The sequence below is a fragment of the Crinia signifera genome, chromosome 1 (genome assembly GCF_055691185.1).
Source record: "Crinia signifera chromosome 1, ASM5569118v1, whole genome shotgun sequence".
NCBI lineage: Eukaryota > Metazoa > Chordata > Amphibia > Anura > Myobatrachidae > Crinia > Crinia signifera.
In genome coordinates this window covers 421919879-421991967 of record NC_139217.1, presented here as the reverse complement: position 1 = coordinate 421991967, position 72089 = coordinate 421919879, and the positions used below count along the sequence as shown (strand labels likewise).

General features: G+C 44.9%; 3 protein-coding genes across 4 annotated transcripts in view; 1 reads left to right on the top strand and 2 right to left on the bottom strand.

The window, feature by feature from the left end:
- MARVELD2 (MARVEL domain containing 2) overlaps window positions 1-25921 on the bottom strand; it is a 30261-nt gene extending 4340 nt beyond the window's left edge. Inside the window, exons 1-5 of one of the 2 annotated variants that reach the window (XM_083151873.1) lie at window positions 25777-25921; window positions 21570-22761; window positions 17269-17310; window positions 7909-8060; window positions 7241-7412 (exon numbers count right to left, since the gene is read on the bottom strand). In XM_083151873.1, coding sequence (XP_083007999.1) covers window positions 7241-7412; window positions 7909-8060; window positions 17269-17310; window positions 21570-22748 — 1545 coding nt within the window. In that variant the 5' untranslated portion in view covers window positions 22749-22761; window positions 25777-25921. Of the gene's footprint in view, window positions 1-7240; window positions 7413-7908; window positions 8061-17268; window positions 17311-21569; window positions 22762-25417; window positions 25701-25776 lie in introns of those variants that run through there. The other variant, XM_083151872.1, reaches the window with a different exon arrangement.
- An 8175-nt stretch (window positions 25922-34096) lies between these two features.
- Window positions 34097-43111, bottom strand: AK6 (adenylate kinase 6). Its single transcript, XM_083151871.1, has 5 exons — window positions 42735-43111; window positions 38331-38423; window positions 37663-37721; window positions 36524-36669; window positions 34097-34458 (listed from the first exon to the last, which is right to left on the bottom strand). Exons 1-5 carry the CDS (start codon window positions 42760-42762, stop codon window positions 34269-34271), a joined length of 516 nt encoding a protein of 171 aa, XP_083007997.1. The 5' UTR covers window positions 42763-43111; the 3' UTR covers window positions 34097-34268.
- Window positions 43006-71859, top strand: RAD17 (RAD17 checkpoint clamp loader component). The gene is made up of 17 exons (XM_083151869.1): window positions 43006-43217; window positions 43555-43648; window positions 46764-46994; window positions 47105-47179; window positions 47842-47998; window positions 49028-49164; window positions 51536-51588; window positions 52011-52136; window positions 52956-53025; window positions 53211-53322; window positions 54524-54718; window positions 56464-56552; window positions 57884-58030; window positions 66410-66556; window positions 67589-67709; window positions 70031-70088; window positions 71259-71859. The coding sequence occupies exons 2-17, from the start codon at window positions 43607-43609 to the stop codon at window positions 71491-71493; spliced, it is 1995 nt and encodes a 664-aa protein (XP_083007995.1). The 5' UTR covers window positions 43006-43217; window positions 43555-43606; the 3' UTR covers window positions 71494-71859.
- The last annotated feature ends 230 nt before the right edge of the window (window positions 71860-72089 follow it).

Genomic DNA, 72089 nt, shown 5'->3' with positions numbered 1-72089 from the left:
AGCAGTTAGGTGTTTAGATTTGCAGTATCTTAGAGTACATTGTCATACCTCCCAACTGTCACGATTTTAGAGGGACAGTCCCGATTTTCGGGTCCTGTCCCGCTGTCCCACCCGCGGCAGGCATTGTCAGTTGGGAGACATTGTCAGTTGGGAGACCCCCAATCTAGTAGAATAGACGCTGTGCGCATGCGCACAGCGTCTATTCTCGTATGAAAATGAGGTCGCGGCTAATTAGCATAAGCCGCGCCCCCTTTTCGGGCGCTCGCGCGGCTTCGCCGCGCCAGTGTCCCTATTTCATACGGACAGAAGTTGGGAGGTATGCATTGTTCAATAGCAGAATAGCTGTCGGGAAGAAGCTTTTTGCGGTTCTTGACGTCTTGGCAGGGGTGGACCTGAAGCGTCTAATTGATTGGAGAATATCAAACAAGTTATGGCCAGGGTGGAGCTTGTCTGCCACGATCTTCCCAGCTCGCTTCTTGACCCTGCTGAAGTATTGTTCCCTTACAGGGGGGAGGTCTGTCCCAATAATCTTCTCTGCTGTCCTTACCAATCTTTGCAGGCTTCATTCGTCAGATTCATTGGCCCCTCCATACCAGATTGTAATAGAGGAGCATAGAACGGACTCCATGATAGCAGTGTAAAAGAGCCGCAGCAGCTCCTGCGTAATGTTGATTTTTTTCAATTGCCTCAGGAAGAACAGCCGCTCTTGGGCCTTTTTGACAATGGAAGTTATGTTAGGCTCCCATCTGAGGTTGCGAGAGATTTTCTTCCCAAGGATATTTTAAGGTCTCTACCCATGACAATACTCTGTTGGAAATTACCAGTGGCACCTTGACATTTGGTTTTCTCCTGAAGTCTACTACTACTACCTCGACTGTTTTGATAGGGTTAAAATCCAGGTTGTTTCTGCCGCACCACTGTGAAAGACTGTCCACTTCCCGTCTGTATGCAGACTCACCCGCCTCCTTGATTAGGCCGATTATAGAATAGAATAGAGCACACTAGGATTTTTTTGTGGATTACAGTGCAGCATCAGGCAGGGATGAAGGGGGGGGGGGGGACATTACATACGTTACATGCTGGGGGCAAATACCCACAGTTATCACACAAGGAACATATACCCGCCGAGCTGCGCAGCGCCTAGGCAGCCATCCATGGTGCCACTGGTCATTGCAGAAGCCAGGTGGGTAACAATATAAGCAGGGACAGTACAGTTATCACACGGGAACACATACCCGCCGAGCTGCACAGCGTCTAGGCAGCTATCAGCGGCGCCACTGGTCACTGCAGCAGCCATCAGCGGCGCTAACTGGTGGTTGCAGCAGCCAGGTGGGTAACAGTATGAGCACAGTATGAGGTAACAGTATGAGCAAAGACAGCACAGTTGTAGCAGAGACAGTACAGTTATCACATAAAAGACACGGGATACATATGGCTGAGTGCACAGTTCCTAGGCAGCCCTCATCTCTCCCTCCGATCGTCTCTGGACGCTGGGGCGGGGGGTGGACGGGGGTCCTCGTCAGCCGCTGCGCCCATGGCCCGCTCAGCCAGAGGCCACTTGCAGATGTCTGTGTGGGGCCTCCGCTAGGCCATACCAGTGCTGCCTGGGGGATCCCGGCCCTCTCCCCACCCGCCAACGGGCGCGATCCAGCAATAGGGTTTGGGGGTCCGGGACACAGCGCTGCCTCTTCCCTCTCCTCACCACCGCAACACTGCATGCCGCATGCTGCCCGCTGCTCTGGAGGCCGGGGTAACATGCTGATGGTTGTGTCATCAGAAAATTTTATGATTTTTACTGACTGGTCAATCAAGGTGCAGTCATTAATGTAGAGGGAGAAGAGCAGGGGGAAAAGGACACATCCCTTGGGAGCACCAGTGCTGATCGTACGTATGGTGAATGTGAAGGCTCTGGCTTTCACCACCTATTTCTGTCCCGTCAGGAAGTCCACAATCCAGGAGCAGGTAGATTCTGAACTCCTAGGGAAAGAAGTTTGGGCTGTAGGATAGCGGGGGCAATTGTGTTAAATGCAGAGCTGAAGTCAATGAATAGAACCCTCACGTAGGTGCCTGGATGATCCAGGTGTTCCAGGATATAACGCAGCCCTAAATTAACTGCATCCTCGATGCTTCTATTTGCTTGGTAGGCGAACTGCAGGGGGTCAAGATGGGTGTTTGTCACCTCCCTCAGATGGTTCAATACCAATCTTTCGTAAGCCTTCATGACCATGATGTTAGTGTGACTGGCCTGTAGTCATTTAGATCCTTCACAGCCAACTTCTTAGGAACCGGAATAATATTGAGTGTTTGAAGCAGGCTGGGACCAGACTTGTTTCTAGTGAGGTGTTAAAGATCACAATGAAGATGGGTGCAAGCTGCATTGCACAGGTCTTATGGGTAGATGGCGTCACCCATCAGGAACTGCAGCCTACCTAGGTCTGACTCTTTTGAACAAATCTTCTACCTCCCCCTGGTCCACCTGCAAGACCTCGGAGTGTTGGTCAGGGTGGTGTGGCGGTGGAGCCTCCTTACTATGGTCGAGGGGAGCGAGGGGGGGTTAAGGCTCCTTTTTCAAATCTGCAGTAGAACTCGTTCGCGGTCATTAGGTTGACCCTATTATGGTCAAGATGCACACTGAAGGATGACAGGGCTTAGGTCAACACCTGATATAGGATGACATTGCTAAGGTAGGCAGGTCGACAAAAACATGTCGACAATGGGAAGGTCGACATGAGTTTTTTTTGGTCTGTGCGACAGGCGGTATTTCATACCCTGTCATCCACTACGGTGTGGTGGGAGAATAATATAGTGTGCCGAGCGCAGCGAAGCACTGTGCCCAAAGCATGGTGAGTGCAGCGAGCCATGTGAAAGGACATGGTACATTTCGGACACAAACAAATATTATATTCTCCCATCACGCCGTAAAGGATGTTAGGGTATTAAACACTACCAGTCGGCACAAGTCGGCTTAAAAAAAAAAATGCGAAAAACTAATTTCGACCTTTTGACTGTTTCAGGTGTCGGCCTAAACCAGTGGTTCCCAACCTGTGGTACGCGTACCCCTGGGGGTACGCGTCCACACGCTCGGGGGTACGCGGCGGCCCGGCCTGTAATGGCGGCCGCGGCAATCAGACAGGTTGCTGGAGGGGAGGAGATTGCTGGCACTGTGGGGCATTGCTGGCACTGTGGGGCATACTTGTTGCTGGCACTGTGGGGCATACTTGTTGCTGGCACTGTGGGGCATACTTGTTGCTGGCACTGTGGGGCATACTTGTTGCTGGCACTGTGGGGCATTGTTGGCACTGTGGGGCATACTTGTTGCTGGCACTGTGGGGCATTGCTGGCACTGTGGGGCATACTTGTTGCTGGCACTGTGGGGCATTGCTGGCACTGTGGGGCATACTTGTTGCTGGCACTGTGGGGCATTGCTGGCACTGTGGGGCATACTTGTTGCTGGCACTATGGGGGTATACTTGTTGCTGGCACTGTAGGGGCATTGTTGGCACTGTGGGCGCATACCCAGTACCATGGGGTCATACCTGGCACCGTGGTGGCATTCCCGTTTCTGGCACTGTGTGGGCATACATGGCACCATTGGAGCATATGTGTGTCTGGCACTTTTGGGGGCATATGTGTATCTGGCACTATTGGAAGGCTAACGTGATCCGTTGGAATGTCTGTTGCTTCAGTAATAGAGATTTGACAGTGTTCTGTTATTTTATATGCTGTCCGCAGAATGGGCTGAGCTTATATTGTGGTCAAGTGGTTGCACTTTTTTTTTTCTCGTCATTGCCAGTATGACTTGCCCCTGTTAAGCAACACCCCTTTTTAGGCCACGCCCCCTAAAATTTCAGGAGGGGGTACTCATAAATGAAAAGCCTAATCAAGGGGTACGGGAGACAAAAAAGGTTGGGAACCACTGGCCTAAACCCTGTCTACCTTCAATAGTCGACCTTCATGCAGTTGACCCTTTGACCCATACCCTGTACAATGGGTTCTATGTCGTATTACACATTGACAAGAAGCTTGGCAGCGCGCACAGGGGCCGGACACCGAACTACATGGGCACGTGGCATTATCCCTTTAAATATTTGTGGGCAGATTTAAGAATGAGTTATATTATTGTTTATACTGGTTACAAATGTTAAAAGAGTGCTCCAGCCAATCAGCTCCCATCATTTTACAACTAGAGTACAGGAGCCGTTTGGCTGGAGCATCATTTAACAGTCTAAACAAGGGACAATAAAAATATCACTTGTTGTTATATCTGCCCCTTGTCACACACAAATACACACTTACACATACTTCCCACACACTCCTGCTGGAGACTGGACCCCTACAAGCTGGAGGAAGAAGACGCTGCTTTAGAAGGTGAGTAAGGAGGCTAAATTAAGCGGTCATAAATGGGGGGGGGGGGGGGTATGGGGGGGAATACTGTAAGAATTCCAGAGCAAATCTGCAGATTTGTCATAAAAATAACAAACTTAGGAAGAAATTTTACTTAAGGTGTGGACACATGGTGCGATTAACATTCGATTTATACAAAACGGGAGCGCGTATCGAATCGGGATGGAGTGCGGCTGAAAACTGTTGTTGGGTTTCAATTCGATTTTCACTAAATCAAAAGGAATATCTAATCATGTGTCAGCAGCTTTAATCCCTGTACACACGGTGCAATTACTTTTCTATTCAATTTTTAATTTGATTTGATCGGGATCGAATTACACGGGGCCGTGTACTATATAGTATTGTCTGCAGGGTCTAATTTTCTATTCGATATAGACTGGATGGGAGCACACATCCGCATCAAATGCAGCTGAAAACCGATCGATTAAATATGTGTACGGTGCAAGAAAAGAGAAATTTCTTTAGAAAATCACCAGGACTAATTTTTTTCTCGTGCAGTGAAATCTGAGGCTGTGTAAATTGTGCCCATAAGTGTATCCATACATATGAATGAGGTGTTACCATAAAATGTATGACAAAAATAGTATCACATTTTATAATGCCACGTGCTTGTAGCCAGAAAAGGGCAGCAACCTAAAACTCCCATAGTTGCACCCAGGTAAAAAGCAAACAGAACTTCCTGGTAACAACGGTGACATCTCAAGCACTTACTATAACATAAAGTGTGACATGCACTACAATCAGCGCTATTTGGCACATTACATTGAACATCCATATGCATGAAAGCATATGGAGAATACCACTATATCACTCATGATATAGTGCGTACATACTAGACGATATGCACAAAAATATCATTAACTATGGTCATTATCATGTAGGTCATTAACTATATCGTCTAGTGTAGGGGTGGCCAAACCAATCCTCAAGATCTACCAACAGTTCATGTTTTCAGGAAACCTGTAGATCTATAGTAGGAACGAATGAAGCGAGTTTAAAAGTGTGACAGGTAATAATGACTACAGCTGTGCACCAGCTAGGTGATTTGGAAAACATGACTGTTGGTTTGGCTACCACTGGTCTAGTGTGTACGTACCTTAGGACCACTCAGTTGTTTATTTCAGATCAGTGTTTCCCTAAAAGTACTGGTTTGAAGAATATTCACGCTACAGGTAACAACTGGTACCAAGTCTTTTTTTTCCCCCATTTGAGCTCAAACACAGATATCCTTAAAACCTGGGCTATAGGGCAATTTTAGATTATAGCTCATTATAGCAGTCCTGCAGCTATTTTTGCTTAAGCAGTACTGTACAGTTCACAAATGGGCACCACTATCATGGGCCAGTGAATGTGGACAATAAGGGGAAGCTACAACTCACCTGTACTGTCCAGCTGTTGTAGAACCACAAGTCCCAGGACATGCAGAATTATGGCCCATGTAGTTCCACAATAACAGGAGAGTCACAGGTCACAAGTATTTCAGAACATCCAGCTTGGACGTATATTTGTTCTTTATATGCTTAAGTAGTAGAAGGAAGGGTTTATTTTCTTTCTTGGGATTGGTGGGTTAAAAGCTCAGTTTATTTTGGACTTACGTTAAATAAAAAGGATCGAAATTCATTCTGTATTATTTTTTCAACAAAGGGTGTGTGTGTGTGTTATGTTCAAATAAAGGTTAAGAGGTGTTTGTGTATTTATTTAAAAAAAAAAGAAAAAAACAATACGCTAATGGAATCTTTGTCCACTATGTAAGGACCACAGGGTTAGATGAAGAGATAGATGCAACCAGTGAAGATGAAGCCCGCCCTGAATACAATAAGGATGTAGATACCATATTATCGTTACAGCCTGTCTACCATAATCATTACATGGGACAGGCTACAGTCCCGTTATTTGTATCATTACAGCATATATACATATATTGCTCTGCTGATAATATTTCTGTCACCCAGGGGCTTTTATTAAGTTAATGGAAAAAAGGTCCCTTAAATTAGTTTAGCTTAAGCAATAGTTAGTACACAGGGTCTCTTTAGTAAAATGAAAAATATTGAATTTAAAGGGCCAAATTCAATTGTCATCTTAATCTAAGGGAGATTGCTAAGCGATCTGCAGTTGATGTTGGTTTTCACACTAATTGTGCTAATTAAATATCTAATGGGCATGCAGTAAAAAGTCCTGTTTGAGCAATCAGAGGTGACTTTTGGTGGGTGGGAGCTGAAACACTGATGCCTGCAGCCGGACATGCCCAAAGGTAGTTATCCTTGAAAAGCTCTATTGTGCGCCCTCTAGTGGTTGCCAGTGAGAAAAGATTTGAACACATACCATAGAATATTTGTGTGCGTTTTATTGAGCCTCCAAACAAAAATTAAAATATCAGGAGAAGGGCTGTAACTAGGGCTGAATTGAATTTGACATGTAGGGCAGCCATAGTGCACTTGTAGAGGTGCCTGTAATGCTGCAGGCAATGCTCTACCCACGAGAGGGCAGTGAGGGTAGGGCTGGGCACATGGTGGCATGGAGCCCTCCTCCAGTCCTGGTCAGGGGAGATTCATATTTGAGAGTGAAGTGGTCATTTAATGTTCCTGCAGCAATGTCCTTTCTGTCCCCCCTTTAAGTGCCACTATATACAACAGAGAAGGGAAGGGCGACAGTACCCGGACCCCTTACAATAGGTAAAAATTACCAGCTCCCCCTCTCGTGCCACTGCCTGCAAGAAAATCATGTAATCTGGGTGGTTTAGCAGGGTTCAGGTATTGGTGAAGATGTAGACAAAACATGATGAGCATGTATGGAGAGGAACAGACGTTAATGTGCAGCTACTTAGACAGATACTCACTTGCTCGTTGTCTGGGTTTCTTGGTAATTTGCTCATCATTGTGTCCAGCTCGCTGAACTTTTTTAAGACTGCTTGCACCTCCGCCGAAAGCTCTTTGTATTCAGAATATTGGTCATTAAACACTGCTTTATATCGATCTCGCTCATCGTCAGATTTGATTGGCTGGTATTTCCTGCAGAGTAAAGTTCAAAAATATGTCATAATATAAGATATACAGGTGTTGTATAGATACAAAAGGAAATTGTCACCTTTTATTTTTAGGTTCACACATGTTCTTTAGCAATGACTGCTATAGAAGTTGCATTTTAAGATAGATCTATCTATACAAACACACACACACACACACACACACACACACACACACACACACAGGCTACAATTCTTTCCAAAGAGTATCACTATCACATACATTGGCAAAGCTCTATATAATAAACATAAGGGGTGAAATTTAATAGGATGAGAGATTCAGAAAATGAGAGGTTCGGTAAGAAATCTCCAGTTTTTTTAAAGCGGCAATCATTTACACTGCAAAATGAAACTGGTCTTGCAGTGTAAATGATTGTCGCTTTAAAAAAACTGGAGATTTCTTACCAAATCTCTCACTTTCCGAATCTCTCATCCTATTAAATTTCCCCCAATGTTGCATGAAGTGGAAAGTCAATACTCACGCCACATAGTCTGGCATCACTATGGGTTTGGGTATGTGTCCTGCTGGAATATAGCCACTAATCATCTCAGGTCTCATCGCAACCACTTTATTAACCCTTTGCTGGGCTGGCGCATCCTGCGCTAAATGGTCAATACCAGTAGACACATCCCGCTGAAAGGCAGAGGTTAACAAGGATAAACAATAAATCATACATTGATGTTTACACAATGACAAGTACATTACAGGACAGTGCCAACGCCATTCTAAGAACTTGTAACAGTTCCCAGTGCAGGGTAACGTACTCAGATTTGGGGGATTACAGATCCACAGTGTGGCAAGTATGACTGAACATAGCGCCAAATGCCAAAATGGAAACATAAAATTAGGGGGAAAAAATGGGAGGTAGTAAACACGTGAATGAAACAAAGTTATACAGTTTATATATAGCGCTTTCCCTGTGCGCGATGGCAACGCACATAGCTATGGCTACAGGACATACATACGGAGTGTTCCGTGCTCCTTTTCGAAGTGGTCTAGTCAGATTGCTTAGAAAAGGGGCTGAAATCGCTACGTGTGTATGCCCATTTACATTGGCTGTCTAAAGCAGTGGTTCTCAACCTGGGGTATGCAAAACATTTTCTGTAAGGGCAGGTGGGGGTTTGGAAGCAAGATATCCACGAGATAGTTAGACACCTATACAGACAGCAGTGTTCTAGGGATCTCTAGCCCCATATATCATTGGGGGACCAAAAATGAAAAAGGCTACCCCTGTATTTCTGGACAATAAAGCATGTACTGACATAGTAGCGGTTAGTAGCATGTACTGACATAGTGGGGCAGATGTATGATCCGTCGATATGGGGGAGAAGGGGTATTAGCGCACGTTATGTGCACTGATACCGCTTCTCCCCCATGTATGAAGCAGGTGAGATGCGGTAATAGACAGGGGCGCTATGCGCCCCTGTCCATATCGGCGCTGCTATCAAAATGATAGCAGGCCGAATGTATGAACGGTCAGCATCGCTGACCGTTCCGCACGAAGCCGGGTTTGGCTTCGCCAGCATCAGGCTGGCGAAGCCCTATCTAAACAGCAGGGACAGCGCTGTCCCTGCTGTCAGCTGTGGGCTGCGCTGGGGATCTCGCGTGAACAGCGAGATCCCACGCATGCCCAGTGTGGCCGGCTGGGGGACAGGAGATAGCGCATCAGTATTAACTGATGCGCTATCTCCAGAAAGGGACATCGCCGAAGGGGGGAGTTAACGCTCCCCCGCTTCGGCAGACAAGATGTTAATACATCTTGTCGATGTCCCTTCCTGCTTCGCCTCGCTAATGAGGCGAAGCAGGAAGTATCATAGCGGCGCGATAAGCGCTGCTATGATACATCTGCCCCAGTAGCGGTTAGTAGCATGTACTGACATAGTAGCGGTTAGCAGCATGTACTGACATAGTAGCGGTTAGCATAGGCATGCGCAGCACATTTTATTGGTGGGTGCACCACCTATTGTGCATGTCTAACAATACCCATTGGGTGTGTCTAACACTACCAATCAGGCGTCTACCATCATCTATTGCTACTCACTACAATATAAAAGTCTCTCAGCCACAACATAATCTCCTGCCTAGTTCAGTCAGTTTTTAATCTTCTTATTACTCTCTGTAACAGTTCATGCAAATAAAGTAAAAAACATATATGGATGACACAGGTATGTAGTGATATGACAATGGTCTAGTACAATTAACAATGCAAAACACATATATAATTGAATGATGGGCTCTTCTTTTTATTGAATACAGTTCTAAAAAGCAAAAGTCTTTGGTAAAAGGTATTACTGGTTGCTAGCGGCAGGAAGGTGTTTATAAGGGCGGGCACAGAATTAGGGGGTGCCTGTGCACCCCTAACTCTCTATGTGCGCATGCCTATGGCGGTTAGTAGCATGTACTGACATAGTAGCGGCTAGTAGCATGCACTGACATAGTAGTGTTTGCTAGCAACTACATTCATCACAAGAAATTGCTTTGTAATGTTGGGGATGCAAATAACGGGAATGGGCTGCTAGGGTGTAAATAGTGAGAAGATGACGAAAATCACCATGGTAAGAAGCAGGCCACATTCCACTGCATATGTAGAAATAAGCAATCTATCTATTGTTCAAGACATGTTGCACCTTAGAGCCCTTAATGGCAATACTCCATACTGCCTTATACTAGGATTGCCTTAGGGGTTAGGGATGATTGTTATATACCAATGACACTGTGACAAACAATTTGCTGGTAGTATTTTGTCTGAGTCCCAATTACAGCATCCAGTGTCCTTTGACAAATCTCTGTTTGTCATTGTGACATATGCACTAAAAATGAGATCCTACCCTCTAGTTCTAACAGGTTCATGCTGTAAGCTTAATACATTATGTTTGGGAATTAGAAGGCTAGCTTTAATATAATGTATGGTGATAAATAAAACGGATTCAGTATTGAATCCCGGCGGTCGGGATCCCGGCGTTCAGAATCCCGACGCCGGAATCCCGACAGCCGAAATGCCGACAAGGGGGGGGGGCGTGGATCGCCCCCCCTCGCTGCGCTCGCCACGCAGCGGGCCCGGTGCCTCGCTACGCTCGGCACACTAATTTATTCTCCCTCCAGGGGTGTCGTGGACACCCACGGAGGGAGAATGTGTCGGCATTTCGGCGGTCGGGATTCCGGCGTCGGGATTCTGAACGCCGGGATCCCGACCGCCGGGATGGTAACTGCATCCCAATAAAACTTTTAAGCCTTAAATACATTGTGCTGGATGAATTGTGGTGAGAGAGTCTGGCTGTCGTTCTAGATACTGGCCGCTCTGGAGGGGCAGTCTTTTACAAAGCAAAACCCTGCCTTAAAAAGGATTGACCTTCACTCTCCATTTTATCACTTGATGCATCTGGCCCTGTATCTTTAATGTTAAATTGCAGAGGAGAATGAAGAGGAGCATGCAGGATGTAACATGAAAAGGTAAATTGGAGGGGATGCTGAGGGGGACTGAGGCAGGTGTGATGGGAGGCAAGATCCTGGAAAGACAGGGAGCAGGATGTTGGGGTGACGGAGGATGCTGGTACTGTAAGGGGGGCGGGGGAACCTTTAAGAGAAGTAAAGACTCATTTGTAGATTTGTGAATTTAGCAAGGTCATCCCTGAAATTACTACATCAAAAACCAAAAGCAACCAAACCGCACATAGCATACTGATTGCTGTATATATAGAATATCAAAAGTTCCTATAAGTTGTTCGAGTTTGCTACAGTACTTTTCTAATGTGTAATGTCACTACATAACTTTTACGGTGCATATTATACCCCTTTTACACCAAAAATCCCAGATCCGACCCAGCATTTGGCACAAGGATCCAAGCCAGGTCGGACCCGGGATTTACCCCCATTTACACTGTGGTGCCCACCCGCAGTGTAGACTGAGCCGGCGCTTGATGACGACATCTTCTGTGAATATAGTTTTTGAGATTTCACACTGGAAAATGGCCAAGTAGTGGTAATTACACTTAACAAATTTTAATTGGCTGAGTATTCTCCTATTCCCAAATGAAATAAGCTAAAAATTAGCTATATAGGGTGAAAAAGAGGGTTGGAGGTGCTCCCCTAAGTCAGAAAACATAAGTGTACAAATGGAGAAAAGAAGACTTGTGTTGGGGGCACTGGTAGATGAGTCTTCTTTTCTCTATGTGTACTCTGACGACATCTTCTCCAAGCACCGGGAACGCGATCATCCCCACCAGGACTGCTGATCTCCGTGCTGGGGGCAGCCCAGCAACAAAGTAAGCTGCTGGGCTGCCCCCAGTCCCCGTGCACCCTCCCAGCCGTTGTCCGCGAGGAGAATGGATGCTGCACACAGGCATCCACTCACCTCCTCCGCTGCTGCTGTCTGCAAAGTACAGCAGACAGCAACAGAGGCCATCCCCCATTCATGTAAACGGGAGCCGGATCGGATGACCCGGCATACCTACTTACTCCGCCCTCTACCCAGGTCCTAGCCGTGATCTACCCAGGTAGAAGTCCTGTGTAAAGGGACACGGCAAGACCCATTTACACCGCCGCTGACCTGGGTTGTTGCGGTGGTGTAAAAGGGGTATTAGTAGTACCTTAAAAAAGAAAAAGGGGCAACTTATTGCCTTACTGAAAGCATTCTTCTTTATTAGAAACTCTCACCCCTGATGATTGTATGCTTTGCTCACTGAAATGTTAACATCCTCAAGACCAAGGCTGCGTGATTTTGTACTGCAATTCTATGGTCACCACATCAGGCCAGCACCTGGCATTTTAAGTCCAAAATACATACAGTTAATGCTGTGTGTATATTCAGATTAGAGTCTACAATTTAAATGCAAGCAAGGTTTGTACTACATTTACCGTAGCTACCATATATACAAGCCCTTTAAAACCAAGTACATTATCTAAAGCTGCAGCACAAGCTAGAGACATGGAAGAGATACTGCAGCTGGCATTTATGAATCACCATACATTCTTCTGTAGCAAAGAAATATACACAACAGGGCAGGAGTGAACAGAAGTGAGCAGCCTTTAACTGAAACCGAACACTTCACTGTGTTCTGAATATTCAGGTCATGAATATGTGCAGGGTGGGGAACCCAACCGGGACATATTGCTGACAGAACTGTTTCTTCTATGTTAGATCTGGTACTTAAACCTATCTCCAGCCACTGTCAGCAATCTGTATGCACTCAGCGAGACAGCAGATGATTCTAGGACGTACAAGTGCGTGGGGCACAAGAATAAACATGTTTAGTGTAGACTTGGTTACATTCCACACTGATCCCACCTCCCCCATAACACAGCTCTTTTTCACATTCCTCAGGTTCATTAATTTTCTCATTCTCCAATTCAGGCTAATCTGGCTACATACAGAGGTGTCCACATACATCGGTATCCGGACTGATCATAGAATGACTCTAGTCAAAAGATCAACAGGGTTTAAAGGTCGACATGGGGTTTAAAAGGTCGACAGACAATAGGTGGACATGAAAAAAGTCGACGTGGATTTTTTTACTAAATTTTGAGCCGACAGTCGGTATTTCATGCATTAGGGTGTGGAGGGATAAAAGCGCAGCGAGTCCGAAGCATGCAAGGGGACGCGGCACACTTAAACAGTGTCCATGTCGACAGACACCCTAAAAACATTTAAAAACTCATGTTGACCTTTTTCCATGTCGACCTTTGGACGCGTCAACCTTTAGTGGTCAACCATAGGATTGTAGACCTAGAGACTGTAGATGTTTTATACCATAACCCATACATCCAGCCTCCTCTTGCGTTACACAGTAACAAGCCATGGAGAGACTCATTAACGCCAGGCTGACATTTTCCATTAAAGAACATCTCATTAACAAAACAGCAGCTTTTGCTTATTAAAATTATATGCTGGTTGCAAGGTGATATGGCGGTGGCGGTGGGGATTCGCAGGGTGGCATCTCAGGGCTGTGAGCTTAGCAGCTTTTCGGGTAAACCAGAATGACCCCAATTATCTGGAAAAAGGTTTAACAATCAAATGATTCTCACTGAACAGCTGAAACTTCAATTTCAACCAAATCTTGTTTTCCAATGGTACCGTGTCATTGCATTATCATGCACATCCGCACACCGCTGCTCCTACGGTCAGCTCTCTCCAAAAACTTTGCTTTGTTTAAGCATCCCCCCCAGAGTCCAGATCTTGCCCCAGCAGACTATCAAATGTTTGGTCCCCTGAAAGAAGCCCTAAGAGGACGAACGTCTGATGAAGAGGTGAAGACAGAGGTGCATTTGAGGCTCACAAATCCACACAACACTCTTCTGCATGAGCCTCATTTAACCTTTCGCTGCTCGAGATCCTGCTTTCAGGTGCGGACTTCTCTCGTTCTGGCTTGGCTCCTGGCTGTTGCTTCCTGCTGGCTCCTGGCTCTTGCTGGCCTGTCACTTACACAAAAGAATGCTGAGCACTACGAGCAGGTCTTTCACAGAGTGCAGGACAGATGACCCATGCAGTAAAAGTACAGGAGCTAGAGACTGAGGCCACAGCACCAGCGGTGGGTAAGGCTGTGCGCCTGCGGCCCCAGGCCGTGCGCACACACAGAGTAGTTGGCTCTGCACGCCGAGTTGCAGGGCGCACACACAGTAGATGGCAGTGGCACACAGTGAGTCAGTCAGACTCAGCCAAAAACAGATGGCGCACAGTAGACGACCGGCCCTCAAGGGTCACTGACAGGCCAGCTAGTACAGGCAGTGGCCGTGCCCGGGCATGGAAGCTCGAGGGCCCTTTATATCTCTGGGGCCCGTCACACTTGTCCCCCTTGACCCCCCCTGTTGCCTGCCCTGATGAGAAGTATTCTTTGAGCCAACACCGCTGTGTTTCCCTAGTTAGATTTTATACACACACACACACACACACACACACCATTATTGAACAACTAGAACAGGCTTGATATCCTTTTTGTAAAAGGATTGAATCTGTGTTTTTATTTAAATACTTTGAATCTCTATATACAGGCTGAGTATCCGTTATCCAAATTATTCTGAAAACCATAGTGTCCAAAATGTAATTTTTTTTTTTTTTTGCTGAAAACCTACAGGCTACATCTTTAACTGGCACTACTGGGGAAATAACATGTAACTGGCACTAAATATGTGCAAGGAAATCACTGCTTGGCATTCAATTTAAGTGTCTGTGATGTACACAAACTTTTCATGTTTTGTAAACTTGTTTCATGCCCAACTAAAATATGTGTGTGTGTGTGTATTTCATGTGTTTCATATAAATAAAAGATACCTCATTCAAATATAAAAATATTCCAAAATACTTAATAATCCATTATCCCAAATTCTTCTGGTCCGAGCATTTTGGATAAGAGATACTCTACCTGTGCTAAGAGGGGACTTCTTACACAGGAATTTTCACGTTTATTGTTTTTTCCTATATTGAACATGGCCTTATCCTATTAAAAAGGAAATTATTATTGAGAATAAGAGGCCAACTTGATGGGACCCCTATTTGCCTGGACCCCAGCTACTCAGACCCTGATTATTCAAAAGTTAAAAAATTCTAGGATACTTAGGCTTGGTTGAGATTACCAAAGTGCTTTAGCTAACCCCTGATGAAGTCTCGTCTGAGAGGAAACATATTGGTTGATACAGCTTGTTAAACCTTGACTGTGCATGGAAATATCTGCACATAGCACATAGGGCTCCACCCCACAATTGTTTGTGCGTTCTTTGTGCCTTCTCTTGCCAACAGGGAAGTTTGTGTGTGAGGCTGCTTCATTTTATAGATTTAAACTAAGCGCGATTCAAGGATCAATAAATACAGAATGAGCAGTTACAAACGTACCTGTTTTCTATACACAAAGGGCCCCCCTGTGGTCAGCATGTACTTTTTTTTTTTGCTAAAGGTTTTGTGCATGGGAATGAGGTAGTGCTGCAGCTTTACAGGAGCCATGTCCCATGAAACTTTGCACAAGAGGTCAGATGCTGAGACTGAGGCTTGTGTGGAGCTCTGATTGGTGGAGTGACACCTGGGCATCTCGCAGAAGGCGACTGTACAGTACAACTGCTTGATGCGGGAGGCCTGCACCGTCGACCTCTTGTCGCAGCCTCACCGGTGTATTGGAGCGCCAGGCACCATTGTGGAAGTGGACGAGAGCCTGTTCACCAAGTGAAAGAACCAGGTTGGCTGCGTGCTGCCCCAGCAGTGGATCTTCGGGGGCATCTCCAGGGAGACCGCAGAGTGCTTCATAACGGCAGTTGAGAGGCGTGATGCCAGTACCCTAATGGCTGCCATCGAGAGGCACGTGCTCCCGGGACCACAATTAACTCTGATTGCTGGAGAGCCTACAACACAGAGCAGTTGGAGCAGGCTGGGTACCACCACACCAGGGTGAACCACCGGTACGACTTTGTGGATCCGGACACCGGGTTTCACACCCAGAATATTGAAAGGTTGTGGGGTGCCTGCAAGTGGCGCAATAAGCGCCAAAGGGGAACATCGCGCCATCAGCTGGACTCCTACTTGCAGGAGTTCATCTGGAGGAAGACAGTTGGCAACGAAGACTCTTTCCTGAGCATCGTGCACGTGCTGACCCTGCTCCCCGAGGCAGAGAAAGATGACGTCGCAGAGGCAGAGACAACTGCGTCGACTTCGGCTGCTGTTTCTGCCAGTGCAGTTTCAGATTAATTACTTTTTATCTTTTTGTGTGTGTTCTTTATTGTTCTTATTAATTGTATTGTTATGTAATCATTTATCCTTCATTATTCTTCTTAATCTTAAGTAAATGACAGTTACCAGTTAACACGTCTTCATTACTGTCTCGGGTGTATGATATGTCAGGTGTGAATGTGTTCCTGAAACACCCCCACTATCCACGGCAGCCCAAAGCGTGGCGAGTGCAGCGAGCCCTGCGAGGGGACGCAGTGCGCGTCCTCCCGACCTTTTCATACCCCCACTATCCACGGCGGAGTGGAGTTGACATTATAAAGTGTGGCGGGTGCATCGAGCCACCGAGCCCGAAGCTTCGGGCTTCATGGCTCGCCACATTTTATCATGTCAACTCCACGCCGCCGTGGATAGTGGGGGTATGAAAAGGTCGGGAGGACGCACACCGCGTCCACTCGCCACACTTTGGTCTGCCGTGGATTGAGGGGGTATCAAATGGAGGCATTTGCGAGTATGGAACATGGAGCACTGGCAAATGCCTCCTTTATTGTGCATGAGACGCACTTGCGTCCGCACCCCCCCTTTGTGCGGGAGACGCATGTGCTCCCGAACACCTAGTTACTGTACCCAGCTGGGTGTGTCAGGCGCACCTGTGACTAAGACAGATTGAGCGTCTGAGACGCTCCTACGTCTCACACAGATGGAGCACCGTTCCGCCGGCGTCCGCATTATCCCCTCTCCACGGAAGACATGATATCATGTGGGCGCCAGCGCTGTGTGAGAGGCGCTCACTAGCTTAGCTATCCCCACTCCACAGAAGACAGGATATCATGCGGGTGCCAGTGCTGTGTGAGAGGCGCTGACTAGCTAAGCAGACTGAGCGCTGCTGCCGGCGCTACGCTGATAACGAAGCTTAGAGCTGGCGAGCTTCAAAGATTCAAACGGCAGGATCCAAACATAGCATAGCGCAGAGCTGGCGCCGTGAAACTACACAAGTACTGGTCAAAGTCTTCAGACATGAATTTACTTTATGAACAACCAGCTTTTATAGAATAAGCACAAGGGTGGCACGGATTAGGCTGGACACTCAGCTGCTAATATAGTGCCGTTACTATAAGCAACTGTAAAGCGCAATGGAATATGCTGCGCTATATAAGAAACTGTAAATAAATAAATAAATAAATAATGATAACTTACCAGAACTTTGGATGGGTAATCATGTGACTCGTGGGATTTCATCTGAGGAAAATAAAAATGAATTGAAATCAGTGTTTATTGATGTAACAGCAGGGTGACTGGTTTCTCTTTCTGTACACGGGATACGGTCATTGGGCCACCAAGTAGGTCGACATGCAGTAAGGTCGACATGTTTTTTTTTTTTTTTTACTGTCTATTGAGCCGACATGTGCCGACAGGCGGTATTTCATGCCCTACCATCCACTAGGACGTGGCGGGAGAACAAATAGCATGGCAATCACAGCGGTGGTACATTTCGTTGTGCCGACAGGCGGTATTTCATGCCCTACCATACACTAGGATGTTCAATGTTACCTAGACAAGACAACGCATATTCAGACTAGTTTATCTACTGTACAGCTGACCATGTGAGGGATTGTAACAAGGCCACATGGGTTATCTTCCAGTGCAGGAAACATCCCATCTATACAAAGCGGAACAATGTTTACTGAATTTGGGGCATAGAAATCGGATCTTAAAAGGGAGTCAGAGAGCTAGCTACAGGCGCAGTGTATTGTACAGAAACAAGGGTGTAAATTTTGAGGTTGATGTTATTTCAGAAAATCACTAAATAATCACAATTTTAAATTAATCACAAAAAGGACTCTGCCACAAAAGAAGAAAAAAAATCCACAACACTCGTGACATTAGAGCGGATTAATTCAGTGGGTTTTTTCCCTTCTTTTTTTGGTACTCTTTACCTAGCACGGCGCCCACGATTTTGATCGTGGGCATCGCAGGTAAAAAAAATCACGGGCATCGCGGGCATTGAATGCACTAAAAATTGGGTGCGACGCGACCGACGCGATGCCCGCGATTTCCCATAGGGAACAATGTTAAATGTCTCAATTGACCCGATTTTCATGTTCAATGCCTCAATGTTAAATAGCCCACAGAGGCCAAATAGCCACCCTAAAGTGTGAAATGGCCCCCACAATTGTTAACGCCACCCCACGATCAACGTCAACCCGAAGCGTGGCGAGTGCAGCGAGCGCCGCGAGGTAAACGCGTCCCTTCGCGGGCTTCACAGGTATCCGCGTCCGCTCGCCACACTATTCTATTCTCAACTCCACGCCGACGTAGATAGTGGGGGTATGAAAAGGTCGTAGGACGCGTACCGCTGCGCTCGCCACGCTTCGGGTTCACGTTGATCGTGGGGTGGCGTTAACAATTGTGGGGGCCATTTTACACTTCAGGGTGCCTATTTGGCCTCTGTGGGCCATTTAACATTGTTTCCTATGGAAAAATCGGGTCAATTGAGGCATTGAACAGGAAAATCGGTCAATTGAGACATTTAACATTGTTCCCGATGGGAAATCGCGGGCATCGCGTCGCACCCGATTTTTTAGTGCATTCAATGCCCACCGTGATAAGTAAAGAGTACCCTTTTTTTTTATCTCACAGCCCCGGTTGTGTGAACTACTGAGAAAGAGCGCGGTGCATTTATGCAAAGGACTTCTTTTTAAATATGACATTTTATTAACAAAATTAATAATATATTTATAAACATCGGCAAAATATTTATAAATACAGAAGACCTATTTTGTGTGCGTGAACAGTTATACCAGTTGGGTGTCACATTGTTATTAAAGAGGTAAAAAAATTAAATATCCAAATTTGCAATCACGTGATGTTAGAAAACATCTTTAGCAACAACATGACACCTGAAGATTTTTCACTGGTCTCACACATAAAAACAGTGCAATATTTTCTTGTAGCTAATGGAGTCGCCCAGAGCTATCCAATTAGCACCAAAAAGTGGTCACGAGCCGCAGCTTATATTGGATTTTGTTATACCTGCCTCAGCCAGGCGAAAAAAAAAAAAAAAAGATTACCACAAGCCGATGCAACCATGAGATTATATATATTCATATTCAAGAGAATAAAAATATTTCTTTGGCAATGAAAATACACTAACAATTTTCTGCAACTTATGCCCCTTTCCCACTGCAGCCTTAAAACGGTATTTTGCCGATTTTTGAGGGCAAAATACCGTTTAAGGCAGCAGTGGGAAAGCACCAGAGTTGAAATACCGTTTAAAGTTAAACGGTATTTCAACCCGTTTTCAAAGCAGAGTCCTACACGGTTAAATAACGTTTAAGAGGCAGTGGGAATGCCTCTTAAACGTTATTTAGCCTCCAGGCAGTCCCAGTGCCTGATGAAACCTAGTAGTTTGCACTTTGTGCATGTGTAATGTGTGCACGTGCATACTAATGAGCCGCTAATTACATATGTGCATATGTAATGAGCGGCTCATTAGTATGCACGTGCACTCATTACATATGCGAAAAGTGAGAACTACTAGGTCTCATCAGGGACTGCCTGTACCCCGCATGGACCCTGCAATGACCCCCGCTGCCTCCCCACTGCCCACAGGTAAGTACAAGGGGAGGGGAGGTGGGGGCACAGGGCAGGTAGGGGGGGTTAGGCACTATTTACACTGGGGGGGGGGGGATTAGGCACTCTTTACACTGGGGGAAGGGGGGGTTAGGCACTCTACATTATACACGGTTCACTGCAATGGGAATAGTACTTAAATGGTATTTAAAACGGTAATCTGCTGCAGTGGGAATGCTAATACCGTTTTAAATACCATTTAAGATTACCAGTACTTTAAACTGGTATGCAGTGGGAAAGCAGCATAATTGTGTTTTCAAAACTTTCTGCTATTGAAACATTTTGCAGATGTTTACAAATATTCTTAAATACATGTCAATAGGTTATGTATTAATAATCCCCTTGTGCAGTACTCAAAAGCCACGTTTTCCTTTGTTTACCTTTTTTATTTGTGAACAGTTGTTGATAGTTGCACCTATAACCCCCCCCCCCCCCCCACACACACACTTATAATAAGTGTGTGTGTGGGGGGGGGGGGGGTGATCTATACCTAATCCCAAATATACCAGTGCAGGGGGCACCTAAAATTGCATTTTAAAATACAAGGTTGCATGCTGACATCCAAGTGAGATAATTGAGCATTTTATATTTACATTGTGATCTTCAATAAGGCTGGTCTAAGTTACATCCTGACTGGCCAGAGCATCAGCTAAGGGCAATGCTAATTTTTATAATTTTTGGAACCCCATATATTGAGTGAAAACGCCATCCTGCAGATCTGAGACACATACAGGCATGGACATCTGCAGGGTAGACAAAGGACTGCTGAGACTGTGGGGGGTGCTTTATCAGTTGCACATCTGATACAATGTTTAAAAAAAAAAAAAAAGAAGGAACACATTCCGCTACTTGTAGTGTCCTATTCACAAATGTTATATTAGGTACTTGTATAGTTTCATGGCACCACTGGGCTGGGATCTCATGCGATTTAGCACACCTCCACCATCCACGTCACGAAGCGTGGCGAGCGCAGCGAGGGGACGTGGAATACACGTCAAGTAATCCGCGTACGCTCGCCGCGCTTTGGGCTCGTTTTCCACGTCTGCTCGCTGCGCTCGCCACGCTTTAGAAGTTCGACTCCACGCTGACGTGGATAGTGGGGGTATGAACAGGTCAGGAGGATGCATACTGCGTCCGCTCGCCACGCTTCAGGGAGACGTGGATAGTGGGGGTGTGCTAAATCGCATTGCTTCGCATCGCACGCAATCAAATCGCAATGCAATCCACGGGCAGTGGCACCATGAAACCACACAAGTACCATCACACACAAATTGATGCAATGCGATCAAGCAGTGCTTCCCACCACACCTCTCAGCAAATAGTGCTACAAGCTCCCCAGCTGCCGCTGCCTGGGGCAGCGGCAGCTGGGGAGCTTGTAGCACTATTTGCCGGGCGGCGTGGCGGGAAGAGATGCAGATTTTGCAAAAACTGGCCGGACACTGGCACAGTCTTTTCAAAATCAGCAGCACTTCCCACCCCGGAAAATTGCACTATAAGCTCCCAGCCCCCCGCTGCCCAGATCACCCATAATCGCCGATGCCCAGACAATTCAGCTGCTGCTGCACATCGGTAGGTAGGTGTGTATGGGGCCCAAATTATTTTGCCCAGGGGCCACTCTTATGTTAAGACGGCCCTGACCGCACCCCCTTTGTGAGATTTCTGTTCCAATCAGCCATATCAGACAGATTTACTGTCTTGTGAGTGCAGGAATACACTCAGTTATTTAGAAGTGGTTAATATAATATAGTGCTTATAATAGTGTTAGTGATGAAGAGTTTCCAGTATAGAACAAACATGGCCAAAACCAAATGTCAAAGTAACCACTGAGTGCATAAGAGTAATAACACAATTTTGTTTTCAGTTACCTCATGCCCAATAAACTCCCGTCTCTTCCGAGCTCCCTCATGGCGCCAGAGTTTTAGAGCAACGAGGGCACTAATTAAATATACGAGCATAAGGACAAACAGGAATATCATGGCCGCCGTCTGCCCTCCTTCCACTCGGCAGAACGTGGAGTACATTGGGTTATTAAATAATGAATAGTAACAGAGCCCTCCTCTGTTCGTGTCATTGACATACACAATAGCTGCTGCCATGTACAGTACGAACAAGCAAATGTTGATTCCAAATTCTGTTAAAGGCCACCAGTTAGAATCCAGGAGAATGGTCCTGTAGTACATGGACATGCCAAGCACCAACAGGATTATAGTCACCAGCCATGCCAAACCTGCCACCACAAGTACAAATGGAGTCTTGGGACCACTGTAGTAATATCCCCCTTGTAAACTAGAAGTATAAGAATAGGGCTGGGAGTAGCCAAACATATTGTACCATTCATTGTCTTTGTGGATATAAGCAGTGACACAGGCAAAAACACCAGCTCCGAGCAAGAGTTCCAAAACACAGAGTATCCTCAGTAATCCGGCCCACGACTTCATGTAAGCGTATCGTTGGTTGTATTCTTCCACTTTCTCACTATAGGTTTTCACAGTTTGCGTATGACGGTCCAGAGAGCCGTATGGGTCATGAAGAATCATGCCATCCGCTTCTTTCCTTGTGTTTTCGCTACCACCGGACTCCACATAAGAATCCTTGTATGAATTTCCAGCCAGCATTGCTTTCAATATTGAGCTTTTTCCATGAGGTTCAGAAGCAGGGAGGGATGGTGACCGCGGGGGAGAACACCGTTCACCCCCAGAAATGTAGTTAATATCGGATGTGGGCTCCTCCCATGGAGTCTCTTCTTTTCTCTTAAATATATTTTTCCAGGAATCTGGAATAAATCGGCGTACGGGTCTAATTTCATGTGGGGTGACTGGCTCCTCACTATCGCTTGGATAGAACTCAGGTCCAAATGGAGGATGTAGTGGTAGAGGTGGTGGAGGCAAAGGATCGGCACTCAGGGCCAGCTCACAGTCTTTTAAGGTCTGGAGGTTGTCATGTGATGGGTAGGGATCTACCGGTACCTGATCATACTGCCCAGCACGGAGATTTGTCCCTCCGCCTTTGGAACGTGAGGCCGAAGTTGAGTCTCCTCTAGACATTTGTGTTTTCTTTCTGTAGAACACATAATAGAAATATTTAGAGAATATTGTACACCAAGCTTAGCTACTTGGTTCGACAGTCAAAGTCATGAAATGGCAAAAAAAATATATGGATACACACTCCTTTTAATTCTAAGATAAACCATTTAGTAGAGCCACAGTTTAATTTTAACTGTTAACGGTTGTATGTGTTTTAAGATACATCTGAGGGTGCAGATTTCAGGACACAGGGAGGGTGCAAGGTTTTTCAGTACCCTAGGCAAAACTTCAGCTTACTGCTCCCACTACCACCCACACACTAATACTGACTTTCCACAACCTCAGGTGAAAGAGTGGAGCTGGTATCGAAGAAGTTCAACAAGGATGCGTCTCTCATATGCTGTGTACACACGGTGAGATTTTGAATGGTTTGCAGCGTCATTTGATGCCGATTCGATCCCAATGCACGCTCCCGTTTAGTGTAAATCGAACAGAAAAAATAGACAGTGCAGGCATGACTATAGAGTACAGATCTGTACTCTATAGTCAAATTGAATGCATCTTGCTTACTGTTTGATTTAGATTCAATCCTAATCGAATCGGAATTGAATCTCATCAAAATCGCACCGTGTGTACACACCATTACAGGGTACACACGGTGAGATATGCGCAATTTTTCTATTCGATTTTGCTTATAGAAGCAAAATTTTATAGAAAATTGAATGGGCATAGAATGTTTTTTCTACATTTGATGTAGATACAATCCCAATGCGTGCTCCCGTGTAGTGCAGATCTGTACTACATGTTAAAAATTGAATGTGAACACTGTAACCAACCCAGAACCAGATCCAATAGGGGTCGAATAGAAAGTGAAATCTCACCGTGTGTACGCACCTCCAGAGACATCCTTAATTTTATTATAGTCAGAGTCTGGAGCTCCTAGGCAGCTGCCTGAAGCTACCAAATGGTAGAGCTGGCCCTGCTGAAACCCAACAGAATCCTACACCAGGATAAATACCCACATATATCCTCTGCCATTTACCAACCAGCCGGTACCACTGATCGACAGCCAGAGATGATAGATTATCCATCGGGGAAACAGGGTTATTAAACACGTTACACATCCCTGACCGATAACAGGTGGGGTAAGGGAATCTGCATTTTTCAACATGTTTAATATTTCCGATTTCCTGATGACCCAGCCATCAGGGATCGGGACAATGGCCAGATAATAGCAGATGTATGGTGGCCTTAAGGGGAAGACCAGTCTGTTGCATTGAGAACAAATGGGATCCAGCATTCATCATCTGTTTTCTTTGCCATTCAGATCTGGTAAAACCAATGTGATAAATAGACGCCAATGACACTTTGGGGGAAATGTACTAAGATGTGTAGTCTACTTCACATGTGATGTTGCTATGGGCAACCAATCAGTATCTACTTCTTATTTATTTAGCACCTTCTAGATAGTAGACAGGATCTGATTGGTTGCCCATAGCAACATCACATGGGAAGTAGAATACACATCTTAGTAAATTTCCCCCTTTATCTCCATCCACTATATCTCTCTAATGGTGTCCATCCACATATGCGATCGGATGCGATCTCGCAACGCGATTTCCCATTGCATCTTAAGAGTTAATTCCAGCACCCGATGTCGCATGCCACATCGGATGCTGGAAGAGGGCAGGCATCGGTGCAGTGGAGCGGCGGCAGGAGGGCTAGTGGGAGACGGTAGTCAGTGGTGGGCTGCAGAATAAAAAAAAACATTTTAAAAGACTGGACGGCCCTCCAATTGGCTGAGAGAGAGCTCTCAGCCAATCAGAGGATGCTTAAATGTGAGGCCTCTGAGAGCTCTCTCAGTCAGAGGGCTGCCCAGTTTTTTTAAAGTTTTTTTTTCCCCCCAAATTCTACCGCCCTCCACTGACTACCGTCGCCCGCTAGCTCTCCTGCTGTCGCTCCACTACACCGACGCCTGCCCTCTTCCAGCACCCGATGTGGCAAAACAAGAGTGATAAACAACCAGCTCCTACCTGTCATGTTACAGGCTTCATTTGAAAAATGACAGGTAGGAGCTGATTGGCTGGTTGCTTATCACTTTTTGAAGCTTGATACATCTGGCCCTTATAGAGATACAGTGGATGAAGATAAAGTATCAATCAGCTCATTACAAGTTATGTTTGGGAAATGACACTTTGGGGCAGATTTATTAAGCTTGGAGAAGAGAGAAACTGGAGATAAAGCGGAGAAAAGGTAAAAGGAGATAAAGCACCAGCCAATCAACTCCCAACTGTCTTTTTCAAACACAGCTGATTGGCTGGTGCTTTATCTCCTTTTACCTTTTCTCCGCTTTATCTCCAGTTTCTCTCTTCTCCAAGCTTAATAAATCTGCCCCTTTATCTCTCTCCAATAATTAGTACACAGACTTTAAGCTCCAAGAGGGTAGGGATAGATTTGAATGACTGAGTAGTCTCTGATAAGTGCTATGGTATATCAAATATTATATTAAATAGAGCTGTGTTCATCGAGAGCATCAACAGCTTGCACCTAGAGTGACACCTTACAATAAGATATATATATATATATATATATATTCATTATAAAGGCACCTATTTGTCATATCCCTTATAAGCTTTAGTGCACGGCCTATGCACTGTACAGCGTAAACTCCAGAGACAAGCAGCACTCACCCGGCAGGTGCGACGAGATAGGGTCAGCTCAGCAGCAAGAGCAGTCTACGGGCATGTCTCCCCGCCCCCTGATCCCGGGCACTCTCACAGGACCCGGGCTGTCTCTTCTCGTCTTCTGTCACTTTCTAAAAAGTTACGGCTCACGATCCGTGCTTCACCCCCACTCTAGTCTGCGGGCTTCCTCCCATCCATAGGCTCTCCTGCTGCTGCTGCTTTGGAACCCGCACCTGGATTTCGGGTCCCGCACTCCCTCACCCCCCCCGTACCTCGGCTCTCGGTCACGTGGTAGCCTCCCTCCCCTCTGGGTGATACCACAGGCCGCGCCCCCATTACAGGTACCGAGCCCGGACCTGACTCACCTGGCTGCGCTGGGTGTGACACGCTCACACACGCCATTGTGTGCTTGTTGTGCCTCACTTCCTGAGTCCTGACACGCTGCTGTGTGACTGCTGCGTACAGTCTGTGCTCAGTACAGCTGGGTCACTCACTGTATACAGCTGCACTAGGAGGTACAGCAGTATATTACAGGTTAGAAGCAGCATTAACCCATCTGTCTCTTCTGTTAAATATTAAATACAACAAACACTTATTTATTGATTTTGCATTATGTCACATTGCCATGTCCCTGGCAGTTCACACTTTTATCAGTTTGTGGTGCCCCCAGCAGAGTTGCCATTGCAGTGCCCCAGGTCACGATTCCACAATACTGTGCCCCCAGGTCACATAATGCAACATTATTTATTTATTTATTTATTTTCAGTTTCTTATATAGCGCAGCATATTCCGTTGTGCTTTACAATGGCAGTGCCCCCAGTTCAAATGATGCCACATCGTAGTGCCCCCAGTTCACATGATGCCACATTGTAGTGTCACCCAGTTCCTGTTTGTGTGTGGTTCATTAGGTTGACAATGTCTTGTCCTACAACAAAAGGTTGACATTGGGAAAAGGTTGATATAATCAAAAGCTAAATTAGGACTGTAACTAGCCTTTGCGGCACCCTGTGCTGTTCCCACCCCCTTGGCATGTGATGTCCCACACGCAGGGGGTCACCAGCAGCCAGAAACCACAGCGATTTCTGAGTTCCAGGCTGCTGTGGGGGGCACTACAGTCGTGCTTCTGACTTGCAGGGTGCTGTTCCACCCTGGCAGTGCAGTGGTCGCAGGCAGTGGTTCGGGTGAAGGTGCACCCACACAGTCTCTGAGCTGGGTGCGGCACAGCGCTCGCTCACATGTAGTTATGGCCCTGGGTCGACACATGAAAATGCTAACATGAGTTTTCACATTTTTGTTGTCAATGTCAACAATTGCGCATATGGACCCCCAAATAGTGTTCCGCTTCGCTCGCAATACATCAAGCCAGGTACACTCTATTACAGCAGAGCTCAGCACACTATATATTCCCATTCAGAGTCCATGTGGATGTCTAAATATGAAAAAGTAAAAAAAAAAAAAATACCCCAAAAGACTGTCAACTTTTTCCTGTGTTGACATGTTGACAGTATGTTTTTCACCTATTGAATATCAACCTAGACATTGTCTACCAGCCATCAGCATACCCTCCCATTTCATATGGTGCAACACTGTAGTGTCCCCAGCTCACAATATGTTACATTGTAGTGCTCCAAACTCATATCATGCCAAATTGTAGTTCCCCCAACTTCCATTACGCCCCAGTGTTGTGCTCCCATCTCATATGATGCCACATTGGAATGTCCCCCAGTTTACAACCGTACATTGTATGGCCCGCATATTCCATTATGATACTTGGGATGGCTGGAACATCTCCTGGCCGCTGGATCTTGGGGGGTTGGTATAGCGATATTGTATGCACTTGTAATGGAGATTGGTAGTGTCGTTACAGAGGGCCAGCTGGTACAAGGAGGTTGGCGAATACCCAGTACAGAAACACAGAGTAACCTGACAATGGTCTTCTCCAGAGAACCCCGCAAGGAGATTTTATATTTGCTGAGGCTGACGGGCAGGTTGTGGCCCTCTGTCTGGTTCTCCTTGTACAGCCGTACATTGTATTTCCCCCATATTCCATTATGATACTTGGGATGGCAGGAACATCTCCTGGCCAGTGTCAGGTCCAGGGGGTCTTGTGTTCCTGGGTTGTGACCATAGTGGGCCATTGGCGGAAGCAGGGAAGTGAAATCTTGGGGGGTTGGTATAGCGAGATTGTATGCACTTGTAATGGACATTGGTAGTGTCATTAAGGGTGCCGGACAGTCATTAACCCGACGGCCGTCGGCTATTCTCCCTCGTGGGGGTCCACTACCGCCATGGAGGAAGAATAGAATAGGTGGCGAGCCCGCAAGGGGCTTTGTTGTGCTGGCCACCCTGTCTGAGTCCGGCCAGTCGGGATCCCGACTGTCGGATCGGCATACCACACCCGTCATTACAGAGGGCCAGCTGGTACAAGGAGGTTGGCCCAACACAGAAACGCAGAGTATAACCTGACAATGGCCTTCTCCAGAGAATCCTTCAAGGAGACAACTCAGGAAGACAAGACCTGACACCAGCCAGGAGATGTTCCTGCCATCCCAAGTATCATAATGGAATATGGGGGCAATACAATGTACGGCTGTACAAGGAGAACCAGACAGAGGGCCACAACCTGCCCGTCAGTCTCAGCAAAAATCAAATCTCCTTGTGGGGTACGCTGGAGAAGACCATTGTCAGTTTCTGCATTTCTGTACGGTGTATTTGCCAACTTTCTTGTACCAGCTGGCCCTCTGTAACGACACTACCAATCAACCAATACTAGTGCATACAATATGGCTATAGATAGTTCACAAAGTGAGTGGTAGTCGATGGTTCTGGAGTTTGACTTGAATATTGGCTTGGGAATTAATGACTGGAGATTGGTTAGAGAACCGATGGTCTTGATGTCAACCTAGGATCCGATGTCCAGGTGTTCCGCTTGAGAACTGAAGTTCATGGGAACAGCTTTGGAACCGATGGTCTTGAGGCAACGGCCTAAAAAAAGATGGTCTCTGGGTATCAGCCTGGGAACCAATGATCAATGGTATATCGGGCCGCTAACTGATGGTGAGTCTGTATAAGCCTGGGAACCGGTGGTCGGGCTGTAAACAGATGGTGAGTATGTATCGTCCTGGGTCCCGATGGTGAGTCTGTATTGGCCTGGGAACTGATGGTCGAGCTGAGACCCGTTAGTGAGTCTGTTTTGGCCTGGGAACCGATGGCCGTGCTGGGACCGATCATGGATTATATAGGCCTAGAAACCCATGGTGGAGGGTATTAGCCTGGGAACAGATGTCTGTGCTGTGGGATCCTGGACTTGGGCTGCAGAACCTCAGGCCGGTTTCACACACTCCGGCACCTGCCGGACGGTGAAATCCCGAACGGCAAGGGAGCACACAGTAGTTTATCATGGAGGGGATGGCCACAGCCCGGCAGCCGTCCCTTCCAGTGTCGGGATCCGGCTGCAGCCGGGCCGTGGCTGTCCCGTGTGAATGGACACAATAGTGTCCATTCACAACTAATGTGTGCGGCACGGCTCCCTAGCAGTGCGGGATTTCACCGTCCGGCAGGAGCTGGAGTGTGTGAAACCAGCCTCAGGGGAAGCTAAAGATGTTAACAGAAGAAAGAATCTGGCCGCAGCAGCAAGCAGAACTGTGATCACAGGCATAACCCTGGAGACTAAAACTAGCCTATGGGAAGTCTCTCAGGAAACCAACAACTTTTCAAGGCACTGGAGACTTGTGGGAGCTCTCTTTATATTCCCAAAAGTGGCTGGTGATTGGCTAACTGAGCACGACTGCAGTAGCATCCGGGATATGAATCAATGATTTATACTCCAGAGGGAGGTTAGCTGAATCATGTGACTGCTCATGGAAGCTGCATTTGGTTCAACAATAGGCTGAGGATTGGCTATTGGTAGGTAGCTGATGGTCTATAACAGTGATGGCTAACCTTGAAACTCCAGCTGTTGTTGAACTACACATCCCAGCATCAGTTTTAGCATGACCAAATAATAAAACTGTAGCAGGGCATGCTGGGATGTGTAGTTCAACAACAGCTAGAGTGTCAAGGTTAGCCATAATTGATCTATAACATGGAGTTGCCCGGTATGCAGACAAGAACTCAACCAGCAGGCATGAACACCTCTTGGGCCACCAGGAACATCTACTGGCTGGCATGAACACCCTTTTGGTCAGCAGGAACATATGGGCCAGCATGAATACCACTCAGGTCAGAAGGAACATCTTCTGGCCAGCATGAACCCAACTTGTGGTAGCAGGAACATCTCTCAGACTGGCATTTATACCACTTGGGTCATCAGTAGAGACAGGATTATATGCATTTGCATATTTTGCCCATTCTCACTGGTTATTGCATATTTTACCTAAAATCTAGTGATGGTGCATATTTTAGGCCCTGCCCCCTTTCCACCCGCAAGTCACAGCACTGCTTTGCCCTGCTGCTGCTGGCCAGGTAGTGGTAGAGTTTGCAGGCTGGGGCAATATGTGCGCAGTGTGGGGAACCTTGGATGTACGATATGTCTGACACTGCTCTAGGCTGCCAATCCATGTGGATAAAATTCAGTCGGCCGGATGCCATTACGAAGCTCCTGAACCTTTGCCTGCCCCTGGCCTGGGACTTTACACCAAGAGACAGACTTCTGCAGCAGAGGAGGCAGGCTGAAGGGTTGTGACATCACACGGCACGGAGGAAATGCCGTGTCACAGTGAGTATGCGGCGCGGGGAGGAAGCCTTCCACTGCGCCACCCTCACACGCTATGCTGACATTTGATCCATCGGCGCTGGAGATGAGGGTCCGTGTAGTTGATGCAAGAAGAGCTTTGGATCATGCAGTATGCTGTAGCAGCCAGGAAGAAAAAAAATCCTGTGTATAGCACTAGACATCTGCGGATGCTGTGGGCCTATTTTTGAGGTTTATTTGCAACAAATTTTATGCTGATTTTTAATCTAATTAATGTAGCATATTTGAACACTTTTCATGCATTTTTTAAGTATTTTTCATGCATATTTCAAGCTTTTTATGTTGCATATAATCCTGTCTAGTCATCAGAAACCCTACTCGGGCCAGCATGAACCCCACTTGGGCAGACAGGAACATCTCCTGGCTGGCATGAACACCACTCGAACCAGCAGGAACATTTCCCGGCTGGCATGAACACCACTTGGGCTGCTAATACCATAAAACTCAAATTTGTGCGGCAGGAGAATGTGTAGAGCTGACCGGTTGCTCCTGTGTTTTTACGGATTCAGTACTAAATCCTGGCGGTCAAAATACCGACGCATCAGGCCCAGTGCCTTGCTACGCTCGGCACACTATTTTATTCTCCCTCTATGGGTGTCGTGGACACCCATAGAGGGAGAAATGGTCAGGATTCCGGCGTCGGTATTTCGGCTGACGGGATTCAGACCGCCTTTACACAGTGCGGATCGCATGTCCGGGGCATCCACAGAGTGCCGCTCTTGGCACCCTGCTCTCCAGATGCAGGTACCATGGGGCACTGACAGCACCCACTCCTATTGCCCTGCTAATGATGCAACTTGTATAGTGGGGTATTGCCAATGTCACGACACATGAATAATTAGTACATTCTGGATACCTAAGAATACTGTACTAGCATTTATTTTTACCAGCAACATTCACATTTCTAATAAACTTGGTAGCCCGACTGCCGGGGTACTCCGACAGGGGCTATTCTCCCTTGTAGGGGTCCACGACCCCCATAGAGGGAGAATAGAACCTGTGGCGAGACACCGAGCCCGCAAAGGGGCTTCTTTGTGCCCCTGTCGAAGCACTGGCTGTCGGACCACCATACCACACCTGAGACTAGTTGTCAACATGGATTTAGTGGCTGCATTTCCAATAACAACTGGGCAACTGTGTAATGAGAGGTTCCCAAACTCAGTGCTTAGGGCACCCCAACAGTCCAAGCTTTAGGGCTAACCATGTTTGGGCACAGTTGACCTCATTCGATTAAATTAAACCATCTGTGCTCAGCCATGGAGATCCTTAAATCTTGTCCTGTTAAGGAGCATACACGGGCCAATTTTAAGATGTTTTCTAAGCAATCTGACTGGATTGCTTAGAAATTAAGTATGGATTTCTCCATGTGTATACCTCCGAGCGATGGCATTACATGGTTCCCACGTGTCCCCATTTCCCGTCTAGAATTTGACTACATCAGCAGGCAGGCTAGCAATTAACGCTCAGTGTGGACTCACTTTGGGAACCTCTGCTTCAGCTGGCAACTGGTGTAATCCACTTAATTAGAGCAAATATGTTCATTTAAAATGGAGATTTATTTTGTCAGTAATTTAAAAAAAGTCCAAACTTAATATCTACAAAAACAAAAAATTATATTTATATATTTATTCAAATGTGATGCTGCCATTTCCTTATACTGCTCCTCAGCAGTGCTGCGCAGTAACTATAGGAGAGATTGCCCTGCGTTGATCACCAATTAGCAGAAATATTCTGGAATGTCCTGGATACCATATTAGTAAAAGGCTAACACTCAAGTTTAATGTTTGCTGGTAACTACTAGATGGCACCCGACGGTGCATTTCAAGTGTTGCTTTGTTCGGACACACACAGCTGCCAGTGTCGACTTTACTGTGGTTCTGGCATTTTGATAATCTGATATAAGTATAACAAGAAAGCATAAAGGGCGGTAGTCAATTCTTACAGACTGTCTCTGCAACTTTGTGTCATTGGTATTCAATTGTTTCTGCCGACGGGTGTGCGCACATCATTTCAGCCAGCTATCTCCAAGGATGACGAGCTGAAATGCGACAAAATTCACCCGAAGTACTCAGATGGGACATGGCTGCCCAATATCCATGTGGAAAATTCAATGCTATATCTTTAGATGCGGCCAGTGGTCACAAAGCAGACAGTGGACACCTAATAATACTATTTAGCTGTGTCTTTACTTTTAAATCTTTGAATCAGGCCCTTACCACCTCACTTTCCTTACATTATTGGGGATGGCACAATCCTAAATCTAGGGAATCCGGATGGCTCACAGACAATGTCTAGGTAAACCGGAAACAAAAAAATGTCAAAATCTGACGTGGCTATGGTTGACGGTCAGGGTTTCAGGTTTTGATTTTTACCATTTCCTCCATTGCCATCCATATGGACTCCAAAGTAGAACAGTCAAGTGGACTTTTTATCAATGCAACCTACTGCGTGTTGACCATTTGGTAGTGACCTATTGAGTGTCCCACCAAATCCAGTAGCCTTATGTTGTGAATATTTGATATTGAACGATACAGTTGTGAGCACAAGGTGTAACTACGCCAACCTATTGTGCAGAACCCAACAGCTGGTAGAAAAGCATATTGCCAATGTCTTTCTTTATACACTTCTTGGAATAGCAGATCACTAGTAAATAGCAATGGATTTAACTACTGTATTTAAAAACAGACTCATTTTAGATGGTTTTGCCTAAAAACTCCAGTAACAGTAAATGCAAAACCCTCGGATTTATTATATTGCCATTTTATCTCCTATGGGCAAACCCCAAAAACACTGTGTTTTGAAAAACAGCTGCTTTGTAAATAGAGCCTTGGGAGTCAAATCTCATAACATGATCCATGAAAAGTTTGCAAAAATACTAGATATATAGATATTTTGGTACTTATGTAGTATCTGGGCTGCCGATTTCTAAATCGGGTTGGATCGGGAGATCGCATCGCATCGCATGCGACCATGCGATTCGATGCGATGCGATGACCCGATTTTTCCATAGGAATCAATGTTAAAATGGACTGAGTCCATTTTAACATGGAATTCAATGGGAAAAATGGGTCCTTTTCATACCCCTACTATCCAAGTGGGCATGGAGTTGGATATAAACCTGTGGCGAGCGTAGCGAGCCACCGAGCCCGAAGCGTGGCGAGCGAAGCGAGCCCCGCGAGGGGACGAATACCGTCCCCTCGCGGGGCTCGCTTCGCTCGCCACGCTTCGGGCTCGGTGGCTCGCTACGCTCGCCACAGGTTTATATCCAACTCCATGCCCACTTGGATAGTAGGGGTATGAAAAGGACCCATTTTTCCATAGGAATCATTTTAACATTGATTCCTATGGAAAAATCGGGTCATCGCATCGCATCGCATCTGATTGTATGCCTTAACTTAAGGCATACAATCAAAAAATCGGCAGCCCAGATACTACATAAGTACCGATATTTTCAACAAGTGTTATTATGTGGAAAATTGCTGCATAGAGGCTCATTACAGACAGCTGACTTTACAAAAGGAAAATCTGAGAAAAGACTATTGGGGGATATTCAATCCTGGGTAATGGCTGTCGGGTTGGCCTGGCAGCCGTGACCTGGTCCCGTTCTTGGCCGACTCCACAAGAAATCAGACGGGATTCAATGTCACGCCTGCCAAGCGCCGAAAAGGGGGCGGGGCCACAAGATACGGCCGTGGATTGTCGAGCTGCGGCCGGGAGCTCGACAATCCACGCCCGTTCTCAGCAGAACGGGCCCGACAGCTTCTAAAGTCGAGCCCGTTCTGCCGAGATCCCTGTTAAATGCAGTCGGGAAAAACAGCATTGAATAGGCCCCCGCCATTATTTCCCCCTTCGGGAATAGCAGCGGGAGATTGAATACCCCCTTAAATCTAAAAGAAAACCATGATGACTTTGGCGTCATCCTTTCAGCACTATTCTAAGGATCCATATTTAATCAATTTAGCAATTTACATTATGTACATTGGGTTCAACTGAATCGTTTTATACTATGACAGAAAATACTATAAACCTACTGCAACACACTTCAGCGCATGGTCCGAGTGATATCACTCATAATAAAGCAAAAAAAAAAAACAGTCTGCACTTTCAATTGTTATCCTTTATCCATTGTTCAATCCACTGAGAAACCTGCTCCAGGTTTTGCTCCAGGTCCTCTGGCGTGTTACTGGGTAGCTGGTGAACAATTTCCTGGCGATAGGACTCTACCGCCTCTTCATAAATAGTCTGGAAGATCTCACACTGGAGGTTATCCTGAAGTTTTTTCTCCTTGTATCCCCTAAATGACAAGATTTATGTCAAGTGTAATGCGCTGTCAAATATCAGACTGGTATACAGGTGTTGAGAATGAACTATCCAATACAAGACTGGGGGCATATGTAACAGCGTTCAAGATTACGGGAGGAGCGTGATGTCAGACAAACATCTTAAAGCAGCAATCATTTATAAAGCATGGTTCTGCCTCGCACCTACAGCAAACTCAGACACTATTACATATACCCCATGTAGTTTAAAGGTACTGTAATATTTCACAGGTGGGATTATTCTCCAAATCAACTCTAGCTTAATTCTTACTTATGGAAAGAAAATGTAAACATGAAGAAATATTGCACAGTGGGCACACTTAAATAGATTTTAAGGGTTATGGGTTGAACATTTTACAAGCTTAAGTATCATATTGTAAAACATGCAAACTGCAAGGAAGCAATAGAGCTCAATAGAAAAGCCTCCATAGAGCAATACTACAGAGCTAAAGACAGACAGCATTGACAAGTGCAATAACGATGTCAAGTCAGCTTTCCAATTCAGAATCTGGGGTGGCTGTGGGGACAGGAAGGGAGAAAGGAAGGAAGGATAAAGCCCCACACACTAGGTGAAATTGTGAACAATATTGTGTGGAAAGGGGCTTCTGAGCGATGTTGCGCTTCTGAGCGATGTTGCTGTATATTTAACTAGATCGTCCACTTCCCCGTTGTGTAGTGTGTATGGGGCTTAAGAGTTCAGTGGAGGAGTTTGCAATTTTAAGCATAGAGCAGAATCCTTTTGCTGTAATCACACTGAAAACTACGAGAATTCTCAAACTGTAAGAAGCAGTCATCACAGCACAGAGAACAGAGCTTCAGAAGAGAAACTCCACAGTGTAGGGAAACAGTTATTATCGTTTATTTATATGGCACCACAAGGTTCCGCAGCGCCGAACAATACATAAATGAGTAGAAAACAGATTACAGTAAAAGACAATGTAGGACAAGTACATGGTAAATAAGTACAGTTGCATCAGTGGACAGGACACTAAAGCAATTATTAGGGTGGCAGAGAAAGCACATGAGGAGAAAGGGCCCTGCTCGTGAGAGCTTACATTCTAAAGGGGAGGGTTAGACAGACAGGGGTGACACAGAAGGGGTAGAAGTGAGCATAAACAGAAGGTCAGGATAAGAGATGGTCAGGTTTTATGGAGGAGGGTGGGAAGAGGTCAGCTTAGTCTTAAATATTTTAAGTCTAAAAAAGCGCTGGGTCATCCAAGAGTGGATAGCAGAGAGACATTTGGAAAAATGAGTGAGGATAGAGGGAGAGCGATCAGTAGAGGAGAGGTAGATTTCAGAATTATCAGCATAGATGTGATATTGGAAGTCGAGTGAGCGAATGAGCTCACCCAGAGAGGACAAGTAGTGATAGAGAAGAAGAGGAATTTTGAGAGACACCTACTGACAGGGAATAGAAGTGAGAAGGGTACACGCAGCATGCTCCTGGATGTGGACGCTGAAAGATATCGTTCAGTGGGTATGCAGTAAATTCTTTTGTTCAGGGGTTCAGGCAGTTCAATGGAAAATCATTAGCGATCGGTCATTTACGATATATCTCCGATGTGATGATTCTAGCACAGTGTGGTCTGTATTTCAGTACTGATATGCAGACTAGCCATGTGCTAGAAGCACCAAAGCAGAAAGCGACACCCCAGGCAGGGATAAAGGACTGCAGGGTGCTAGAATGAACACTACATATGTACAAATATTTTGCTTATGTTTAACATGTCCAATGAGATGCAACAGCAACAGCAGCAGCATCCTCATCCTTAGCGGTGTCCTCTACTACACTTCCAGAAGCCTGCAATGGGTTGTCAACAAGTGCATGTGCACAATAGTGGCATGCACATATGCACTGTGCTTCAGGCAAGGAGGAACACACAGACAACATAAGCAGTAGTCACAAATAATGGTAAGCTAAGCTTATCGCTATTTGCTATTCGCTAGGTCATAACCCCTTTAGTAGGTGGTAAAAGAGTTATGGCTCCTAAATAGAGTATTTTGCTCTTTAGTATAATAAGTTACCAGTTATAATCTTACCTGGTCTCTAGTCTCTCATAGAGCAAGGAATTTTCTGTTCTTAGGACAAATACGATCTGGAACCATCTCTCAGGGAAAAAGTCACAACCATGATAGTCTACAATGACTCCACCTTCACTCATTATGTCCTCCAGCTCATCAATTACCTGCCGGACAAGGAAACTGCTGAAAAAGGAACATAGCATACAATACACATGACACAGCCCGCCGTACCTCCCTGCATACACTGCTGTTACATTAACGGTCATAACTTTGCTGTAACAATGCCTTATTAAGACTGAAAGAATTTCTTCTAGGTACATAGTCTAATAGAACAATAGAATAATTTATATTTTGGAACAGAGCAGCCAGTAGACACTGAGCCCCTTTACTACTGCTATATAAGAAATATCCATAGGCACAGATCTGGTTTGATAGTAAAAGTGTAAAGGCCCCATACAGTACATTAGGACAAGGTATCGCATGCAATACCTCTGCAACTCACTCGGCAGCTAGATCACATGGGATACATTGTATGTGGTCATAATGCATACGATCCCATTCACCACCCAGGGATACGTTGCATCCTTGCGGTAGCAGTGACAATCTCTGGATCCAATGCGCACGGGACCGCGCATTTGATAGGAAATATAGGAAATACAATTTGACACTTTTCACACAATTTATCAAACCGATGCATTAAAATTGTGTAGAAAAGGTACAAACTGTACTGGTGTATGGGCCCCTTAAGAAGACACACTCACAACTATAGTTTGTCTATATTGTGTGTACACGGAAATTATCTTTATCTCTCGATATATTTAAAATATATGGTCATTATTGGCGACATCGGTCATTCCTCCAATGCTTTTGTTATTGGTGTAATTCAATGCTATTCACCCTAGGAGTGTCAATTCTGTGGGTTGGGAGGAGGAGTGAATCAACGAGCCTCGCCCCCACACACAGAGTTGAAAGTAATTACCCTAATGCTGCATTATCACCTAGGTAACTGATCAGTGACAATGTGCCATGTTTCATACATACACACACACACACACACACACACACACACACACACACACGTTCAGTTTTTTTTTTTTTTTTTAACAAACAAAAGTGATAGCAGAAAAATCCCACAAAAGAAAAAAAAAAAAACTTACTCGGTCTTCATCAAGAATAGGACAACTATATACTTCATCATATCCTTCATACAAGTTACCTACAAGAGGGAAACATACAGCATGAAGTATTTTGACAAGTGAGATGAATATTATTCACCATTTATTTCAGTTATACTGCTGGCGAGCATATCAGATGTGCTGCCTTAAGGTGTGTACACACTTGTACAATTTAGACTATCTGCATACAATTTATACTATATAGAGCAGATCTGCACTATATATAGTCTATGCAGCCAAGACTTTCTGGTTGAAATACGGGAGCGCAAGGTTTAAAACCCATGCGACCTGCATACGACCTAGATGAGATTTTGACTATATAGTCAAAATCTCATGCCCATTGTACAAGTGTGTACACACGATTAGGTTGGCATACAGTGATTTGTCATTGCAAACTGTTACCAACATGCCAGTCTCATGTGTAGCCAGAGTTTACCATTCTACCTGGCACAAAATTACACTGCAAATACAAAATACATAGTGAAACTTTTATCATTTCTAACATTTTAAATTAGGCCTTCAACGTAAACAAATATTAAAAGGTAATGTAAGATAATATCAGCACAACACACTTTAAAACCTTAACTACATTTTTCTTATACTAAGATGAAATGCAGTGCTAGCACTAATACTGTGGGGGCTTACTGTACCTTCTTTTGCCAAGTCTCCAACATTAACAAATGTCAGACCACTTCTCTCTGCAAGCTCTTTGCCAAGAGTGGTCTTTCCAACGCCAGGAGTGCCTGGAAAAAATCAAACGCAATAATAGGCTGCAGTTTTACATAGAAGAGATCAATAACTAGGAAGGAGTAACCTTTCAGCAGCATGTTGGTATGTAGAGAGACCAGTGCGGGGATGGTAAATGATTGACCCGCCTAATGTCGACATGGTTGAAAGGTCAACATACAAGCATTAGGTTGACAATGGCTAGGTCAACAGTAAAATGGTTGACATGGGTTATTCACTTTTTTTTTGAGCCGGCAGGTGGTGTTTCATGCCCTACCATCCACTATGGTGAGTGCAACGAACCATGTGAGGGACATGGTACACTTATGCTGGGTACACACCAGGACGACTAGGGCCCGATTCCCTCAATCTAGATCCAATTCCGACCAATTGGATGTAGATTGTGTGGTGATTGGGCCCTTTTCTGACCTGGTGTGGACAGATACCGATCCGATGCGCGGTCCCGCGGGTCGTCGTTATTGAGATCCTACCTGCTGCAGGTAGGATCTGAATGACGACCATACTGCCGGGTGCGGGTCGCCATCGGATCGGACCCGCTCACGGTGCACATCGTGAGTGGGTCGTGCCCCCCCGCGTTACCGTGAGCGGGTCGGACGAGACACTGACGACCCGCTCACTATGTGCATCATGAGCGGGTTGTCGTGGTGTGTACCCTACATTAGACTGTGTAAATGTCGACATTTGGGGAAAAAAGTGAAAGACCCATGTTGGCATTTTGACTGTCGCTCTAATGGTTGTGTCGACCTTCCAACCATGTCGACCATAGGCTATGAGGAAAGACTAGTCAATTGGAAATGTTCACGCTAGAAAAGAGACGCCTAAGGGGTGACATGCTTAACATGTACAAATATATTAAAGGCAATTACAACAATGTGTCAGGCATCCTATTTACTTTGAAATCAGTCAATAGGACACGATGGCATGCACTTAGCCTGGAGGAGAGAAGGTTTAGAACACTTAAGGTGCGCACACACGGGGACGATTTTGTGTAATATCGCGGGCAATATGGTCGCTGAGCGACCATATTACCCGCGATGGGAGTGTGCACCGGCGATATATCGCCGGGTGCGCGCTCCCGTTTTCTTTCCCGTAGTGATCGCTGGTCGCAGGAACATGCTCCTGCGACCAGCTGATTTCCACTGCCAGGCTCCCCCGGCAGTTTCTTTTTTCATCAGCGACCATCTCTGGTCACTGATGCAAACGGGACACTGAGCAATATATCGCTCATCGCAAGCGATATATCCCTCAGCGATATATCCCCCAGTGTGTCCGGCTTTAGAAGGAAGGACTTTTGTATGGTCAGGGCAGTAAAATTCTGGGATTCTTTTCCATGTGAGGTGATGCCGACAGATACTATAACCTCATTTAAATTAAGGCTAGACAATCATTCATTAGATAAAAACATCCAGGGATATAACCGGTAATCAAAGGTTGAACTTGATGGACAGAAGTCTTTTTTCAACCTAAACTACTATGTAACTATATGACCTTAGGCATGTCAACCTATTTCAGGTGTCGACCTTCAGTGGTCGACCCAATGACCAATACCCACGGTGATACGGTATAAAGTGGTTACTCACCTATCAGCAGCATGCTACGGTGCAGATTTATTAAGCTCGGTGAAGTGATAAATGTCTGGTTTTTATCACCGGCCAATCAGCTAATAACTGTGAAGTTACAGGCTTGGTTTGAAACATGACAGGTAGAAGCTGATTGGCCGGTGATAAAAAAAAAAACAGACACTTTATCACTTCACCGAGCTTAATAAATCTACCCCTAAGTTACTAGGAAGGAGACACCTGTGATGTAGGGGCACAACTGGGGTAACAAAGGGTTATGGGCCCCATACAGCAGCAATCACAATTTATGGATTTCCAGATACAGGGATTTTTTGGCCAGATAAATGGATTTTACAATCTATCTGACTTTGCCCACACATTACAGATTTATTTCAGTGATCGGCAGATTTTTCCATCTAAAGATTGCATCTTCAAATCTGGAAATTGCCCAATCGATTGTCATTTCAGCTGTTCATAATGTAAATAGATGAAGAAGACGAATTGGGAATGCCCACACATATAAAAAAGATCCGCAGATAATACCAGATTATTAAGCATGTTTAAAAACCTGATTAAGCAATCGATTGGCGATTTTGATTGGGATTGCCAAAAGGGGGAGCCCACACATCTAAAATTAATTGTGGCAATCATCTCCATATCTGAAAATTGTCACAATTAATTGCTGATGTATGGGGCCCTTTATTTACTCACCTATAATTGGGATATATAGGAACCAAGGGAACAGTTGTTACTGACCAGTGATGTTGGTGCATTATACAGGGTTGGTTACTGCCGGGACTATGTAAAAACCGGACCCGGACTAAACTCCGGACCGCCGGACAGGACATAAAAATCTGCAGTTCGGAGCTTGTAGGGTCCGGTCCGGGGGGTGTCCTGCCTGGGGGGTGTCTTGTCCGGGGGGTCCCTGTTATAGCTATCACCAGGGACATCGTCAGGGCCGGTGCAAGGCACCGGAGCGCCCCAGGCGAGTCGGGGTGGGGGCGCCCCGGTGCCAGGGGGGGGGGGGGGGGGGGGGGTACCTGTCCTGCGGCGCTGTGTATTTAAATCTGGCGGCGGAGGCAGCGGGGGTCCCTGCAGTCCATTAGAAATCACGAGCGCTATCCGCCGGGCTATGCGGAAGCGCTTCTAGTGTGAAAACACTGGCAGCACGTGCTGCCAGAGTTCTCACACTAGAAGCGCTTCCGCATAGCCCGGCGGATAGCGCTCGTGATTTTTAATGGACTGCAGGGACCCCCGCTGCCTCCGCCGCCAGATTTAAATACACAGCGCCGTAGGACAGGTAACTGGGCGGCACAAAATGCCGCCCTCCAGTGGCCGGCGCCCTAGGCAAATGCCTAGATTTGCCTAGTGGTGGCGCCGGCCCTGGACATGGTGGAGGGGAGATTACAGCCTCCCCGTGTGGTCCGGACTGTCCGGTTTTTGCTACATGCCCGGACCATACAGGGAGGCTTTATTCTACCTCCTCCTCCTCTACTTGGTGACAGGTGTCACAGGCAGCCCCCCCCCCCCCCCCCCGACAGGACACCCCCGAACAGGACACCCCCCGGACCGGAGGCTACAAGCTCCAAAATGCAGAGTTTGATGTCTGGTCCGGCGGTCCGGGGGTTTTGTCCTGGTCCGGTTTTCACCCATACCCGTTACTGCCCTCCCAGAGGGTTACTGACCTCCGAGCAGGATGCAAGGCACTAGGGAAACTGCGGATTACTGAGCTACGAGTAGGATATTGGGGGCTTTATAGGGGGACCGGGGTAACAAAGGCTCATTGACCTGAGTAGGATATTGGAGACACTATAGGGGGTATGGGTAAAATCCGGAATCGGATAAGACACCGGAATGCCGGACTGGACATCAAACTCTGCTTTCCGGAGCTTGTAGTATCCGGTCTGGGGGTGTCCTGGGGTATGGGTAAAATCCGGAATCGGATAAGACACCGGAATGCCGGACTGGACATCAAACTCTGCATTCCGGAGCTTGTAGTATCCGGTCCGGGGGTGTCCTGTCCGGGGGTGCTCCATCTGATGAGGCTGCTCTCGCACCTGTCACCTGGGAGAGGAGAGGGGGGAGAATACAGCCTCACCGCATGGTCCGGGGGTGTAATAAAAACTGGAACGGTCCAGACCACACGGGGAGGCTGTAATCTCCCCTTCCCCATGTCCCTGGTGTGAGCAATCACAGGCATCCCCCCGGACAAGACACCCCCCGCATGGAACACTCCTCGGACCAGACACTATAAGCTCCGGAATGCAGAGTTTGATGTCTGGTCCGGCGTTCCGGTGTCTTATCCGGGTCCGGTTTTTACTTAGTCCCGGTGTCCTGTCCGGGGGTGCTCCATCTGATGAGGCTGCTCTCGCACCTGTCACCTGGGAGAGGAGAGGGGGGAGAATACAGCCTCACCGCATGGTCCGGGGGTGTAATAAAAACTGGAACGGTCCAGACCACACGGGGAGGCTGTAATCACCCCTTCCCCATGTCCCTGGTGTGAGCAATCACAGGCATCCCCCCGGACAAGACACCCCCCGCATGGGACACCCCTCGGACCAGACACTATAAGCTCCGGAATGCAGAGTTTGATGTCTGGTCCGGGTCCGGTTTTTACTTAGTCCCCACTATAGGGGGTACAGGTGTTTACTGACCTGTGAGCAGGATATTAGGGGCACCGGGGTAACAGAGGGTCACTGAACTGTGAGCAGGATATTAGGGGCACCGGGGTAACAGAAGATGACTGACCTGTGAGCAGGATATTGGGGCTCTTCATGGTCGCACCGCTGCTGTGACGAAGGGGACCTAGCTGCTACCCTGCTGCTGTGACTCGGGTCCCCGGGCACGTGTTGTCACTCTCAGGCCGGGGTGGGCGGTGTGACTGTGACGACGCACATTGGCCAATAGCATTAAGCCTTACACGTCATGAGCGCCGGGCTGTAGACACGGATGTAACTGCTCAGTACAACTGTTCCAATCTTATAGAGTAAAGTAATAATAATAACAAGACGTTTTCATCTCTGTTCAAACAGAAATTGTGTTTCCTAGTTGGCGCGCTGGCCACTGACCACTTCAAAGATGGCGGCCCGTGCCTCAGGGGACAGCCCCGACGGCAGCCGCTTTCATCCTGGTGTGCGTGCAGGTGACGCAGTTGAGGGGCGCCCGACTAAGCGGAGTCTCCGTTTGAAGTGAAGTGATAACAGTTAGGAACGAGCAGAGTGTGTTCAGACGGTGAGTTACCCAGCGTGTACCGGCCCTACGGAGTGACGAAACCCGCTACTCCGGACATGAGAGACTGTGCCAGTAGTAGTAGTACGGAGCATTAGCCCCAGTGCATGCCAGCCTGTCTGCGTCTCCCGGTGTGGCGGCACTATAAGTCCCAGCATGTCTAACCAATAAGATGTGCAGCCACAAGTGCTTATTAGACCGAAAACTCGCCAGCTGGATAGGAACTACACGGACCAGGATTTCCGGCAGCATAGCCTCCTGCTGATACATATATGTGTAGCTGCTTATTATTATGATGCTGAAGATAATGTCCTGTGACATGCTGTGTGCTTTATTCCAGGCAGCGAGTGCAGGGCGCAGTGCTGAGGGGATGGGACCCCCACAGCCTTATCATGTCAAAAGCATCCTGCAGGAGAAAAGTCACCTCTGCTAAGGTAACATTACTGTAGCTGCATGTTAAATGTGTAATAGTTACTGTATATGCAAAATATTCCTGCACATTCCTTTTTAATATTAATACTTCCAATTATGTACATGGATGTAGTTTCTATTTATTGACTATAAATAACTGCAGATACAAAATGATATATTGTAGCAATTCACATGGAGACAATAATTCTATTTTTACTATGGACCTAATTTAGCACGGATTGCTAATTGGAGCACTCGCAAATTGAATGATTATCACACGACTGCAATTGTCCAAATAGCGAAAATATCCATACACATAGATGAAGTAGTTGCAGTTTGGCAGGAAGCTGATGTTTACTTGCAGAAACATGGCGTTTTCTGTGCATGTTTATTACGCAAGTGTGCCAAGGTGTTTTTGTGTGGGTCTCTGATGTTGGCGTTGATTCTGATTCTTTAGCAGATTAGTGGAAGCCCCAGACTGGTGCAGATGAAAAAAACAGCTTGATGGTTCAGGTTTTGTTAATACATCGCTATTTGCGATGCATTCACAATTTTGCAAGGAAAGGTTTTCTATCTTCCGGTCTGGGCAGCAGCTTGCAGTCCACTGAATTCTGATTCGCTACCCATGCTGACACATTTTTTTTATTTGACAAATGTGAGCGACGCTGGCATTTTTAGCAGATATTTAGCACATCTCTCACATATGTTGGCAATTCCTTATTTAAGCATTGAATAATTGGTAACTAATGTCATTGTTTTTTCTTCCTACTGTGTGAAAATTCTTTTTATTATCAGTAGTATTTTTCTTGGTACTCTTTACCTAGAAGGGCGCCCGTCGCGGGCATCGCGGGTACATTTATGTGTGGCCGCGACGCGACCGACGCGATGCCCGCGATTTCCCATTGGAACCCATGTTAAACATGGAAATCGTGTCGGTCGCGTCGCGGCCGGCCATAAATGTACCCGCGATGCCCGCGACGCGATGCTCCCGATTTCCCATAGGAATCAATGTTAAAAGGCGTGATGGACCCGATTTTACTGTTAAATGGCTCAATCCACCCGATTTGGCCATAGGAATCAATGTTAAATGGGCCACAGAGCCCATTAACCCTTAAATGTCCCCCCAAATTTTTAACGCCACCCCACGATCCACGCCAACCCGAAGCGTGGCGAGCGGCGGCGGTACGCGTCCTCCGACCTTTTCATGCCCTACTATCCACTAGGGCGTGGTGTGAGAATATAATAGTGAAGCGTGGCGAGCGCAGCGAGGGGACGCGGATACCTTCACAGTTATGCGCGTCCCCTCGCGGGCTTCACAGGTGTCCGTGGCGAGGCGGACACCTGTGAAGCCCGCGAGGGGACGCGTCTACCTGTGAAGGTATCCGCGTCCCCTCGCGGGGCTCGCCACGCTTCGGGCTCGGTGGCTCGCTGCGCTCGCCACACTATTATATTCTCACACCACGCCCTAGTGGATAGTAGGGCATGAAAAGGTCGGAGGACGCGTACCGCCGCCCCTCGCGGGCTCGCTGCGCTCGCCACGCTTCGGGTTGGCGTGGATCGTGGGGTGGCGTTAAAAATTGGGGGGGACATTTAAGGGTTAATTGTGGTTATTTGGGCTCTGTGGCCCATTTAACATTGATTCCTAGGGCCAAATCGGGTCCATTGAGGCATTTAACATTGAAATCGCGGTCAATCAGCCTTTTTAACATTGTTCCCTATGGGAAAATCGCGGTCATCGCGGCCATCCCGATTTACCCGCGATGACCGCGATTTTTACCCACGATGACCGCGATTTCAATCGCTGGCGCCCTTCTAGGTAAAGAGTACCTTTTTCTTATATACTATTTTTTGTAAAATGACCCATTTTTATCATTTAATTTTACCTTTAAAGCCTCGCTATTTAACAAGGTTTGGTACTGTAATTACAAAAATCAGAACATTACTTTAAAGTACACAGCAAAATGTGCTATTAGATTTCATTAGGGCTTCTCCCCTCATGGGGTGTATTGCATGAGAGGCACACGCACCAACCTCTAAAGGTCCATACACACTGGGCTAGTTTGCCCTAGGGATGGCCATCTTTGCCATTGCCATCAATGGCAGTTCTAAAAACTGGCCATTGATAGTGCTAAACTATGCAATGGATGACCATAGATATTTTTACATATCGATGGTCATCCATTGTGTTTGATTGGCCTGTGGACCAATCAAAAACGGGGGTGGGGCTTTGCGGGGATCCGTGTCCCGGCACTTTGAAGAAGTAAAAAAAATAAAAAATACATCGTTTGGCTGCTCCATCGATGGAGGGAAACCATCTGGTTCTCCCCCATCGATGGCAAAACTATTCAACATCGGCAATAAACCATCAATGATTTAGAATGATCGATGGCCATCCCTAGTTCGATGATCGCTGTCATCCCTGGGAGGAAAGCTGTTCAGTGCATACACACTGAGCGACTTTCCACCTGCCCAGTGTTGTCAGTGGGGGTGGACAGCTTTGCTAGCGCAGCGCTATGCAAAGCCGTCCACAAAGCCGCTCATCTGCTGCTAATATGAGCAGCTTTCCTGGCGATGATGTGGAAGCGTGCAGCACCATTCATCGCTGAGCTGTACATACTTTGCGGCTTTGACCTGAAAGCCACTCAAAACACCAAGGCTATCAGCTCAAAATCGCCCAGTGTGTATGGGCCTTTAGATGCTAGTTTTGAAAGCTGGTATATCTGCATTAGAAGTATTTTTCTGGGCATGAGTATGCTGTAAATGTGTGTTATTCTTGGACACTACCCAACAATGGGCCCTGCATACTAGTTGTGTTCAATGCCGAGAGTCCAGTAGATGTTCATTTTAACCAGTTGCTTCAGACATAAACAATGATATAAATGTATGAATGTAAAAAATGAGTGAGGGAATCAAGAAAGATCGTACAATGTGCATAGTAAAAGTTACAGAAGAGATACAGTATAAGCCATGCATTCATTAATGTCATTGTCTTAGCAATGAATCAAATTTCTTTTGAAGTGAAAATAAGATGGGCTGTTCTAGATGGCTCAGCATTAAGCTTATTTATGGAAAATGTAACAAAATTACATTTGTATGGTTTTACAAAACGAGTACAAGGCTCATCTACTGTATTTGCAGATCACAGACTGGGTTGAGCCGTCATTTGAGAACTTGTTTGGAAACTCTCGGGCCTCCGCAGCGACTAAAAGAGTTGTACCCAAGAAAGATGAGACTTTACTAGAGAACAAAGTCCAGAGCAAAAAAAGAGCAAATCCCTTTTCCACAAATCACTCCAGTGACCTGCTTAGACCGACCTCCGGTCAGTCACAGGATGATCCATGGATTGACAAATATAGACCGGAAGCTCAGGTAACTAAAATAAAAACAACATTTTATTATATGAAACTGTTTGATGGTTGTTTATCTTGAAATTTTATTATTGCAGTTATATTTTAATGAGGGTGAACTTGTTCCTGCAGGCAGACCTTGCTGTACATAAGAAGAAAGTTGAGGAGGTTGAAGCCTGGCTAAGAGCCCATACTGGGCAAAAACAGGTTTGGTTCACACTGCCATTATTTATTTGTTTACAGATATTTATTTAGCAAACCTACACATATGTAGGCTTCATTCTAGCCCCCTCTCCTTGTAAAAATCCTTGCAGTTCCTCCTTCCTGCCTGGGGTGTCGCTCTCTGCTGTGGTGTTTTTACAACAGTCTGGTTTGTATCTCAACATTGAGATACAAACTGCACTGTTCTTGAAGTACCACAGCAGACAGCGACACCCCAGACAGGAAGGAGGAAACTACAAGGATATTACAAGGAGCAGAGTGCTAGAATGAAGACTACATCTGTCCTGGCCACAGTGAAGCTTGCAGTCTATGGGTGGTATTTAGTTACTGACAATCTGTGGTCGTGGGTTATTGGCCCCCTGCGGGCTACCCAATTAGCCCTAATAAGCTGGAGCATGCCTACCAATATGTTTATTAGAGTGTGGGAAGAAACCAGAGCAACTGGAGGGAGCCCAAGCAAACATGAATAGAACATACAAACTGCAAACAGTGAGAGCTCTGGTCAGGAATTAGACTCCATGCTGCTTAGGCGGTATAACGCTAATTTTATATAGCTTATTCTCAGGGGGGAAAAGCTCCATGTTACTGAGTGTTTTATGAAGCATTTATTCATTATTCTTTAATGATCATATACATATTCTTCACAGAACGGATCCATATTGTTAGTCACTGGTCCTCCCGGCTGTGGCAAGTCCACAACCATTCTAGTTCTTGCTAAGGAACTAGGAATCGAGTTGCAGGAATGGATCAACCCTTTGATGCAAGAGTTTAAACAGGATGAGCCAGCAGATTTTTTTAGTCGAGGTAGTATTACATTTTTTTTATATATTCTATCTTATTACAAAGTACAGCTGTTTGGTCTTATTTGTATGCCACCATTCTGGCTTTAATCAGGTATACAGATGTGTCCACATAAATCTATCCTCCTTACGCTACATTCGTGTTAGACAACGCATGAGCTTTGTGTGATTTGGTAGCACCGAGCTTCTTTTCAGGCAGTTTCTCCCATTAAAATGTGTCATTCACAAAACGGTCTGCATAAGAAAAGTAATGTCAGTGTTCTCCAGCATTTTGTATGAAGATACAGCCGCAGACATAATATAGGCTAGCCACATATCATTTTAATCAGAAGAAGCTGAGTGTGCTTGTTCACTCCATTTTGCAAATAACAGACACATTTTAATGGAACAAGTCACAAAAAAGAAGCCCGGTGCTACCAAGTCGCATCCTGGCATGGCGTGACTAGGATGACTGTTTAATGCAAAAGTGGGCTAGATGTATGTGGAGACATCTGTATGTTATTTCGCAACACCCTATGGGGCCGATTCAGACCTAATTCGGGCCCGTCCCCAATGATGAGGGACTGCACATGCGCAGTGAGCGCCTTCGGCAAATATTTTATTTGGGCGCTCGCTGCTTGATTGACAGGCAGGGGGTGTTCCGGAGTGGACAGCCAGTGTTTCATGGGTGTGCCCAAGAAACCCGGTGGGTGCACAGACACTCTGGGTGGACCCCAGGGAATGCCGGTGTTCCCCTGCCTGCTTGGGGTGGGCGGATGACATCATCGCCCGCCCCAATTCGGAGAAGACCGTGCAGCAGAAAAGTAGGTCCTGGGTTACTTTTCTACTGTAAACAGAGGAGAAGTCATCTGATGGTGAGCGACCATCAAATGACTTTTCTTAGCACCTCGCTAACAGCCTAGCGAGGTGATTTGGGCAGCGGAGCGGCTGGGGCGGCGTTACCCTATTAGCTAGGCTCCGACTATACACAGCCTAGTGAGCAGGTCTGAATCAGGCCCTTTGTGCCTTATTGTGACTTTGTGTTTTTCTTCAGATATGGGATTCCAGCCATATACCAGCCAGTCTCAGTCAGCTCTCTTTCAGGACTTTCTGCTGAGGGCAAACAAATATAACAGATTACAGATGCTGGGAGAGTCCCCATGTGCTGAAAGAAAAGTCATCATAGTTGATGTAAGTCACCTGGTGAAATGTAAAATATACTCTGCTGGATTGGGTGCGGAATCCTGACAAATGTTAGTAAGTATGCTATCCCTAACCCGCCCTACCTGCAGCCTAACCTAAGAGGCCTTCCCTGGTACACCTAGATTGTAACAGAAACATATCACAAGTTTAATCAGAGTGGTGTCATTGTTTTTAAAATGTAAAAGTGAAGTCCTGCAGTAATTCTCTGCAATGGTCATTCGGCGCATCCCCTGTTACAAGGTTATGCTAGGCTTATGTATGCCACCTACTGGTGTAAATGGTCAGCAGCAGCTTTGGTATAACCTGGTTCCACTCCAGAACCTAATTGGACAATAGAACATAAAACATTAGGAGATACCACTGAGCACTAATACAAGAATTAAGTTCTTATGATATGAATACCAAAAGAATAAAGAATCAATACAAATCTTTTATAAAAGTTCATTCCATAGATTCTTATTTACTTATGTTTTTTTTACTGACGCTTTACCTGTAACAAGTATGTTTGGGGTAATAGGCTCTAGAGACTCTTAATTCCTGTTTTGGTACCGTTCCATTTTGGAAATCCTTTATTTATTTTATTTATTTATTAACCGTTTCTAATATAGCGCACACATATTCCGCAGCGCTTTACAGAGAATATTTTGACTATTCACATCAGTCCCTGCTCCAGTGGAGCTTATAATCTATATTTCCCTACCACATGTACACACACAGACATTCTAGGGTTCATTTTTTTTTTTTTTTTTTTGGAAGCCAATTAACCTACCTGTATATTTTCGAATTGTGGGAGGAAACCGAAGTACCTGTAGTAAACCCACGCAAGCACGGGGAGAATATACAAACTCCGCACAGTTAGCGCCATGGTGGGAATCGAGCACTGTGAGGCAGTAATGCTAACCATTACACCGTCCGTGCTGCCCGATATTTTAGATTGTAAATACATTAGTAATTGTTTAACATCTTTTATAGTTATAATGCATTATGTTGTGACTATGTAATGTATAATTGATTATTAGTTGTACAGAGGACCAATATCCTACACCAGATCCTACACCTAATTCTCACCGCACACTTTAAAAGTAAGCCGATTACCAAAAAGGTAAAAATACCTTGAAGCTCTACTATAGACTACTGTTCCGTCTCCTTACCTTCTACATAAACTGTGGGGCACACAACTGTGCTACGCTGTTTTTTGGGGTTTTTTTTGCAGGTTTTCAATGTATTGTATTGTAATTAATATTATAATCCCTTCATTCTGGTGTTAGTGCCCAGAATTATTTACTAAAGTTTTATGATATAATATGTATGTCAGTTTAGCGCTTCTATATACAGTCAGTATTTACTAGAATGCACCTCATGGGCTGATGGTTGCATGTATTCATGTTTACTGAAAGGCACCAAAAATACATAAGTAATGCCCCTTTCCCACTGCAGCTAAAAAACGGTAAATTGCAGATTTTCAGCGCAATTTACCGTTTTAAGGCTGCAGTGGGAAAGTGCCAGAGTTGATATACTGTTTAAAGCTAAATGGTATTTCAACCCCTTTTTTAAAGCAGAGTCCTACACGTTAAATCAACGTTTAAGAGGCAGTGGGAATGCATGTGCATAATAAAGAGCAGCTCATTACATATGTGCATATGTAATGAGCGGTTCATTATTATGCACTTGAACTCATTACATATGCGCAAAGTGAGAACTACTAGTTCTCATCAGGCACTGGGACTGCCTGTACCCTGCATAGACCCCCGCTGCCTCCCCACTGCCCTGCATCTCCGTGCAGGTAAGTACAAGGGGAGGGGAGGTGGGGGCACAGGGCAGGTATGGGGGGTTAGGCACTCTTTACACTTGGGGGGGGAGGGGGGATTAGGCACTCTTTACACTGGGGGGGGGGTTAGGCACTCTACATTTTACACGGTTCACTGCAATGGGAATGGTACTTAAATGGTATTTAAAACGGTAATCTGCTGCAGTGGGAATGCTAATACCGTTTTAAATACCATTTATGATTACCAGTACTTTAAACTGGTCTCCAGTGGAAAAGCAGCATAAGAGATTCTTGTTTTAAAGGATTTAGTTTAAGTAGTTGTACTGTATAGAAAACCAAGTATGTGACTGAGCACATTTAAATCAACCTAGACCACTGGCATTTGAGTGCTGATGCCAGAGAGTCAAGGAGTTTGTCTCACAGGTTATGTCTAAAAATGATGGTTAAGAAACAATTTAAAGTAGTGAAGGGTAAAAGGTTTCCACAATAATTACACTGATTCTTTTATATTTTTATGTAGATGTTGTCTATGTATGAGAAAATATTGTTTTTCATGTATGGGGTGTTTTGTTTTGTTTTACTTTATCATAGGATATGCCCAACCTATTTTATAGGGATCCTGGAAGTTTGCATGACATTCTCAGGTAAGGTTATTTGTAAACCTTAAAAAATAAGCAGGGTACCCTAGTAATAGAAGAAGAGGAGAAAGCGGAATTAGTCAATTAGTTTTTTGCTTCAGTATTTACAATTCCATACCGAATTAAGAAGAGGATTCTTCACCATTAGAGCAGTAATATTCTGGAACTCATTGCCGGTGGGGGTGGTTACAGCAACTACTGTTAATGAATTTAAATCAAAACTGGATGCATTTTTGGCCACTGGGGGAATCCTATAGATATGACTTATTCAAGTCAGTAGTTACAAGTTAGATAGGTTGAACTCGATGGACTAACGTCTTTTTTTCAGCCTTAATTACTACGTTACTATATATATGTCTCTTTCTATTGTTATCAATCTATTGTTATCAGTCACTTACTGAGCCATACTTTTCTGTTATGCACTGTAGGAGATTTGTAAAAACTGGTCGCTGCCCTCTGGTGTTTATAATCTCAGACAGTTTAAGTGGTGACAGCCATCAAAGAAGACTGTTCCCGAAAGAAATTCAGGATGAATTGAGTGTCTGTAATATCAGGTAAAATATTTGTTTCCTGATCATCTCCTAGAGGCATACTGTAAATAATAACTTTGGACCCATTATTTACTAACAAATGCATTACTACGCTTTCACCTCAATCCCCCCTCCCCCATCTTTAGTACTCCTGAAAGTTTTTATGTTCCATGTTGATACTTTTCCTGTAATCTCCCTTTCAATCTTGTCACACATGCTCTGGAATCTATTCTCACAATTCTATTAACCAATACGTGTACATGTATGAAGCCGTGAGAATTGTGGAGAATATATTGGATATTGGAGGCCATGTCCCAGCATATTTTCAGCATTTTCTCTCATCACTCATTGGAGGAAATTTACAAAGATGTGTATTCTACTTCACATGTGATGTTGCTATGGGCAACCAATCAGATCCTGTCTACTATCTTCTAGAGCAGGCATGTCCAACGTTGGCCCTCCAGATGTTTTGAAACTACACATCCCAGCAAGCTTTGCAATTGTGTTAGCATTCTCTAATAGCAAAACTGTGGCAAAGCATGCTGGGATGTGTAGTTTCACAACATCTGGAGGGCCAACGTTGGACATGCCTGTTCTAGAGGGTGCTCAATAAATAAGAAGTAGATTCTGATTGGTTGCCCATAGCAACAGCACATGAAGTAGAATACACATCTTAGTAAATTTCCCCCAATGTTTTGTATTATCTGTTTTCTACACATATGACATCAAATGTGCATAACTGTATTGTATTGTTTGTTCCCATGGGTTTTGGTTTTTGCTCCGTTGCTAGATGTATATCTACATATTGTTCCCGATTGTACAATATACACATTTGTCTTCCAGCTTCAACCCTGTTGCTCCCACCAGCATGATGAAAGTGCTGACTCGAGTTGCTGCTACAGAGGCTGCTGCGGTAAGTGTCTCTGTAATCGGAGCTAATTCACCATGCAAATGTACTTATTGAGACGCTATGACCGTGTAGACTGGAACCAGGTCATCCTGCTTAGGTGTATAATTAGGCCGATTACTGTTTAATTATGGTGTAGTTAGTGTAGAAGCTAAATGCTCCACAATATGGATCTTGTCCTCTTGTTTCAGAGTGGGGGAAGATTCGTCATTCCTGACAAGAACACACTGGAGTTACTGTCCTCTGGAAGTTCAGGAGATGTTAGAAGTGCCATAAATAGTCTCCAGTTCTCAGCACTTAAAGGTATAGTTTAAACTTGATCCACTCTGCCAGTCCCTTCATTGGTAGCCTGTATTTTACCGTATTCAATATAAAACACTTCTACTCGCATATAAAGCTATTAACCATACGGCACCAGCATATATCTCCTTACTTATAACAAAATATCTCCCATCTCGACCACTCCGCTCTATGAAAGTTCTATGTTTCTCTTCTACATGAATTACCAGCTCCCATTCACTATTATAGGACTTTCATCAGGCTGCTTCCACCCTATGGAATGCCCTTCCACGCACAATAAGACTCTCCACTAGCCTCCAAACTTTCAGGCATTCCCTGAAAACTCACCTCTTCAGGCAAGCCTATCCTATTTAAGTTCTACACGCATAACCCTCTGAGGCACTTATGTATTATATAGCTTCCCTTCTGGACTTGTAACTTGGTGGGACTGCTATGCTATTACTGATGCCTGTCCTTGTGTTTCCCTCCTATATCCCTATAGATTGTAAGCTTGCAGCAGGGCCCTCCTACCCCCAAGTCTGTTTGTCGTTACCCAGTTTGTTTTATCACTGTCTACCATTGTAAAGCGCAACAGAATCTGCTGCGCTATATAAGAAACTGTAAATAAATAAACCTCAATATTCCTAATTAGTGCTACATGAGCTTAGTAAAACCAAAAATCTGGCATCCAATACCAGAACTAAGAAAATGGGGCACTGTTTGGGTAAACTTTGCGGTTGTAACACCAACTGACAGAATAAAAAAAAAACTGACCGTTTCGGGTAAAAAAAAAAAAAAATGCAGATCTATATATTGACCCCTTGCACCCGAGATTGTGCACTGTGGCATCCAGCTACCAGGGATGGATTTGATTACCTATTTTCTTAAATGTTCAATTCGTCACCTGTAACTATTTCTCCACATGAGAGAAATAGTTGTGTGACAAAATGAACACTTATGAAAATAGGTTTCCAGATCCAGAGATTCCACTCCTTCAATAGGACAGAAATGAATAGGAAACCATAGCACTGCAATAAACAGCAATATAGAAATCAAAGAAGGGTTTGTCGGAAATGTGACTTTGCCCAGCAGTGCTTTAATGATTTAGCAAATCACTTTCTGCATTTCATATATTTTTGCTGAGAGTTCAAAATGTCCAAAGGAAATTTTCTTCAACACAAAAATTGCGTTAAAATGGCGCTTCCTTTATTTCTGTTCGTTACAGATGCTGATTTACCAAATAATTTTTGGTCTAAAAAGAAAGGAAAACCAGCAAAGCTAGAAAAACTGTCATCCAAATCCAAGAGTAAAAAAAAATCAGATAAAACGGGTGAAAATTCAGATGATATCCAAGCAATCGGAGGCAAGGATGCTTCTCTCTTCTTGTTCAGAGCGCTGGGGAAGATACTTCACTGCAAAAGTAAGGCCGTTAGAAAACATTCTATTTATGACTACTGTATTTTTTCCCCTATGGATTAACTGGATAAGTGTCCTTATGTGTAATACTAATTTGCTTGCTACGGGAGCAGGAGAACTTGTTGAGACTGGGGTATAACAAAGTATTGCATTGTACAGTATCTTGTAGAGAGGATTGTAGATCACAGCTGATGCAGAAAGCATCCATGGTATTTGTAATCCCAACACTGACCCTGAATAGGTGGGGCTACTACCTGGGAGGGACAATAACGTTGTGCACTGTTATGGCTTGTCATGCACATAACTAAAGGGCCATACTTATTCCACAGCTCAGCATGTTTTTCTTCTTATTAGCCATTTTGAGGTTTATGACTATTAAGTCGGTTATGGATCATTTGGTCTACAGCAAGTAGGTCGATATGGGTCTAAATCGACACAAGCATTAGGTTGACATGGGCAATGGTTTTTTTTTTTTTTCACTGTTTTTTTTTCACTGGTTTTTGACCCAAATGTCGACATGGACACAGGTTGAAGGAACCCACAGCTAATGAAGAACACATGACTTAGGCGACCGTTGATAGGTTAATCAAGACTATCCGGCTCACTTTAAAAATAAAGGAGCCAGACTCTCAACCGCATTCTGAGGCCCCAGTCTTTAAGCGTAAAAAAAAGAAGGATCCCACTGTATTCCCTCATCCCAGCTTGAGAGTCTATTTCAGGAAGCATGGAAACACCCGAGTAAAATCCTGCGCATTCCCACTTTTTACCCTCTTTTAGAGGATCATAAAAAATGGGAAGATCCTCCTTCGGTGGATGTCCATCTGACCAGACTAGTCAAGGCAACCGCCCTACCGATACAGGACGTTGCGTCGCTTAAAGACCCAGTGGATAAATATTTAGATCAATTTCTAAAATCCATTTACACTAATGCAGGAACTGCCATTCGCCCAGCTTATGCAGCAGCCTGGACCACTATGGCAATCGGTGACTGGGCTGATGCTTTATCAGAGGGTCTACAGTCAAGCACATGTAGAGCAGACTTCTTGTCCCTAGTGCACAAAATTAAGGAGGCAGATACTTACCTCACTGAGGGAGTCCTAGATGCACTATATTAATATTTGTTGGTACACCCAATAAAATAGTGTTTTTTTTTAACCATAGCACAGTCCATGTGGAGGTTATATGTTCCCTGTCAACTTTCTGTGTTTCCCTGTGTTACTTTCAACTGTCCAAAAAAATACTGAAAGGTTAATGTTCGTGTTCAGCTGTGAGTTACTCATGGTCCAGGAAATTATTAAACTTTTTCTGTAAAGTGCTTTTTAATATATCGTCGTGGGATCCTGGGATTTGACCCTAAAATTGCATGCGCAGTCTGAGCACCTTCTCAGACGTTGCCCGGCTGTTCCCGACCCTGGGCATATGGCTCGGTGGTGGGACGTGGTCAGCGCTAAGTAAATGTGTGGGAGGGCGGGGATGTTTTTTTTTTTTTTTTTTATTAGTGATGGGAATCCCGGGATTGAGCATATTCCCTACCACATACACATGCACACAGACATTCTATGGTTAATTTTTTTTTTGGGAGCCAATTAACCTACCAGTATATTTTTCGTTTGTGGTAGGTACCCGGAGGAAACCCACGCAAGTACAGGGAGAATATGCAAACTCCGCACAGTTAGGGGCATGGTGGGAACAATGGTTTATTAATAATTATAAATGCTAATTTATCTCTCTTTATATTTTGTTTTTAAGGAGAGACTCCAGACATGGACTCAGACTATCCTAAATTGCCCGCACATTTGTCGCAGCATAACAGAGATCTACTTCTTGTTCTTCCAGAGGTGAGAAAGATCCAAGAGTAACAAGTCTATGTACATTATCTGCTGATAATCTGAGTAGACTGGTTGAAACTGCTAAAACTATGGCAAAGCATGCTGGGATGTGTCGTTTCACAACAGTCACAGTTTGGACATGCCTGCAATAGACGAAGAAGAATGGGAACTTGCTAAGGAATATCCGTGTCCTGTCACAAGGTTCATTAGATTCCAAGAAATTCGGTTTCTTATTTTTCATAGGACTTCTATGACCCCAGCTAGACTAGTTAAGTTTGTAAATAGACACTTTGATACCTGCCCCAAATACAATACTTCCCGTGGTACTTTTCTGGCATCTTCTCTGGAAGTGTCCAATCATACAGGTATTTTGGTCCTGGGTTAGGCCGGTTCTGGAGGATGTTTATTGTATTTAGACAGTTGTCTACAGTTGGTAGGTTAGTTGTGTTTTGAAGTTAAAGAAAGCAAAGCTTCTAGTAACCATTACACTTGAATACAGGTTTGCAAGTAAACCGTATCACGTGTTATTTATACTGAGCTGTTATTATGTTGTATGCTTCTACCACAAACTGCAAATGATCATTAATTGCTTGCTTGCATCACTTGACATCTGTACGTGACATTTTCTATTCTTGAAGAAATATACGTATTTATATAAAATAAGACGGGCATGATTTCACACTAGGTTATTGATACATTTCTATATCAAAGACCCCCTTTATCATTGCTTGCTGATCTTATGTTCTATTGGGTTAATATTCATTGGCTTGATCCTAAACTGGCAAGAAGCGGTTACATGTACCTGCACTTGGAGAACTGATATACAAGTGCGGTCTGATGTATGTCATTCATGATGATTAGGGGGAATGTTATCTGCTGAGCCCTGTCACCTACGCAATGGATATGACTGGTGCCGTGGTTGGCGCATGCGTAAAAAATGGCTTTGCTTCGGCTGCAGCCCATAAAAGCCAGATTGCTCTGCATGAAAGGCAGGGAATGACTTCCTACAGGAAGTGCAGTCTCTGCTGATCACAGGCTGGCAGTCCCAGAGGGAGGAAACCTCTCCCATGGGACTACCTGTATTGTCTATGACTGACAGGCAGAACTTCCAATGAAAGTCCCTGCCAGTCACAGTGCAGCTAATGCAGTCATGGACTGCATCTGGCTTCACTGACGCTGAGTTAAGGTGGCTGATTTTACTGGAGGGGCCGCACTCCTGTAGCCCATAGGTAAAATCCACAACTCTGTTTCAGTATACTTCTGTTGCCTAACCTAATTAACCTTTTTTGTGAAGTGTTTTTTAAGTCAGATTCTTATTGTAGGATTATTTCTCCTTATAGGTTGTTGTGGAGAAGTCACACATGCAAAGTGAGCTGTTTAACTTATATCTTCACCAAAACTATTTAGACTTTTTCTCTGATATTGATGATGTTGTCCGAGCCAGTGAGTACCTCAGCTCTGCAGACGTCCTCTCAGGAGACTGGAATGTAAGCAGCGTTATCTGTGTTTTAACTATTTCATTGCCAGCTAAATACCATTTAAGAAAGTTATGTCTAGGTATTGTCTGTACAGTAGACTGTGTCCTGAGGGCTCCTTTGTGCCATGGTGGCAGTTTTGTTCAGTCGGTGGTAGACCCCTGGAGCTGAAGCACCAAAGGACCCCATCCACTAGTGCGATATGGCCTGTTTTCATGCGATTGGTGAGAGACATTTTACTAGTGGATGGGGGCCCTATAAAGTAATTGAATGCTGATGGATGTTTGATCCACTTGTACATACATAGTCAGGCCTGGTTTGGATTAACAAAAGTTTAGACTAGTTTACAGGTGTACAATACATACAGGTATGGATAGCTGTCTAAAATTATCTAAATAACATTGTGTCCCTGATGTGCTTAACTTTTTTTTTTCTAATACCCTTAATTATTGACCAGGTTTTTAGAGTCTTCCTTTTTTTAAAGATATTTTAGATCATTTACATCTGAATCCTAGCAGTATATTAGGGGTGTGGCCAACAAGAAGTGAGTATGGCAGGGATGGCCAAGACATGAGGCGGTGGGCAGGGAGAGCGGCTACGGTACTAGGTTATTCCAGAGGGTATGCTTTGTTGAATAGTTGGGTTTTTCATGGCCTATTTGAAGCTCTGCAAGGCCGGGAGAGTCTGATAAAGCGAGGGAGCTCATTCCAGTGAATGGGGGGCATGGGTAAATTCTTGTATACGCAAATGGGATGCAGTGATCAGGGTAGAATAGAGGCGAAGGTCATTGGCTGACCGGAGAGGGGGGGGGAAGGAGTATGTAGGGAAATGAGGATGGAGTTGTAGGGGGGCAGTGGAGTTAGAGAAGGCCCTGTATATAAAGGTAAGGATTCTGTAGGGAAAAAATATATTCTACTAGAGAATACGTGGGGCACCTATAGTGTGAGTTGTCTCCCCAAAGCAGCTGCTGGGTTATAGGGATAGTCGGTCCCTATTGAGGATTATCGAAGGAAAAAAATATACAAAGAAGCAGCACTGAAACTACTATGAATAAAAACTCAATTGGTATAAAGATAACCTTTATGTATATAATAAAATATTAACAGTACATTAACACACATATATATAGCAATTGCACATAAAAAACTGTTAAGAAGGGATATCTCACTCTCCGGGTTGGTGCTGGAGCCAAGAAGGAATAGGACTTTTGGTAGTTTGTCCCATTGAAGGTAAGTGCACTTGACCCAGAGCTGCTATTCTTGGAGTCACTGCTTTTGAAGTGGTATATTTTGGTGGAATGGAAGGGGGTTCACAGGTCCTCTCTATTCACATGGTGTCCCAAAGAGGTGAAGCTGGAGGAATCTGTGAAGCACTTGGTAAACTTTTGGATGAAGCCCAGGGTCCTCTCTTGTGATGAGGGGCCCTCACTAGCCGCTGGAGGAGAATGGAATCGGGATGAAACCTTCCCCTTTAGGTGGCTGTGTATAGTAGAATTCAACTGGGGGGTATCCAATACAGTATCCTGAAGGTAGGGACCACAGTAGGTCCTCTGGGGATTTACCCCAGGATGCAAGGTCCTCTAACAGGTGGCTGGAGGTGATGATGTCCAGCCGGAGGCAGTTACCTACTGAGTAACTAAGTGTGGGCCACAGTGGGTCCTGCAGGTAGTTCTCCAAGCAAGTGGCGAAAAGATAAGAATATAGCAGTTCCTTATGGCTCTTGGTCCAATCCTGGAGGTCTAAAAACAAACGCTAACGTGTTTCACCACTGGCTGTGGCTTTTTCAAAGGTGTAAAAGCCACATCCAGTGGTGAAAAGCATTAGGTGTTTGTTTTTAGACCTCCACGATTGGACCAAGAGCAGCTAGTGAGGGCCCCGCATCACCAGAGAGGGCTTCATCCAAAGGTTTATGCAAGTGCTTCACAGATTCCTCCAGTGGCACATTTTTGGGACGCTGTGTGAATGAATAGAGAGAACCTGTGAACCCCTCTCCATTCCACCAAAATATACCACTTCAAAAGCAGAGACTCCAAGAATAGCAGCTCTGGGTAAAGTGCACTTACCTTCAATTGGACAAACTACCAAAAGTCCTATTCCTTCTTGGCTCCAACACCAACCCCGAGAGTGAGATATCCCTTCTTTTTAACAGTTTTTTATGTGCAATTGGTTTATGTATGTGTGTTAATGTATTGTTAACCTTTATGTATATACAGGTTGAGTATCCCTTATCCAAAATGCTCGGGACCAGGAGAATTTTGGATAACGGATTATTCCGTATTTCGGAATATTTTTATATTTCAATGATGTATTTTGAAGTATCTTGCATTTATGCTGTATAAACACATAATATACACACAAATATATTTTTATTACCACATAAAATACACACAAATATATTTTATTTGTTCAAAAAACAAGGTTTCAAAACGTGAAACAAAATGTGTGTACTATCTCAGCACTGAATTTGAATGCCAAGCAATCATTGTCTTGCACATATATAGTGCCAGTTACATATCATGTCCCCAGTGACGCTGTTACAAATGTCCCCAGTGAGTTTTTAGCAAAAAAAAAATTTTCTTTCACTTTCTGGAATGTCTGGTTTTCTTCTACGATCCCCATGGCAGCCAAGACCTTGGGATTTCATCCCTCTCCCTTCAGATAGACAGGTTGTTTTTTTCTAGGACCTCCCCCTTCCTGTATAAATGGACTCTCCACCCCTTCAACCTTGTCTTTTTTTCCTGTCTCCTAGTTTTCAGTTAGACTAGGTAGGATAGGTTTGTTTATTTACAGTGGAGCTTACTATAGTGCAGGGGTTCATTAAAATGGGGAAGTGCAGTATGGGAGCGTGGCCTTACGAAGGTGTTATCTGCCCATGGAAAATATAGGTACCTGAGAGGTGTTGTGGAGTCAGCTCAGGGGTCTCAAAGCGGCATTCAGGAGGTTATAAGTCCGCAGGAGACGCTGGAGCAGAGCAGCGTGGAGCAGGGCTGAGCGCTGACTGATTAGCTCCTTCCTCCGGACACAAACGCCGCACACGCGGCAACTACAATGTCCACAATACAGTGCGCTCAGGCGCGAGTTTCCGGCAGACGGCTGGAGAGACTACAAGCCCCAGAATCCCCGGCGGCAGGCGAGACCATCGCGTCTTTCGGACTAAAGACGCGGAGGTAATGAAAGCTAACTTTTAAGTTAGCAGGGGGCTGTCGTTATGGGGGATCTAAGCGGACACAGATCCGGGCGATATACTAAATAAAACGGAAGGTGCAGCATTACTGTGTCAGCGCCAGACGGACTACATTTCCCACAAGGCAGCGGGGCTGTGCGGGAATTGGCGCTCTTTTTTGAATTTGTCCAGTTATTTAAAGCCCAGCAGTGGTCTGGGTGAGTGGTGTGTGCTGTCCTGCTGCTCTAAGCGAACAGAAGTCTTGTCTAAGGTATGAAGATTTTAAGTCAAGTTTTTTTGGTTTTGCTGCCTTATGGATTGATATCATAATATTAAAATATGTGTGTGGCTCATGCAGGTTTGTTGCTGCTTCTGCTATGGATTTGCCTGCCCCCCAAATATCTGATAATGCCCCTGCGAGGTAAGCTCCAGAAAGTTTTTGTGAAAAATAGGCTAGCGTTATCTTTTTCTTTTTAGAGTATCATAGTAAAAAAAAAAAAAAAAAAAAATCTCTTCTCGTTGGATTTCTTATAGTGTGCCTCCTAAGGAGCCTGTGACAGTTCCAAAAAATAAGACGTCTAAGAAAAATAATCTTGAGGCTATTTGTATGGTCTGTGATACAGCCTTTTCTAGCGTGCAAGGGAAAACGCTGTGTGGGAAGTGTGAAACTAACACTTCGCCAACTACGGTACAGCCCAAGATGATTCAGGATCTCATGGATTGGATGAAGAAATCATTCGTGTCCAAAGAAGAATTTATAGACTCTAACCAAGGGAACAAGAGATCCAGGGAGCAAACTGACTTCAGCGAGGATAATGCCTCATCAGAGGAGTTGGTAGTAGAGGTAGAAGATGCTTCGGCAGAAGAAGGAGAGATCAAGGAAGAGACTAGGGTCTTTAACTTTGACAATGTAGAAAAGATATTAAAGGCTATATATAAGACGATGAATGTGATAGAGCCAGCTGCTCCAGAAGGCGGTGAAAATATATTGTTTGAGGATAGATCAAAGAAGAATCGGCACTTCCCGGTTCATCAAGTGATGAAAGACTTGATATCGAAAGAATGGTCCAATCTTGACAAAAGGCAAGGGAAACTGGCCAGAGTCGAGCGGATGTATCCTCTAAAAGATGAATTGTTTCTGAAGTGGTGTGACTTGCCCAAGGTCGATGCTGCAGTGGCAGAGTTGACTTCAAGAACTACGATTCCATTGGAAGACGGGGCTTCTTTCAAAGATTCTATGGACAGAAGAATGGAAGGGTCCCTGAGGAAGCTACATTTTTCCGCAGCAGTGTCCTTGAAGACTGGAGTGTCGGTGGCCTCAGTAGCAAGGGCTCTGAGGATCTGGGGGACGTCGCTGCATAGCGATGTCGAAGATAAGGGCTTCCGCAAGAAAAGAAGGCAAGGTATCAGTTCCAGGATTCCTCCAAGCAACAGTACAGAGCTTCCAGAAGCTACAGGCCAGGAAGACCTTATAACCAGAGACCTTACAATCAGAGAGGTTCCTTTCAGTCTTCTAAGCAGTCCTTTCGGCAGAACTTCAGAAGAGGCTATAGGCAATGACAATCACAGCGGTCATTGTGTGGGAGCACGTCTGTCTATATTCATCCTCAATTGGAGAAACACCATTCGGGACAGATGGGTGCTGAAAATAATTCAGAAAGGTTATGCCATAGAGTTCAGACAAGTTCCGGAAAGAGATTATTTCCGGATATCAAAAAACCCGAAGAATCCATCCGAAAGAAAAGAATTAAAGAGCATTATTTCCCAGTTAAAAGAGATCAAGGCCGTAGAACCAGTAACACCTCATCAGAGAACGAAGGGGTTCTACTCAAATGTCTTCCTAGTGAAGAAAAACACAGGAGGTTATCGTATGATCTTGGACCTAAAAAGGTTGAATTCCCATGTAGAATTAAAGAAGTTCAGAATGGAGACTCAGAAGTCCATACTAGCTGGAATAGAGGAAGGGGACTTTCTAGTTTCCTTAGACCTCAAGGATGCATACTACCACATACCAATCAAGTATCAGGACAGAAGATTCCTAAGGTTCTGTGTGATGGGAGAGCATCTCCAGTTTACCTGTCTTCCATTCGGTCTGACCAGTTCACCACGAGTCTTCACAAAAGTTTTAGTCACACTGATTGCATACATAAGGATGCAGAACATTCGGATTTGGCCATATCTAGACGACCTGCTGATAGCGGCGTCATCAAGAACAAAGCTGTTGCAAGATCTGGCTACCGTGATAAGAATCTTGGAGGAGCACGGGTGGATAGTAAATTATCAAAAGAGTCAGCTAGGACCATCAAAGTTAATCCAGTTCCTGGGGTTGCTCATAGACACAGAAAGATTCGAGGTGAGATTGTCAGAGGAAAGGTGTCAAAAGATCCGGTCAAACTCCAGAGGCATAAGACGTTCAAGAGAAGTGCAGTTAAAGGCATGTTTGAAGCTACTGGGGATGATGATGTCAGCCATTGGGACAATACCCTGGGCTCACTGGAAACTCAGGTCCCTGCAGTGGGCAATTCTTCCGTATATAAAGAGAAAGATAGATCCGGATACGAAGATCAAGCTTTCCTTCCAAGTAAAAGATTCTCTTACGTGGTGGATGAGTGCAGAGCTGCTAAGAAGAGCAACGTCTCTGAGGCTCCCGCAGTTTCTGGTAGTCACCACGGATGCAAGTTCGCTGGGCTGGGGAGCCCATATGACCGGTCTGACAACTCAAGGAGTGTGGTCAGAGAGGGAGAGTCAGAAGTCATCCAATTGGAGGGAGACAGAAGCTGTCTGGAGGACGATCAAATATTTCCAAGAGAGAATAAAAGGAAATCACTTAAGAATATTCTCAGACAATACCACAGTGGTGGCACATCTCAACCACCAAGGTGGTACAAGGAGCAGAGGCTTAATGACGATAATCACAAAGATTATGGTATGGGCGGTAGAAAACGTTCCGTCACTTACAGCGGTATTCGTGCCCGGGAAGGACAATGTCCTAGCAGACTTCCTGAGCAGGACAGAGATCTCGCCAGGCGAATGGGAACTGAATGCGGCGATATTCCAAGAAATTGTGAGAAGGTTCGGTCTTCCAGACATAGACCTGATGGCCACATCCTCCAACAGGAAGGTCGAAACATTCTTCTCAAGATACTATCTCTACCAGACCTCTGCAGTAGACGCTATTTCAGTACGTTGGACATGTCGGCTGGGTTACATATTCCCTCCGTTTCCCCTAATTCACAGGGTTCTGAAGAAAGTCATAGAGGATCAGGTCGAAGTAATTATGATACTCCCCTTTTGGCCAAGGAGATCGTGGTTCCCGACAGTCCTGAAATTGGCCATACAGGAACCCTGGAAGCTACCCATCATTCCGGGGCTCTTACATCAAGGACCAATAGTACATCCAAATCCAGAGATACTATCGTTAAAGGCATGGAGATTGAGAGGGGGATATTGAGGAGTCAAGGTCTGTCAGACCAAGTAATAAGACTACTTCTTAATGCGAGGAAAGAGGTTTCATCGTTAGTCTACTATAGAGTGTGGCAGGCTTTTATTCGATGGAGAGGTTCGGATGTGGACATTAGTCTCTCGTCTACGGCCCAAGTACTACAGTTCCTGTATTTAGGATACGAGTCGGGCTTAGCCAATTCTACTCTGAGAGTCCAAATATCGGCGTTGAGTGTACTGCTGAGTAGGAGGCTTTCAGAAGACGACCTTATAAAGAGATTCTGCAACGCAGTAAAGAGAATGAGACCAACACTCAGGTCGCTGGTAGCTCCGTGGGATCTGAACTTGTTGCTAAAAGCACTGACAAGACACCCGTTTGAGCCTTTGAAGGAAATCTCTCTAAAATATATGAATTGGAAAATTCTGTTCTTAGTGGCGGTCACTTCCGCAAGAAGGATCAGTGAGCTTCAGGCGTTGTACATTGAAGAACCATACCTGAAGATACTTCCAGATAAGGTGGTTCTAAGGACTCATCCTGATTTCCTACCGAAAGTCGTCAGTACTTTTCACCTTAATCAGGAGATTACTCTTCCTTCGTTCTATCCAGATCCTAAAGGAGAAATAGAAGAAGAGTGGCATACTCTGGACTTAGTGAGAGGTATCACTATTTATTTACAGAGACTGGCGGATATAAGGAAATCAAAAAATTTATTTGATCTCCGATGGTCCAAGGAAAGGGATGTCACCTTCCAAGCAGACGTTGGCGAGATGGATTCGTGATCTTATTACTTATGTTTACCAACAGGAAGGTCAGGAGGTTCCATCTGTTATAAAGGCACACTCCACTAGGGCCATGGCGACGTCATGGGCGAAAAAGGCTCAAGCCTCGATTAAAGATATCTGTAATGCAGCCACTTGGAAGTCGATGCACACTTTCTCCAGGCACTATGCGCTGGATGTGTCAAAGTCATGTTTTGGAGAGCAAGTTCTTAACAGTGCTCTGATTGATTAAATATATATTTTTTCTGGCATGTATTGTGTCCCTCCCTCTTTCTGCTTTGGTATATTGTCCCAAGGTCTTGGCTGCCATGGGGATCGTAGAAGAAAGGTAAAATTATACTCACCGATAATTCCTTTTCTTCCTAGAGATCCCATGGCAGCCATTAGTTGCCCGCCCCTTGTGTTTTTTTCAGGACCTAAGAAAGGAGACACTCAAAAAGACAAGGTTGAAGGGGTGGAGAGTCCATTTATACAGGAAGGGGGAGGTCCTAGAAAAAAACAACCTGTCTATCTGAAGGGAGAGGGATGAAATCCCAAGGTCTTGGCTGCCATGGGATCTCTAGGAAGAAAAGGAATTATCGGTGAGTATAATTTTACCTTTCAGAATAATTCGGATAACGGATATTCGGATACGGGATACTCGACCTGTAATAAAATATTATCTTTATACCAATTGAGTTTTTATTCATTGTAGTTTCAGCGCTGCTTCTTTGTATATTTTTTTTCCCCAGAGGATTCTGTAGGGGAATGGAAGCCCGTGCAGATTTACTTGAAGGGGTGTAGCAGAAGTCGAAAAAGGTTTTGGTGTGGAACATTGATTACTAAATTACCTGCCTGATTTGTAACCCATTATTAGTTAATTTTCACCATCTGTCCCATTTTTTTTCCAAAATAATTGGCTTAATGGTCAATTAGATTTTGTGTGTAATACAAAATAAAGACGAACACATTTCTGTCTCCATATTCACAAATTACTAATTTTTAGATATGTTTGTTTTTCCCTTGCAGTCCCGGTCCACTCTGAATGTGTACAGCTCCTCCATAGCTTGCAGAGGGGTCCTACATGCCAACAGCTCTAGGGCTTTTGCCAATTGTCAATCAGGAGTTGGTTTCCGACCACTACACAAACCACAATGGCTTCTCGCTAATAAAAAGGTGAGTTTGTGTATGTTTCATAATTCCACAGTATCAGGACAAGTGTGGTGTTTTGTTTTTTTATCCTGTCAGGCGTTGTTCTTCATCTCCTTTTTCCATGTTCACCACCCCACCCCCAATCCCTGTCTTCTCTTATTCATAAAAACGTCGTCTAGGTTCCCTGTTTTCCACAGATAGTATTCCGGAACTGGTCATTTCTTGATACTCTATATATTTGCTGTAGTGTTAAAAATGATGAAAATGAATTGTTCACCTTCTCATCGTGCACAGGTTCACCTGCCAATTCTTTTATAAGATAAATACAAAAACAGTATTCTGTCCAAACCCTTTATTGTACTACTTACCTGGGTAACTTTACTACAGCTTCTAGAAATGTAAATCAGCTTGCGTCATTTCTCTATTGCATCCTAGAAAATGATAGTCGCAATCTGTTTGGTTGCTATGGGCAACTTCACCTCTTTTCATTTTTAGAAGCTTTAGAAAATTTATCCTACCAGATCTTCAACTTGGGGGGCATTCAATCCCCTGCCTCTATTCCGACTGGGGAAATAGCGGTGGGGCCCTATTCAATGCGGTCTTCCCCCGATAGCATTGTACAGGGATTCAAGTCTGACTTTAAAAGCAGCTGGGTCTGTTCTGCCGAGATCAGTGCTATGATTTACGGCCGTATCTCGTAGTAAGACGTTCTCTTACTACCGGGGTATATTCATCAATACTTTTTTCTCCTGCTTTTGAAGAAACTAAGGGTAAATTTATTAAGATGTGAGTTCTACTAATGATGGGATTTTGCCCATAGCAACCTATCAGATTCTACTTATTTATTTAGTACCGTCTATAAGATAATAAAGAGAATCTGGTTGCTATGGGCAGCATCCCAGGTTTAATATAACTTCCATCTTGGTAAATGTGCGACTAAGTGTCAGACATTCATGTACAAAAATATGGAAATGATCACACAATGTTTTTAAATGGTGAATATAACAAAAATGTGACAATGTCATTTTTCTTTTTCATTTGTTTTCTGGCTTACAGTACCAGGAAAATTCCCTTGCCGCAAGAGAACTTTTTTCCATCTTCTGTTCATCACCGCTATGCCTTCAAACCCAGGTCATTCCTTATCTGGCTAAGCTGACCAACCCACTGAGAAACCAAGGTAACTTTATGTGTTACTTTTTGTAAAGATTTGAAATGTAAATGTATTATGAGCTAGCTAGGTCCTCAAATGCAGCATTATGCTCAAATCCTTTTTTTTACTATGTGGAATATCACCAACATTATCTCATTCATTTTCTGTTGCGCTGCAGGTTTCCACCCTTTTGTTTCATGAAAGGTTTATGTCCTTACTGAGTTTACCTAGGACAGACCTGCAGCACAGTTTGCTCTTCTGCTTCAAGGGTTTCTGTTCCTTCTGATCTTGCTTTAGGACACTTGCGTTAAGCTTCAGTGTACTGCCCAAACTTTATAGTAAAACTATAATTACAATACCATGTCTGGGCAATTTGGCAGCATTAAATGTTTTTTTTTTTTATATTGTAAAAAAAAAAATATAGATAGATAAATATAAAGATTTTTTTTTTCATCCACTAGGGGGGCACAGCAAACCCTGGGTATAGCCTGGAGGAGACAGTCTGGGCACTAAATTGTTACAATTTCTTGCTCAGCAGCCCCAGACTCCCTCTCCGCTATACACTACTACCAGTCTGGGCACTAAATTGTTACAATTTCTTGCTCAGCAGCCCCAGACTCCCTCTCCGCTATACACTACTACCAGCTAGTTTAGGTTTGGTGCCAGCAGTACCATTTTGTGGAGGACTACATTAAGTGGCCTCACTTATTTTTTTTTAATTTCTTCTGCAGTAGTCATCAGGGGCCACAGGGATAACAGTGGGTAGAGTGGGTCACGAACCATTCCAGCACTAGAAAGGTTAAACTTCTGGCTGATCCCAGTCAGCCACGCCTCCTAGGCTAACTACTCAGTTTTAGATGTGCTGGCAGGAGCCTTACATCTTATTTTAAACTTAATTTTTTCTTATTTTTACACTGACTTGGTGTCAGTGACAGGGCAGCAGTGCTGGGGGTCTGTTAGACCCCTGTGCTGCCACCCCATCACCTGGGCCAGGCAGCCGCACACCACCCTCTATGCATGACCGAGGGAGGTGTATCCAGCTGGCCCCGGGCACTGGGGGACCGCAGCTGCAAACCGGGCACCGGGACACTGTGGAGCAAGTAACTCACGCTTCTAGCTGGGAGCGATCGCATGCAAATGGCGGCTGAACAGCCCTAGCCTGCACTAGCAGGCGACCAGATAGGTTCACCTTCCATCCCGCCAGACCACCAGGAAGATTTTGATCGTGGTAAGGGGGCCCGCCCAGCGAGCGCTGGATCCCCGATTTATCGGCGCCGCATGAGTCATATCCCTGGTGGCCATTTGCTAGTAGGGGAGGGAGCCTCTCCTCATACAGCCCCTTCCCCGGAGACTGGGATATGGGTGCCGGACGGCTCCCCGACATACGGGATTCCGACAGTCATTACTCCGACGTCGGAATCCCGATGTCGGGTCCACCTCTTCACTGCCAGGCCACTTGGGCAAGTCGCCCCTGTACCTTTTTTAGTATAGGGTTCGCTGGAAGACAGCCCCTTAGGTGGATGCACATGTTGCTAAGATCGTACGCTCCTCTACTCTCCCTATTCTAACCTCAGTCCTTAAGGATTCTGCTGACCAGAAGTTGGATAACTTTCTTAAGCTCATCTATACAATCTCCGGGGCGGTGTGGGCCTACCGTGGCATCTGCCTGGGTGGCTAGGGCCATGGTGGGGGAACACCACGACATCGCAAATATGGGGGATAGTGCAGAGGACACCTTGCTCACTATCGGCATCAGGCTGCACTCTATTTAGTTCAGAGTTCTGGAAAGGTCAGACGTACTCACATTTGCACACACATTTGCACAGACTGGCAAACTCATTTGATGGTTCGTGAATTGCGTATGGATGTGCGACAGGATGGCAGATAGCAATACTTTTGCAATTCACTTGCAGATTTGCACAGGTTGTGTTTTCTTTCTGTCTGGGCGGCGGAAAACGACTCAGTCATCTGCAACTTTGCGGATGAACGATCACGTCTGAATTAGCCCCATAGTAAGGACATTTGTCTGATTAATTAAGTGTTAAATTAGCAGGATGTACAATCACTGTGCCAATCCAGTTATAGTTAACTGAAGTTGAAGCTTTCAAAAAATTGAAGCTTTTAAACATGTTACCTCCAACTATATTTGATCCTTTGTATAGTATATTTGGTTATTTAGGGTTGCACCCCCACAGGTAGAATATACAAGTAAGAAACTGTGTCAGGATCAGCCAAAAAATAGAAAGGCAAATCTAGGTTGTGTGCAGACGGAAATCTTTCTTTGCATAGTTTCATATAGACGATAGATATATGTAATTCTTCTAATCAGATTTAATGTTTTTCTCCAGCACAAATTTCATTTATCCAGGACGTTGGCAGGCTTCCCTTAAAGAGACATTTTGGAAGGTAATGTGACTAATCACTGATGAATGCCGTTGTATTGTTTAACGTGACAGGTGCCTGTCCATGTTACAGCCAATTAAACATAATTCTGTCATTCTAATTGTCTGGATTGTGTGGGCAAAACTTAACCTTTCAGTGGTTCACAAATGCAGTCATCCAGGCACCCAGTAGTCCAGATTTGAAGGCTGTCCATGCATAGGCACAGGTAACTTAATTAGTACCTGAGACACTTTGATTATACCACCTGTGCACAAGCAAGGATATCCCTAAAACCTGGATTGACGTGCCTTGAAGACTGCATTTGGGACCATTGGACTATTGCGATCAACAGAAGTTCTGTAATTAGTAAATGTAGCTATTGTGATGAAGGTTTCAGCATAGTATGACCGTGCTAGTCAGACTATAGTAGATATAAGCATTTGAGTGTTGGGTTACATGCTCAGATCTGTTATGGTATAATCTGTTGTATGGAGAGAGAGAAACTTATAGACTCCCTAAATATGTTGTGTTAGGAAATGTATTGTTTAACTCACTGCTTAAAAAAACAATTAAAGAGCAAGTAAACACTGATTAGATGACTCCTATATCACTTGAGCTGCATAATACATATATGTAACTGGTCTTAGCAATGTTGGTGCTTCTCTATCTTGCATCAGTATGTAGCCATGCTTTTGAAGTCTCCTACTAATACAGGCATGTCCAAACTGTGGCCCTCCAGCTGTTGTGAAACTACACATCCCAGCATGCCTTGCCATAGTTTTAGCATTCCCTAATAGCCAAACTGTGGCAAGACATAATGGGACTTGTAGTTTCACAACAGCTGGTGGGCCATAGTTTGGACATGCCTGTACTAATAGAAATTTTCTGCATGGATGCTAGATAGTAGTGCCCCACCTCAGATGAACTCTGTGCGATCCATTAAAAGTGCAGGCAGGAAGAGTGGGGGGTGTTTAAGTACTCATATACCCCACTGCATGCAGTTCGCCACTGGCACTGAAGCCAGCAGGAGCAGCAGAATGAGGAGAGCGCCTCCCTACTTTGTATACTCTGCTGAGCCCATTGCGCCGGCACTACACAGTACCTTGCCTTCATACATGACAATGTATTTACGATTTTACGTTCATATAGCAGATTGTATAGCTTTGTGTTTTATTTGTATATCATTCTTTTCAGGATGAGGCTTGAAGCTCTTACTGATAAAGACCCTGGAGTGCCTGACAGCGGCGATGAGGAGGACACAAATGAGATAAAAGAAACCAGTACGAGTAAAGCAGAGTCTGGTGCGAGTGTGCAGTCTTCCAGCCAAGGAGGGGAATCTGATCTCCCAGCCAGCCAGCCTCAGCCAATTGCAGCCCAAGCAGTTATGGAAGATGACGATATGAAGATCGAAGAGTTTGACAGTGACTGAGCTGTTCTGGCGTCAGCTGTTCATAGGACCTTATGCCTGCACCAACTGCGTACTAGTGTGGTTGGACTAAGCCTATTTCAGAGACCTTTCCTTCACAGATTTAAAAATATAGAAGGCCCAGCTTAATTTATTCATTTTGTAGGTCAGAGAAGCAACTTATTTTCAGTTGAAGTGCCAGAGCGGCATGACACCATGGAGCCAGGTCTTCGCATTTCCCTTTTCACGGCCCATGTTGACCTCCACTATAAAGTCACAGATGCCTTTTATATCTTTATTACAAATAGGTATACATTTAATGTGAATTGTAGTTTATGTAAAGTTCTGCACTAAACTATTTATGTAAATAAAATATCTGTTGTTTTTTTCCCACAGTGTTTGTTTTTTGAGCAGGCTGTCCCTATTCTTGAGTACAACAAAACAGGACTGCGATCAGGTCAAGTAGTGTAATGGTGTGTACACACGGTACAATCAGCATAATATTTTGACTATATAGTCAAAATCACATGCAGATCGCACAGGTTTTTTACCTTGCGATCCCGGGACAGCACAAATCGAAACCCAGGTAGACAGGGCAGCAATGACTATATAGTGCAAGT

Coding starts and splice junctions, on each gene's coding strand:
- AK6 (XM_083151871.1), bottom strand. CDS start 42,762: ATGAAGAGCCCCAATATCCTGCTCACAG. Junction 36,670..37,662: donor CTATTCTTGATGAAGACCGA/GTAAGTTTTTTT, acceptor CTTGTCCGGCAG/GTAATTGATGAGCTGGAGGA. Junction 34,459..36,523: donor TATGAGAGACTAGAGACCAG/GTAAGATTATAA, acceptor CTTGTCATTTAG/GGGATACAAGGAGAAAAAAC.
- RAD17 (XM_083151869.1), top strand. CDS start 43,607: ATGTCAAAAGCATCCTGCAGGAGAAAAGTCACCTCTGCTAAG. Junction 46,995..47,104: donor AATATAGACCGGAAGCTCAG/GTAACTAAAATA, acceptor TTGTTCCTGCAG/GCAGACCTTGCTGTACATAA. Junction 54,719..56,463: donor GAAGATACTTCACTGCAAAA/GTAAGGCCGTTA, acceptor TTTGTTTTTAAG/GAGAGACTCCAGACATGGAC.